The 72,089-nt window shown below is 44.3% G+C and overlaps 1 protein-coding gene and 2 pseudogenes across 1 annotated transcript; 1 reads left to right on the top strand and 2 right to left on the bottom strand.

The window, feature by feature from the left end:
* Positions 1 to 11,574: 11,574 nt before the first annotated feature.
* On the bottom strand, positions 11,575 to 25,437 carry LOC106781025 (ral guanine nucleotide dissociation stimulator). Its single transcript, XM_070269230.1, has 18 exons — positions 25,291 to 25,437; positions 24,824 to 24,928; positions 23,091 to 23,143; positions 20,601 to 20,835; positions 20,089 to 20,199; positions 19,028 to 19,221; positions 18,323 to 18,430; positions 17,468 to 17,658; positions 17,017 to 17,321; positions 16,029 to 16,244; positions 15,560 to 15,653; positions 14,980 to 15,049; positions 14,140 to 14,208; positions 13,625 to 13,699; positions 13,022 to 13,048; positions 12,529 to 12,650; positions 12,220 to 12,323; positions 11,575 to 11,880 (listed from the first exon to the last, which is right to left on the bottom strand). Exons 1-12 carry the CDS (start codon positions 25,435 to 25,437, stop codon positions 15,000 to 15,002), a joined length of 1,809 nt encoding a protein of 602 aa, XP_070125331.1. The 3' UTR covers positions 11,575 to 11,880; positions 12,220 to 12,323; positions 12,529 to 12,650; positions 13,022 to 13,048; positions 13,625 to 13,699; positions 14,140 to 14,208; positions 14,980 to 14,999.
* Positions 37,762 to 38,671, top strand: OR8I16CP (olfactory receptor family 8 subfamily I member 16C, pseudogene; annotated as a pseudogene).
* On the bottom strand, positions 48,149 to 48,611 carry LOC111774038 (small ribosomal subunit protein uS15-like; annotated as a pseudogene).
* Positions 48,612 to 72,089: the final 23,478 nt, after the last annotated feature.

The raw sequence follows: 72,089 nt of genomic DNA on the forward strand, positions 1-72,089 counted from the left end.
TCCCTTATGGTAACGCTGTTGACGTAAGAAACTTTATGGAGTGCTGGTGGAAATATAAATTAGGAGCAATTAAAATTTTTCTCAGTTCATGCTCTCTTATATGTCTAGCGTAAGAAAATAAAAAATATACAGAATGTTTTAGTATAAATATATGTTAATACCAGCATCGTTTATAATCGCATATTATGGAAAACAACTAAATTTCCCAAAGATTGAGATGGTTAAGTAAGTAATGAAACATCCTCAATATAATTTTGTAGCCGTTAAAATGTTTAAGTGTTTATTTTTTTGTATGGGGAAATTATTTTGTTACGATACTGATAGCTGAAACTGGGTTATAATTGTATATTAAGTTATAATACTTTAAAATGCACACACACACGCAAAATTCTATAGCACACAAACAAATTTTCACATTTCTTTTTATTGTACAAGCATCTTATGGCCATTTGTCTCTCCTTTCCTGGCTTGTGTGATTTCCACATTTCCTCAGATAATATTATTAATTCTTATAATAGAATTATTAAAGAACAGCTATTTCATGTCACTTCCTTCTCTGTTCCTCTTTGAGGTTCCTGGACCCAGGACCCTGGACCAGCTGGCTGTCCTACAATGCAACTCAATTCACCCAAATTCTGACACTGTTTACCTGGAGACAGCATCAGATTCCACAGGTTGAGGGTTCAGTCCTACCAGACTGTTCCCCCCCAACTTCAGATGCCAATCCCAAGCCCCGGTTGTCACTTGCACTTCTGACCGACAGGCTATAGATCACACGTTCCCACGACCTCCTCCTTGGGTTCAATTTAATTTGCTACAGCAGTTCAAAGGACTCAGAGATATGTTTTACTTTTAAGATTACCAGTTTATCATAGAAGAATGTAACTCTGAAACAATGAAATGGAAGAGATGCCTAGGGCAAGGCATGGGGAACCGGCACAGATCCATGCACTCTCCAGGCATGCTACTCTCCCAGCACCTCCACGTGTTCACCCAGAAACTCCCCAGACGCTGTACTGTTGGGGTTTTCTGGAGGCTTTCTCTCGTGGGCATGATCAATTATTAACTCCGTTTCTAGCCCCTCTCCCTCTCTGGAGGATGAAGGATGGGGCTCAAAATTCCAAACTTCTAGTCAAGACTTGGTCTTTCTGGTAACCAGCCCCCATCCTGGAGTCATCCAGGGGCCCACCAGAGTCACCTGTTGGGACAAAAGATGCTGCTACTGCTCTCACCACTTAGGTTTGTACAAGGGTTTTAGGAGCTCTGTATCAGGAACCAGGAGAAGACATCAATATATATATTTCTTATTATTTCACAGTTCCCAACTCATATTTACTCCTATTCCATGAGCTTTCAGTGTCCACAAAACGTAACATTTTTTTAAACAGTTAAACTCTTTATAGAGGTACTGGATCATGTTCTCAGCCTAGTTTTTATCCATTGTCAGAGATTGAAATACCCTAAGTAATCTTAGAAATATGTGTGTGAATGAGATGTTATTTTGCTGAACCTACAAAAGGAATAATATTGCAGTGTTCTCCTGTTTGTAGTACAGATGTGGCTAAAGTGACAAGTGTGGAATCCTCGCTGAGCCTTGACACAGAGGGAAAACGTCTCTTTGAATGATATTTGAGGTGAGGAGAAAGTAGAGCATTAGCGCAAGAAGAATGGAGAGTCAGAGTAGGAACTGTGGGCTGGGGAAACAGACACTCACACATTGCTGTGAAAACGTAAAATGGTACAGTCACCATGAGAAATTTTTCAAGTGAAAAGACACTCAAGTGAAAACTCATCACAAGTGAAAATGCACACAGAAAATACACTTTTGAAAATTTAACTTACATGTAAGCCTACATAGATGAAAACTGTAGTTTATGCAGGTTTAATAATTGGAGCGCTGCTTGTAAGAATACAGGGAAATCCTGAATGCGTGTTAGTAGAAGACGGGTTATTTAACCTAGGCTGCAGCCACACATACTGTGACCTAATTTGAAGCTGTGGGAAATGACACGTCTAATGGACTGATTTGGAACCACATGTGTGTGAAGAAAAAAATAAATACTTAGAAATGCATATATGTATTTGAGATTGCATATTAACATAGTATAGACCTATATATTTATATACGCATATAGGTAGGTGTATGTATTTTCAGCATCTGCCTATTTGTATATGAAAGTAACTTCTCTGCAAGGATACACACCAAAATTAAAGCGCTGTTCTCTCTGAAGTGAACTACTGTGTGTCTGAGCACTTGGAAGGAAAGTTTGCTGACCCCTTTTGCCTTTTGAACGGTTGTGCTATGTATGCATTACATACTTAAATATGTAATAATGCTGATAACTAAAATGTGGGCCTCCTTTGAGGAGAACTTTACATTTCCCATTTGCTCCAGATCCTCATGAATCTAACTACTGTAGGGGAGCAGAATTTGCTACCCCAAAATGTGTCTCTTTGGCTTGATCAATTTTAAGAGCAAAAGACTTTGACCTTCCCCATAACTGCCTAAAAGAATTCTGGATGGAAGGCCTGTTCCAGGAGGGAACTCCTACCATGGAAACTACAGTGTGATATGAACGAGGTGTGACAGACAGCGAGGAACCCAGAGAGGCCGGGTGGATCACAGTCCTCTCTGTCTCCAAAGTCTCTGCCAGGTACGGCAAACAATTATTTACCAAACATTTACTTTCCCATCTCCACATGAATTGACCCTGGAAGTCCCAAACCCCCACCGCCAACATCCCCTGTGTCTTCAGCTTGAGCTGGTAATTAAGGTGGTGGCTTCAGCCGTTTTGGTGAGTTACTCAGTTTTCCTAGGTTTCTCCCATGCATACACGTTATTAAACTTTGTTTTCTTTTTCTCCTTTTTTCTGTCTTATGTCAATTTAACTCTTAGAACAGCCAGAAGAACCTAGAAGAATAGAGGGAAAATTCTTCCCCCCCCATCCTATGTAGGGATTCAGCTTCTAATAGCCCCTTCTTTCCAGATTTTGAGCCTCTGGCTGCAGTTTATCCATGTCTGCATATACCTGAGGAGCAGAGTATTTGTAGTCAGATACTCATGAACAGGCGTTACAGATTACACACGCTTCCCCGTCTGCGGCCTCTGGGAGCAGTCAAGCCCATCCAGGCTTAATACAGCAGAGAAGGGTGCAAACATGTGCTGTATCGACAGTCAGTATCTGGAGACAGTAATGTGAAATGGAAAAAACGTTGTGAGCTAATAGGAAATATAGACAGGTCTCTGCCCACAGTTCCTGACACAGGGCTCCTGGAACACTGGTAAATTCCTAAGTGCCAAGAGCAATAGAAGCTTCTTTTGTTCTAACTAGGCGACTCTGGGTGGGCTCCTGTGTGGCCTTTGGATTCAGGCTGGACACCAAAAAGACCAAGATGTGATTAGAAGCTTGGGATTTCCAGCCCCCCTTTCTCCTCCAACTTGTCTAGAGAGAGAGGAGGGGCTGGAAGTGGAGTTAATAATCGGTCATGCTTATGTGAGGGAGCCTCCATGAAATCCCAATACTATGGGCTTTGGGGTGCCTCCAGGTTGGTGAACGCATCTGCCTACAGTGGGGGTGATCCATCCCGACTCCACAGGGACAGATGCTCTCATGTTCGGGACCCTCCCCAACCTCACCCTGTGTGTCTCTTCATTAGGCTGTTCATCTGTATCGTTCATCATATCCTTCAATAAACTGGTAAACATATATAAATGTTTCCCTGAGTTCTGTGAACTGCTCTAGGAAATTAATCGAACCTGAGGAGGAAGTCGTGGTAACCTCTGATTTGTAGTTAAATTGGACAGAAAATGTGGGTAACCTGGGGACCTACCACTTGCCATTGGCATCTGAAGTAGGGGGCAGTGTCATGGGACTGAGCCCTCAACCAGTGGGATCTGACGCTATCTCCAGCTACAGAGTGTCAGAATTAGGTTAAATTGTAGAACGCCCAGCTGGTGTCCACGGAATTGCTTGGTGTGGGGAAAACCCACATAGATTTGGTGAAGTGAGGTGTTCCGTGTGAAAATTAAGATGAGACACCGGGTAAAGGAGAACTGTAAGGTTTTCTCCTAACACGAAGGCGTTGCTTTTTGTTTTCTTTTCAAAGAACTGCAATCAATGATCTTGAGAAAGCACTTGCATTTACTCTTTTCTTTTCTACAAGAAGTCATTAGAGGTTAAAAAGGTCAGCTCTGAAGGAAGCTTGTCTGACCTGGTAACATGGCTTCAGCACTTAGTAAACATAATAACTTCGTACATGTTATGTAATCTCTTCTGACCTCAGAATCTTCAGCTCTAAAATAGAAATATAATAATAAGCACCTCCAGTGTTGCAAGTGAACTGAACATTAGAGAGGGGATACTGCACATGCTACATACACAAATATAAAAATGATTAGATTATGAACCCAATGTAGCCAAGAATACGGAAACTTCTCAGGAATGAAGTGTCCTCCAAGAGATAAAAGAGATGTAGCTCCTCTCAGAGCTCTCTCTGGTGGCAAATGCAAAATGAAAATGCGTAATGCGAGAGGCATTGGCTGCCACTGACACTGCCGGGAGAGGCAATCCAGCGCCTGTGGTCTGTGGACCCTCACTGGGCCACTTAGGAAGGAGTCGTGGGCGGGGAACATTTCCCCACCAAGAGGTAAGGAGTCTGCACAGCCTGTGCTGGACTTGTCACCTCTTGTGGGACTATTTTTTCCCATTCCAGACTCAATGTGTTCTCCTTCGTTCTGCTTAAGCTTGGGCATAATATGGCAGCTGGCCAACTCCACTGCTGTACTTGTCCCCTGCAGAGGGGGTCAGGTTCTTTCTTCTACGGCATGAGAGGGGTGTGTGCAGGCCAACTGCCCTGCCTCAGCTTCCAGGAGGAACCCGCTGGCCATGGGGGACCACTGCCTACCACTGAAGCTGATCTTGCTCTGTCTCCTCTATGTGAGTAAAGCATTGTTCCACCCAGTGCTTGGCTGCATTGTGTTTTCCTTGGAGACTCCAATACTAAGATGCAGTGGCAGAAGTGTTTGGGTTTCTGCCTCTGGTGATAGGCAACACATGCTGCTTGCATGGCAGACACCATCCACTCAAGAAGACTCTCATCATCTCTGACACCATCATCACCTGCTGTACAGCAACCTGTTTATACATAGGGCTTACGCATCTTTCAGTAAAAACATATATAAAAACTCAAGCCTCAATAAGATATATGTGTGCACAACCAGATACTATGGAGTTTTCACTCAAAACTCAGTGTTAGGTAGACCACAATTTATCTGACAGAGGGCATAGTCAGTGCCTAGTTAGCCCTGAAGATCATCTCTGCCTCCACTTTCCTGTCATCCCAGCCATCTCTGTTCCTGCAGTCCATTCTGTTTCTGCCCTTTCATACACAGATGGCAAATGAGCACACGGAAAGATGCTCAACATCCTTGCCATCAGGGAAATGCAAATTAGAAATAACAATCAGATACAAGTACAGGCCTATTAGAACGGCCAAAACCCAGAACACTAACAACTGCAAATGCTGAGGAGGACATGGAGCAACAGGAAACTTCATCCATCGCTGTTGGGAATGCAAGACAGTGCAGCCACTTTGGAGGAGAGTTTGGAAGTGTCTTACAAAGCTAGACATTCTTGCCCTAAGATCCAGCAATTTCACCCCTTGGTATATACTTGAATGAATTGAAAACATATATCCACACAAAACCTACAGTTGAATGTTTATGTCAGCTTTATTCATTATTGGAAAAGATGGCAAATAAACAAGATGTCCTCCAAGAGGTAAATGGATAAACAAACTGTTGTCTATTCAAACAATGGAATATTATTCAGCAATAGAAAAGAAATGAATTATCAAGCCAAGAAAAAAACATGGAGGAATCTTAAATGCACATTTCTTAGTAAAAGAAGCCAATTGGAAAAGGCTTCACACTGTATGATTCCAATTATGTGCCATTTTGGAGAAGGCAAAACCAAGGAGATGGTAAAAACTTCAGTAGTTACCGGGACTTGGGCAGAGGGAGGGAGGAATGAATAGGAGGAGCACAGAGGAATTTTAGAGCAGAGAAATTATGGTGTATGATACTGTAACAGTGGATAAATGTCCTTATACATTCTTCAAAGCCCATTAAAGATAAAACACACAGAGTGAACCCTAATATAAGCTGTTTACTTTATATTGTATCAGTGTTGGCTCATCAAATATAACCAATGTATCTCACAAATGCAAGATATTGATGACAAGGGAAAGTGTGTGTGAAATGGGGTATGAGGGGGGATATTGGAACTTGTGCTGTCTGCTGAATATATATATAATATATAACATATATATATATATATGGGACATTCTATCTATTGATCTGCCTTTTCTGGACTTTTCGTATCTATAGAAACATAAAGATTTCTCCTTTTGTGTCTGCCTTCTTTCACTAGCATAATGTTTTTAAAGATTATACACACATCAGCAGTTCACTTCTTTCCATGGCTGATTCATATCCCATTGCATGGATGTCCCCATTTTTGTTTCTCCCTTCATCAGTTGATGGACCTTGCACCTTGGACTATTACGCACAGGGCTGATGTGAATATTCCTAGACAAATTGTTGGTTGTATGCCAGTGTTCGATTTTAGGGGGTAAATATCTAGGAGTGGAAGGGTCAGGTCATATGGCTATTCTATGTTTATTTTAAACAAACTTCAAATTCAGGTTGAAATTTGCTCCACAAAATTGAGTTTCAGCACCAAAAGTAACAGCCATATTTTCTGTACTATTGGTAGAAAAACCCAAAAACAATTGCTTTGGTAGGTTTTCCAGGTTTTGCTTGTAAAGCAAGATGAGACAGTAGATATAGTCATGGAGAAAGACATAAGAGAATAGGCAAATCAGGTGCTGGTATCCACGACCTCTGACTCTGTCTTACCCTGAAACAGAGGTGTTCAGCATCCCCATGACAAGCTTATGAAGACATAGGCTCAGCACAGGAATGTGAATAGCAACAAGCAGACAAAAGTTTCTGCAGTAACCCCTCAGTGCTTCCTCAAGGGCCCCTTCTAATCATTAAGTTTTCCTCTGTATGAGCCATCCTTCTTTGTCCCTTTGTATGCCCTGCAGCTTCTTGCAGGAGACTGAGTATTTGGAATAGGATGATGTGACAATTGAGGATGTCAGGTTCTCCCCATCCCCAGCATTTCTTGTTTCTGCTTATTACAATAGTCCTTGTTCATTTCTTTAGTGAATTTTCTGATCCACTCCTGCGAGTTCTGTATTCTTTGTCATGTGTGGTCCCTGAAGTCTTTGTCCCATTAGCCCAAGGGTCAGCTAGGGTTTCTGAGTCTACCGGGTCTTCAGATGTCCTCCTTGGGAAAGAGGGTGAGTGAATTCTCTATGTGAGAGGGAAAGCAATCATATCCTTTGGTGAAAAGAAAGAGAGTGTGGTGCCAGCATCCACTTCTGCTTTCATTCTGGCACACAGAAGACTATGTTTCCTAGACCTCTTGGTTTTGGAAAGGATATGTGGCACCTTCCAACCAATGGCATCACTTTTAAGCCAGAGAATAAAAGAGGAGGTGTAAGACCCTAGGTGCTCTTTCTGTCCTTTGGTGGCAACTGAAGAAGGCATCAGTTTCAGATGGTGTACCAACAAGATCGTGGGGCCTCCCTCAGCCTTGCCCCACGTGACTTAGGAAGCAGGGGTCCCTTCACCTCAACTATCAATGTATGATGTAAATCTGAGGAGAAACACATCTTTAGTCATGAATTTCTCAATTGTTGCATTTATTACCAGAGCATTACCTAAGTTATCCTGGAGATTACAATGACCTACCCTCTCCGATTGTCTAACAGATCATTCTTCCAGAACAGCATTTGCCGAATCTCATGCTGCTGTGTTCAGCATTAATGTCTCCTGATTGCTGCCTGTCACAGATGGGGCCCTGGAAAGAGACTGTGAGGGGGAGGATTCCACGTGGAAGGCTTAGGGAAGCGTTCTGGGGAGATATCCCTAGGGGAAGTTAGCAAGGCGGGGATAGTTGAAGGAGAAGCTGAAGCACAAGACAGTTGCCACTGAGTCTCTGCCAACCCTCAAGGATCTCTGGAGCTGGGACAGCCCTTTGGTGTTGTGCCAAATTGAGACCAGGCTTCTTATTCCCTTATCGGCCAGACATGGGCCTCTGGCTGTCCCTTGAGAGGGCTGTGTCCTAATGTTAGGTGGTTCCCTATGCTGCGGGCATGTCCTGTGAGGGAAAGAGCTGTGAGCTGTCCTCAGCCAATGTTCCCAGGAGCAGTGTGGTGGATGCATTGGCTTGAGCATGACCCTGGGCTGAGTCTCAATGTTTCCATGGCACTTCTCCTTCACCATCATCTTGCTTCCCAACCCAGTTAATAATCTCACAAACTGAGAAGTCCTTGGGATGACATACGTAGAGCTTCTGCCTTTCCCTATGATTGGATGAGAGAACTCATTGGTGAAGACCAGAATCTCTCTCTCCAGAATCCAGACCCCTTACCCAGGGGCTTTGGTAGATCTCCAGAAGTGTTCCAACCTTAGCTGCAAATGCTGAAGTTATTCCTAAAACAGTGGCCCCAGTTTTGCTCTAGTCTGGTGGTTGTAGTTAGAGAGAGTTCAATTCCCTAAGGAGAGTCAGAGTGGTCTCCAAGGTCTTGTGGTCACTGGGACAGGCAGTGAAGACATCAAAACCTAAGGGCAGGTTGAGGAGTCAAGAAGGGTTCTCATTGGTCTCCTCAATGGTGAAGGAAAGGCCAGTACATCTTGGTACCTCTTCCAGAGCCACCAAAACTGAGGGGGCAGCAGTCGGGTGAATGGGCCAATCATGTCTTTCAGGGAGAAATCCTAAGGCGAGCCAAGGGAAAGGCAGTGTTTGAGAGTCAGGTTTCCCATTCAGAGACCCTCCTGTCTTGGCAATTGGAGGTGGTATGAATATGGTTCCCAGGGTTCTGGAATACTCTGGCATGAATCGCTCACTGTGATGAGACAGATCACCAAGAGAGGCTTGCGGGGCACTGTGAGTGGGGTGAGGTGGCATTTAGCTGGATGATATGGCTGTCAATGGGACAGATTTTTTGTTAGCTCCTGTAAATGGAAGATGCATCAATGAATGGACCACGTGGCAAGATATTCTTGAGGGACGTGAGTGAGGAGTACAATCCCATGTCTTACACCACTTTGGAAAGACTGAGTTCACTCCTAATGTGATCTTGTTTTCACTTACACTGGAAGACGAGATGCAAGCACCCATCCCCACCTTACACCTGCAACAGTCTAAACAGAACCCGGCTTTCCAGTTCCTCAAATATTCTGACGATTTCTCTCTGACACTATATGCACCTGAGGGATTTCAAGAGATTCACATTGTTATTTTCTCTTCCCTTTAGTTAGCTCTTAGGAAGCCAGTTTTGGTAACTCATACTTTCCTTCAAAAATAAACCTGTCATCCAGATTTTCTAAATGCTTTACTCACGGACTTCAGCAAACAATTTCCAATTTGAAACCCATAGATGGGATAAATTGTCCCTCCTCTGCCACACCTGTACCCATGTGACTTACTGAATGTTGCTACCTGCCGGGTCGGCTCTCAGGAGCCTCCCAGGCCTGGAGGAGACACTCGTGGGACACCCGTGCCTTCATCCTGGCCCTGGACTAGCCCTGGGACCTGCCATGACTCTTTCTCCCTGGAGGGACAGCACAGCCTTCCCCACCTTCCTCTGGCAAGTCTCTTTCCTGGGTGGCTGTGCTGCATCAGCAAGGGCCTGGGCTGCCGGGAACCAGGATTTATCCTCAGCTTCTGGCTGTCCTGAGACGGCGTCCCTGGCAGAGTCCAGCCTGCCAAGTGTCTGAGTGACACTTGCAGCCATCAGGAAGGAGGGGATAACTCAGAAGTGACAAGCGATTCATCTGGTCCTTGCTTACATGGTGTTTCCTGGGGATGAAGCTCGAAAGGCCGGGTGGTCACTCTTTAGCTGTTGGTTATCAGGCGGGTTCTCCGGTTGAGCCAGACCAGTGTCTGTTGGACACCCACATGGGGAGCATTTCCGGATTATACTTGGTGAGGCTGTGTCCATGCACATCCACAGAACATTAGTTTGGTGGCATTGCCCGCAGGACCCCCAACTCACACCCTTCTTAGGCCTCATGTTTCCAACTTTCCAACAGGAAAGGTTCACACCTCGATGACAGAACCACCGCACAAGACTGTGGAAATGACCCCAGTCACCCCAGGGGCTGCGTGCTTCATGGGCTCGGGCCCAGCTGCCACTTTAGGAAAAGCCAGTCAAATTACACCAGAGTGTGTACACTGGTGATTGTCCAAGACCATGGACCTGAGAACCACACAAGCCCAGAGGTCACCCTGGGCAGCAAGGAACACTGTGGGGTCATTCCTGGTCAAGATGATGGTCTGTTAGTCTGGAAAACCAGAGCTCACCTGGGATCCATCAGGTCCAGCCTGGAAGGAGTGGCCACGATGGACCTGACAGAAAGGCTAGGGGCATCTAGGGAATTTCTGCCCTAAGAGAGAATTGCATGCGAAAGTGCAGGGATGCTGAAAATCCTAGTTCACAGGGAGCACCAGGTTCATGGAGGGAGACCTGGCTGTGGCGCTAAAAGCTACCTCCCCAATCTTTCCCCTTGGAGAGAAAATAAGCAGGAAGTGGGAATCAGAGTCAAGGACCCGAATCCCAGGAGGACCAAGCCCAGGTCAAAGGTGAACAGGGAGACCCTAGAGGGGCCCAGAGAGGGAGAGTCCTGCCTGCCCTTAGTCCCTTTGCACAGGACCTTCCTCTAGCCTCGCCCTCTCCATGTGCACATTTTGAGGTTTTACAGGATTTTCCCCACTTACAGTGGATGCAATTCCAGGGGCTGAATCAGAAAACAAGTTCCTCATTTGGGCAAGAGGAACTGGGAAAATGTTCCCTCGTCCTCCAAGTGCAGAAAGGCAGCCACGGTCCTGGGCAGGAATTGTGCTAGGCACAGGCCAGGGCCAGATTTTGGCTATTGAGGAAGGTTAGGTCTGAGCTAACATCTGCAGCCAATCCTCCTATTTTTGCTGAGGAAGACTGACCCTGAGCTAACATCCGTGCGTGCCCATCTTCCTCTACTTTATATGTGGGATACCTGCCACAGCGTGGCTGGACAAGGGATGCTTAGGTCCGCACTCAGGATCTGTACCAGCGTACCTCAGGTGGCCAAAGGGGACCATGGGAACTGAACCGCTGCACCACTGGGCTGGCCCCAAGCGAGTGCTACTTTTAAAGACACCCCCGTTTCCACGGCTGTTGTTCTGCCAGAGAAAGTCCCTCCAACGTCTCAGCCCCAGGAGATCGGAGGGGCCACTTCTGCTCCAGGACCAGGTGAACCACACTGCAATGATCCTGTCCTCTGAGTGAGGGGGACACAGGACTGTCCTTCAGCAGCCAGGGACGGCACTGGCACTTCTCTCTTCACCACATGCCCTGAGCTGAGGACTCTGCGAGGTTTCTGAATTCAAGGAGGAATGTGAGATTCTGGATCTCATTTTCATGAGCACAGAGAGCAAAAGAACCACATGTCCACTCCCAGGCTAAGAAAAAAACAGAAATTTAATAGAATACCCAAACTTAGCATTTATCATTGACAACAAAAACATGGCCCCTCCAAAGAGGGAAATAGGCGCTGGGGAAAATGTGTGAGGGAGATGGGGGGGTCGTCCACTCCCTTGTTGCCTTCAGGGGACCCCAGGAAATGGATCACAAAGTTTTCATTCACATCAGCCTCTGAGAGGTGGCCCCATGCACCTGAGTGTCCCCGCTGTGTCCCTGCTGTAGTTCAGCTGGTCTCAGGAGCATCATCTGCCACCACCACTGGGCTCTTTTTTGGGGGCCTGGTGTCTGGATAGAGAGAGGAATTTCCTACGGGGCCTCCCCCAGAAACACAGCATACTCTCCCCCCTCCCCGCACCCACTGTACCCTGTGCCCCAGCCCCGGTGCTGAGTGCTCAGTCAGCCAACAGCACCCCATGTCTCTGACACAGGGGCTGATATTTAGTGTCACCCACTTCACAGAGGAACAAACCAGTCCCAGAAATGCGAGGGGAATCGCCCGTGACAGAACTGCTCAGCGGTGGAGCTGGGGCCCCAGCACCACAGCTGTCTGACTCCCCTGGCCCAGACTTGGCCTGAATCTGTACTGAGCCCCTGGATTCAGCCACTGCCAGTCCAGACACTCACTCAGCCCTGGGCGGGAAGATGACTGGCTCTTCTTGTCTTTGAAGAAGAGTCGAATCTTTCTGGGCCACTGGTATCGTGGCTCCAGCTGACAGGACAGGCTGTAGCTACAGGACAGAGTGGAGTTGTTGGCTCCCAGGAGCCACGCCTGAGCTGTGCCTCCCAGAGCCTCCCAGCAGCTGGAGTCCCAGGGCCCCAGGAGTCACCATGCAGCCAGATCTGAGGCTGACCATGGAGCCACGGCCATGGACACTGGAGCTGGTCTGCAGAGAGAGTCTGCCCTGCCCTCACCCAACTCCTGCCCCGCCTCACCTCGCCTCCTCACTCAGGGGCTCCACGGCCTGGAACCAGGCCCCAAAATGCTCATCGGGCTGCACGGTGTACAGATTCGCAGCCTTCTGGACCGTCTCGATATCCTTGATGAATTTGAATTCCTGGGACAGAGGAAGGACAGGATGGAGACATGGCCTGGGTGGGGGACCCTGCAGGGCTCTTGGAGGGGGTGAGGATGGGGACAAGGAGCCAGTGTGGGGCCTTTGCCAACTTGGGAACTCTCCTTCCCTGCAATTCCAGTCAGGACGTGCCTGTTCTCACAGTTGGCCCGAAATAGATCCTCTACCAGGAAGGGGTCATTGATGCCAGCCCTTCCCCCACCCGCCAACGCCATAGGATCCCCAGCTCTGTATATCAAACTCTGTAAATAAATGTCCGACCCCAGGGATTGAGCTAGAGGGCTTGTTATGAAAGGGGGGCTCTCTCATTCCCACACACCCACACTCACCACAGTGAGGCCGCAGCTCCTTACCTCATTCCGACAGCTGAGCACATTGTCCTGGAAGGCAGACAGCCAAAGTCCATCAGAAACAGCCCCCTTAGCCCAGAACTAGCCCCCATCCCACCCCTTCCAGTGTTGCACTGCTGCCAGTGGGCAGGCCCTTCCAGAGACCGGACTTGGACCTGGGCCAGGCTCTGGGCTCCAGACCTTGGGGCAGAGGAGCTGAGACCTTGTAATCTAACCCTCTCTGATGACACATGGGGAGACTGAGGCCTCAGGCAGGAGGGGACAGATCAGCCACTGATGTGCTTCCTGACTGGGAGGGGCCCGACTTCTTTTCCCTCACAGGCAGGGCCAGAGGGAGAGGCTGAGTCCAGCTCAGACACCACCTCCTGCAGCCACACAGCCAGGCAGCTCTGAGCCTCAGCAGCCCTGGGAGCCTGGATGGCGGCCTAGGCACAGCCTCCCATCACTCATTGCTGAGATGGGCCTGATGCCCTGGCTTCCACAGGAGGCTGGGAGGCTCTGCAGAGAGGACCTTTCCAAGTGTGAGAGCTCAGGGCTCAGGCAGGACTCTCTCCTCCCAAACCCTCAGGAGCCTGATCCCAGGGCCCCACCTCCAGGCTCACTCACCTCCACATAATAATCCGTCTCATCATGCAGCAGCTCCAGGTAACTGAAGATCATCTCAAGGGAGGGGATGACACCCTGCTCCATCAAAGTGGGGATGGTGATGAGTTCCAGCACTCAGGTGCCCCCATGAACCCTCCCCTGAAACCCCTTACCCCAGCCACCTGCCCACACCAGGCTCCCACGTACAGTAGCCTAGGACCCTCAGGAACCCCCACCACACACAATTCCCTCCTCCCCTCCCCTCCAGGAACACCAAACTCCCCCAGTCATGTCCCAGGGCTGGGTGTGGGCCAATCCCAGGGGGTGTGGCCCCTGTACTTCCCCACCCCAAAACCATCCTGCTCCCAGCCCTTCCAGGCCTCCTCCTGCTCACTGCCAGTGCAGGCACTTCAGGCTCGGCAGCCACAGCAGATGTGCTGGAGGAGGAAGGCCCCTCTCCTGGGGCAGGCCTCTAGCTGGGAGGGGGAGCACCCTCTCCTCTGACTCCTGGGCACCTCCCCCCCAGGCACCCTCACCTGCTGCCGCCGCCTCTCCCGGGCTCCATGGCGGCCCCTCTGTGCAGTGGCCAACACAGAGGTCGCCTCCTGTCAGTGCCGAGGACAGGGTCAGAGAGGCCCTGCTCCCTTCCACATGTTCCCTCAAGGCCCCTGACCTCAGACCCTGGCCATCTGGCTCCAGTCCCCTGCTGCCTATGTTGTTCCCACCTCCAGGGTGCTCTGATTCTAGACCAGTCCTGGCTCCAAGACTCACTCTTGTGTGACCTTGGCCCTGCCCAGGCCTCCGTGAGACTCTTTCCTCATCAGGAAAGAGTGGGGAGAACTCCACCTGCCTCCAGGGCTCTCCTGAGGACTCCCTGTCATCTGACTGTCATCACTGCTCTCCCCTCAGCTCTCGAGGAGGAGCCAGCACAAATCTCCTCCCATTCCTGTCCTCCCTTGGACAGTTTCACCCCACTGTGAGGCCTGCACCATGTCATCTCCCTCCATTTCCCAGAGGAGGAGACCGAGGCCCACAGAGGGGCAGAGACTTGCTCAAGGACCCACTGAGGAGAGGCCACTCTCCCTCCCAGCCAGAGTCCCTGTCCCCGCTGCCTTCACCCCTCACCCTGCCCCACCACTGACCATGGTCCTGACCTCTGCACTCCCAGAGTGTGTCCCAACAATAGCCAAACTGAGACATGGAGGGAGAGGGCAGAGGGTGTTGGTGGTGGCCGTGCGGCATCTCCTTCCTGCCCCACTGACAGGGGTCTCTGAACCCCAGGATGGCCTTACCATAGCCTCACTTCCTAGGATGCCCTCAGGATGTTCCCGGCCCCCTCCCACACCCCTCCTCCCAGATCTCCAGCCCCAGGTTACCTTCAGGAACAGTCTCTTGCTCACGTGCTGCTGTCCCCTGCACCACTTCTTAAAGGTGTAGGATCTCTCCCTGGGGGAGTGGGGAAAGAAAGAAAGAAAGATTATGGGGTGGTTGAAGGGCAAATCTCGTTTGTTTGAGATCCCAGAAGACCCAAACAGCCTGGGGCCTGGATGAGGGATTTCACTGGGTTGCTCTGAGCCCCGAGGTCCCCATGGGACTGGGGAGGGGCCTCTCCTGTTGTCATCTGGGGCCTCCATTCCCATATCTACCACATAGATCTGTTTTGAACACTCTTGGTTTCAGTTGGATGGAGATTTCTGTTGCTGCAAAGGAAACACTTAAGAATCTCCAACTGGGTTCAAGTCAGGATCTGATATTGAAGGAAATGAGTTCCTGGGCAGAACCGCTGGCCTAAGGGCCCTGAGAGGCTCAGAGACCCAGGAACCAGATCAGTCCGTGTCCCAGGCATTCACTGTCTCCCAGGTGGTCTAAGCTGACTGCGGGGGCCATGGCCACCCAATGCCGGGTGCAGGGTCCACCTCCCCCTCGTGGTGCTTGGATGGAGAGCAGCCTACCCACCTGGACACTTGTCCCCAGGTGTCTTTGAGACGCTTAGTGGCAGGGCTCTGCAGAGCAGAAACGATCGTGTGGAAGGATGCGAAATTTCTGAGGCCTAGGCACCCGTAGGGAAGGGAAGAGATTGAGGTGTGAGTGGGGGCTGGAGCTCTCCAGCTCTGGATTCTGTCCCTCATGGACTTCTCCTGTCCTGGATGAGACAGATGCCCAGGAAACCCAGGGAGGGCACACCTGGGACCTGAGGAGTAATACTGCCAGGCACAAGGATTTTTAGCTGAACACAAGGAAGGAGCACAGGAAGGAAGTGAGCTTGCCACCACCAGGACCTCAAGTCAAGGTCAGTGTGGCCCTGGCAGGAGTGTCTAGGGCCAGTGCAGGGACTCAGACCACAGACTTCAATATCAACAGCTGAGAAACAAGAGGCAATTCCCATGACTCCAGACAGGGCCTCCATGGGCCTCCCATGACTTACATCGGCCACATGAATCCACAGCTCCACCATCCTGGCCCTGTCGTGCGCTGTCATGCCCAGGGCCCCGAGGCACATAGCGATAACATTGTTGGCCAAGGTGTTCGTGTGTGCCACAGTGTCACGGATGGTGGGTGCCAGGTACTTGTGGTCCCTGCGGTCTCGCTGGGACCAGATGGAGCCCAGGCAGTGGGCAGGCACCAATTTCTTGAACAGCTCCTGAGGAAGATTCAGAGTGTTGCCAGCACTGCCTCACCCCAGCTCGGCATCCATGGTCCTCCACAGTCCCAGGCGGGTTGAGGACAGAGCGGGAGCTCAGGAAGCAGAGGATGTGATCTCTGAGGTGTGTGGGATTCCCTGGGTTTTGTCTGTGTCCACTGAAGGTGTCAGCACAAGATGACCCGGGACACAGTGCTGTGCAGAAGGGAAGGCATTTGCTCCCAGCCCCATCTCACTTCCTCCAAGCCCCGGAAAACAGCCCTCACCGGCCCACCCCAAGGGACATCTTCCACCCATAGCAATCCCCCTCGGGTCCCACTCCCCATTCCCATGCACATTTCCCCGAGGCAGGGAGAAGCACCGGCTTTATGTGATTGTCTCCGCTGGAGTCAGTACACATCACATGCCTGATGTGTGCTGAGGATTTGAAGGCCCCCTGGGCACAAGCGTGATCGGCCCAAGGACCTGGCAGCACTTCATTGAGCTCCCTCCTGCACCAAAGGGCCAGACCCTGCCCAACTTCCTCTCTGTTCCACCTCATTCATCGGCACAGCCACCCAGTGCAGCAAGTGCCCTTAGTGTCCGGCTCTGCCATGCACGTGGGGACAGCGAGCGCTTGGGGTTAAGAAAGTGCCCAAGTCGCAGTGTTGGTAACGGGGGAGCAGGAATGTGGACCCAGATCATCAGATTTTGGATCAGGGAATGGCAGGTGTGGGGCAGCTCATGGCACAGGAAGGCAGGGCCCCCCTGCCCTGCAAGCCCCGCTGCTCACCGCCTCCATCCTCGTCAGCTGCTCTGCCACCAGCCAGGGAGGGAAGTCCAAGATGTTCAGCTTCTCCTCCCTCAGCTGGTTTTCGGTGGTCACAGCCCAGGGTCCAGTGGGCTCTAGTTCAGGAGCTGGCACTGGGGCTGAAGCTAATGGTGCCCCTTCCTCCAGCCCTGTAGGGTCCGATGCAGGTGATGCTGGCTCCAGCTCTGCCACGGGTGGTGGGGCTGGAGCTGGAGATGGTTCTAGCCCAGGGGCTGGTTCTGGCTCTGGCTCTGGCTCTGGATGTGGCAGGAGCTTTGGAGCTGGCTCTGCAGCAGGATAAGGAGAAAGTTTCACCCACACACCTGACAGTTTTTGTGCCTTTCCAAAGACAGGAAGGACTCCACTGCCTCTAAGGGAACGCTAGCCCATGAACCTCAACACAGACAGTCTTCCCAGACTCCAGTCCCCTCACCTTTCTGTTTGGCCTCAATGGCCTTCAGGTGCTCCAGGTGTCCTGGCAGAAGGTAGGCATGGCCCTCCACATGTGAGCCACCAAAGCTGACATGCAGAGTGGCCAGCTGCAGGGTCCAGCATGGAAACTGTAGGGGCTCCCTGCAATCCTGCCCTTGGCCCAGCCAGGTTCCCAGCAGGAAATAGATAGCACTGCGGGGAGGCAGATGGGCCAGAGAGTCAGTGGCCCGGCCTTTCCTTAAACACAGCCCGCCTGAAGCACTCTTGTTAGCATCTGGGCCCCTGTGTCATCCCCTCCCCCTCCAGAGGAGGGGCCCATCCCAGCCCTGAGCCCCGGCTGGCTGTCCTGGCAGTGGCAGGCCTGCTCATCCAGCAGGCCGAACACAGAGTCTGTGAGAGTCTCTTGTTCCCACCGACACTCTCCTCCCCAAGGGTCTGGACACAGCCCACCCCAGCCCTCCATGCAAATGGGCCACTGGAATGAAGACTCCAGCAGATCTGTGAGCAGCTTGCTCACACACCTCCTACTATGGACCTGGTGGTGGCGCTCACAAGGGGTGGATGTGGAGAAAGGGAGGCAGAAGGAGCTGGGACTCTGCTGGGATTGGGTCTCTAGGAGGCAACTCAGCCCAGCCTCCCTTCCGGTTCTAAGGGGGCCTGGGACCCATGCATAGCTCTCTTTGAGTCCAGTCCTGCTGGAGTGGAAGCCACCAGAACTCAGCCTTCCCATGGGAATCACAAGATGGGTGAGATGCAGGGTTCTCCCAGGCCTGACCCGGCCACAGCCTCCATCCTCTCCCCGCACCCTGTTTGCTAGAGACAAGAGGCCCTTCTTCTCGACCCAAAGACCACTCACTTTGGGAGGTGGTGTTGTCTTCCAGCATCCTGCACACAATGGGCCAAGCTGCCTCCATGTGTCCCAAAGGGGGTGAGGGCATCGGCCAGGATGGAGGGTAGATGGGACCTAGGAATGATGTCAAGTGTGACTGACTCTCAGATTAGAAAGGAGGGCCAGGGAGGCTGTCTGCTTCATTCACTGAGTGACACTTAGTGTGTCCAGATGCCCTGCACACAGTACGTCCTTCATAGACATTGTTAAATGAACTCCAACCAGAACCACCCCAGGTGTCTGAGTGGGCCTGTGGCCCCTCTGTGGCCCTAGAGATCCCTAAGTGGCTACACCAAGGACAAGCACCAGGACCAGCTGGATGCCATCTCAAACTCCTTGACAGGGTGCTCTCCAGGTGCTTTTCCAAACTCAAAAAGCCACAAGCCAGTGAAGTCAGAGGAAGACTACTTTTCATGGGAGGCAGAGAAATAATCAACACCAGCAACCACAGCATGACCCAGTGCCCTCTCTGCAGAGCCGGGCACCAGGGAAGCACCTGGATGGCTGATCCCGTTCATCCCTGGGAGAAGCCTAGCAAGTTCATCCTCTGACACTCCACATTTCAGAGGAGCCAACTCAGGCTCAGAGAGATGTGGTGACATTCCCAAGGCAAGACACACAGCTGGCAGTGGGCAGAGTCACCACTGTGCTGAGGAGGAGGTGGGCAGTCACCTGGGAAACAGCTGGTCCAGCACCTGGTGGTCTGTGCTGGAGCCTGAGTAGCTGCAGAGGGAGGTGATGACACTGCAGAGGACTCTGCTGGGGAAGGCTGGCAGCACAGACTCTGAGAGCCTCTGCATCATGCCTGCCTGGAGGGCCCGCATCCTGCAGGCCTCAGTGACAGACAGAGTGGACTCATCTTCACTCTGGGTGGGACGAGGAGGGACACAGAGTCAGGGCCACCACTGTGAACCACCAGCATTATCGAGGTCTGCAGCTGACCCAGGAACTCCTAGCCCCTCCCAGACATCTGCGACAGGAGAGACAGGAGCTCCCACACTCAGCAAGGCTCTGGGCTTTCAAAGTACAATCGGACTTTGGGCGGGTGAAGGACTCCACATTGATCTCCCTCGAGGCCATTTGCTCGCTGAGGGACAACAGAGCTCCCTCTGTGCAGAGCGCCAGCCCAGTGAATCCTCAACAGACACGCCCTCTCTAGAGAGGAGAACAGAGGCTTTGGCATGCCAAGTGGCTTCTCTAGGTCCTGTGGGTCAGAACTGAGAACCGCCTAAACTGGGGGCTGAGGGACAGCCTCTCTAACTGCCTGAGGCTTCATCGGACCCTGACCCGGAGGGAAATATTATGTGGCCACCTCACCCCTCCCAGGTCTGGAAACAGTGTACAGGGCAGTGACACGTTCTGAGAATCCCTTTGACTTCCAAAACACGCTGAGGGTTATTTCTCTTACATTAAAGGGAGTTTGGAGACCCTCCTTATCGAGGTTCCATGTTCCAAAAAAGGCAAAATTCAAAGATACTCAGGGCCTATTGGGAAGTGACAACGACATCAACGTTTTCTCTGATCTTCCTAGGGAAATGCAAAGAGTGCCCTCCTACCTTCCTATGCAGCTGGTGGGGAGGAGTGGAAGTCCAGATTCCTTTGGGACTGTGGGACACTCAGGGGGGACAGCCCTGTTAGGGTCCCAGGAGATGGGCAGTTTGAGTTTGGATTCTGGGCCTGCCCTGGTCATCTCAGGGTTCTGGGTGGGAAGACCTCTCCGTGCCCACTCTCACCTCAGAGCAGCCCAGGTGATTGATGGTGGCGCGGTGCAGCTGGCCCCTGTCCAGGGAGATGGAGTACCCGAAGCCATCCGCCAGCTCTTCGACCACCTCCTGCGTGCAGCTCTGCAAAGACAGTGCCCGAGAGGCGGGCCAGGAGGTCTCAGGGGCCTGCCTCGACTTGGCCACAGGAGGTAACCCCAGCACAGATCAGGTATCGAGCAGCATTTGCATAGACCTCCAGCCAGGCAGGGAATGAGATGACAACCGGATGGCCCGGGGCTAACCTATGGGTAGAGGAGCTTGGTTCCCAGCACCCACTCTCCCATCCTGCTAGCCACCACCTAGGCTGGGAACATGACACACTGCCAGGCTTCCAACACCGAGCAAATGGCTCCTACTCAGGGTGGGTCCCCGCTCTCTCCCGCCGTCCCTCACTCACTCCCCTCCGACACACAAGGAGGCTCAAAGGGGTGTGGGGGTTGCATCCAGTTGTGGCCTAACCTGGTTGGCTTTCCCTGTGTTACCTGAGTGCTCCTCCTGCCAATTAGACAGAGGTGGTGCAGGTGGGGGCCAAGCCAGTGTCTATAGTGACTGAAAAGGCTCTTTTTCTTGGCTTTCCTGAAGCCAGAGCCTCCACAACTCGGGAGACAGCAGGAGAACATCCTCTTGTCTTCAGTGTCACCACTCAAGTGGGCTCGATAGGATGCTATGTCTAGAATGTGGGCGCCTGGAGACCAGTGTGCTAAGTTCTGTTGGGGTCTGTCTCCAAGGAAGTGAGGTCACTTCTTCAAGTTTCCCTTACCTTGGCCCCTTCCTTCAATCACACCCACCAAAAACCCCTCTGGGATCTTGGCTGCTCACCCTCCTTGCCCATGTCACCTCCAGAACTGTACACAAATAGCCAGCACAGATCCCAACACAGGACCTTGAGATGGAACCAGGGTTCCAGCTTGAGGACATGCAGCTGAGTTCCAACCTCTTTTTTCCTACAAGCTCTGTGTCCTGGAAATGCCAATGGGCCTCCCAGGGCCTCCTCAATCACCCAACCTGCACGATGGGGACGAGGCCAGAAATATCTTCCTCGGGACATCCTCAGGTGTAGAACAGACAATAGCGACAACACCTGTGGTCTGGTTTCCATGTGTCTGATGCACACACTTAGAGATGAAAGAATGACAAGAAGGGGTGGGATGTAGTGTGGAGTACCCCTCAAAACAGGACTGGGTTCCAGCTCTGTGACCTTGAGAAAGTCACTGCCCCTCTGGGCCTCATTTCCAGGTCCGCACCTTTAAGAGGTGGAAATTAGGGGAAATTCAGATACTTCCATTCACTGGCATGAAACCTTCCACAGTCTCCTGTTTGACTTACAATCAGACCCAAGTGCCTCGTGTCGGCCTATGTGGTGGGCAGCCTCCACCATGGCTCCCAGTGCTTCTGCCTTCTGCTGTGCATGTCCTTGTGGAACCACAAGTGGTCAGGAACTGCCTTCTGAATAGAATGCAGCCAAGGTGATGGGATGGCCTGCAACCCAGGGTTAAGAACAAAAAGCCTGGCCCTTCCTTCTTACTCATTGGCTTTAGTCCCCTCCGTCTTTCCCTCCTTCTGTTTCCATCTCTCTCTCTCTCTGCATCTTATATCTCTGGAACTGGGGGAGCAAGTGTGCATGCTTTCAGTTGTCCTATGAAGATGTTCCATAGGAGAGAACGGAGGGAATGATCGGCCAACAGACAGGCAGGAACTCAGACTTTCAGTCCAAACAAACCCCGTCAACATGCATGTGAGTGAACTTGGGAGCAAACCCTCCACAAGTTGAGCCGCAATAGAGCCACAGCCCCTGCTTCACAGAGACCTTGAGGCAGAGGCACCCAGCTAAGCTGTGCCCCATTCCTGGCACACACACTTTGTGAGATGTTAAGGATTTGTATTTTCTAGGTGCAATGTCTTAGAGCAGTGTCATCAGAGAGCGACGGGAAAAGCACAGTCTGCCAGTTCCTGCCCTCTGGCCCTGCCTGTCCCCATCTGCCCTCCTCTCTCTTCTCAGGCTCCTTCCAGCCACACCGCCATCTTTCTGACATTGTCTGGTCAGACCCACTTCTTCCTGTGAGCCTCTGCGCCTGCGGTGCCTTCTCCCTGACACTCAAACTGTTCCCAGACACAGGCAGGCGTGCCTCTCATCTGGCACCCTGCTCACAGCAAATGTCACCCCTATGATGCCTTTCAGAGCTTCCCAGGCACAGGCTCCACTGTCACAGGTCTCCCACCTGCAAGGGCATCTCATGATGTCCTCCTTCTTGGTCTCATCTGGATAAAGTGAGTCCATGAAGGAGGGCTTTCTGCTTGGCAGACGAGGAGGCAGCTTCTTCCGGTTTCCTCAGGATCATGACTGTCTCTTCTGGGCTGAATGTTTCCCCTCCCAAGTCCATTGTGAAAGGAAACTCTCATTCCCTTGCTTTCAAGGGTCTGGTTTCCCCAAGAACACAGGGAGACTCCCCTCTCCCTGGAATGCATCACCAGCCCCTACACCCAAAGCCAGAAAATTAGCACCCAGCTTGAAATACCACCAGATCCTGAAGTCAATCCCTGCTGAGGCCCCCCCATCCATTTTGTAACCCCATGGTAACTCCTGAGCTCACCTTTCCCCTGAGACACAGCTCCCAGCCTGCCCTTGGCTTCTTAGAGGAACAGTGGGATTTCCCAGAAGCACCCCCAGCCTGGGCAAGAAATGTTTTGAAATGTTCTCTATGTATTTTCCAGGACATGGGATATGGGGAGAAGTCATTTTGGTTGTGTATGTGCAACAGTTTTGATGCGAATAGCATCTTTTTCAGACAGAGATCAAAGAGTGGGGCTACCGGGTGTAACAAGAAAATGGATACACTGAGCCAACGTCTTCATGGTGTGAAGTCTTAAAGAGCAAAGAACATGGTTAAGAGCAGAGAATATGGAGCCAACATCTTATGTTCAAATTCCATCTCAATCACTTCCTAGATATTGGTAGAGGGCAAAGTACTTACCTCATTGGTGCCTCAGTTTCTTCATCTGTTGTTGGCAAGAAGGATAAGCGTAGCTAATTTGTGAGGAGATGGAGAGTGCTAAAGGAGTTAATGTTTCAAAACACTTGCAACATCCAGCACATTGCATGCCCTGTACGCATACATTATGAATGAAATGTAAATGTTCTTCTGACGCTATCTGTTTGCTCCAGACGGGAGACTAGGGGCTGGAAGGATGTAGACAGCACTCCCTGAGACAGGATGAATCGATGAAGGAACAACACTGTTGAAGGCATTACCAATCGCAGATCCGCCTCCCTATGGACATTCCCAAGCACAATCACACCCAAGCATCCCTCCTCTGTCCTGCATCATCTTCTGGGATTCTATCCGGGAATCACAGGGGCTTCTTGAACCCTGGGACCCATACCCACCACAGGTTCTCTTCTCTCTGGCAGCAAACCCCAGGCCTTGTCCTAATAGCTGCAGCCCACAGGCTCTGAACTCAGATCCTTTTCTTCACTTGAGGGAGATGTGTCATTCCCAGAGCTGGGCACACAGAGTGTCAGCCTTGGAGGAAATGCCTCCCTGGCCAGTGGCTGGTGGAAGAGCGCCGTGACGGAGTAGGATTTGGGGAGAGTCCTCCAGGTGTGGTCAGAAGGGGCCCAGCCAGGGCATTTGTCAGCAAGGTCTGGTTGGTGGACCTTGGTGGCAAAAGAATGGTGGGGGCAGCACGTTTTAGAGGTCCTGGCATGAGACAATCCACAGGATGGTCATGAAGTCAGAATCAGCCTAATGAGGTCCAACTTAATCCAATGTCATCTGTTCCCTGACTGGCTCACTAATGCGGGAGTGATTTAGAATAGTGATATTCATCTTCTATTATCTTTTCATTGATGGGCTAGAGCTATTATTCTTTACATAACTTGTATATTTTTACATAGGAAAGGAAAAGTGAGTTCTGTGACAATCCTTCTTGCAAAATTGTCCATAACTTATTGAATTACTAACAGAATCCACCAATGGGAACCTCACAAAAGATCCTGACCCTTGCTCTCTGGTTTAGATCTTCCTGATTGGTAAATTCTCTTGACTTCTGGCTTCTTTGCTGAGGTTCGTCCACTCAGGTCAACATAGGAGTGCAACCTCTTGCCACTTGAGAAGTAGTGGTTAAACTCTATGATGTTGTTGGTTTTGTTTCATAAGTGTGTGTGTGTGAGTGTGTCTGTTCGTGTGTATACGCGTGTATGAGACTGTTTTCTGCATCTTATCATGTGGGTCAGATTGACTCCTTTCCTTGGGAAAAATTGTCCCTAACCATCTTCTCTGGGCTTTTTTTCATGGCTTGACCAGTGCTGTCCAACAGTAGAATTTCACAATCTATCTTATGGAATTTAAATTTTTTTAGTTGCCACATTTAAAAAGGTAAAAATATACAAGTGAATCTAATTTTAATAGTATATTTAAACCCATTATAACCAAGATATTATCATTTTCCAATGCAATTTGTATAAAAATCAATAGTGAGTTAGTTTACATTCTTTTGTTTTTTTGATTGGGATCTACAAATCCACTTACAGCACAGTTTTCACTTGTAAGTTGAAATTTTTTACATATGCAGTTTCTGTGTCCCCCAACCAGAATCTAGTGTGACTTGTTACAGAGGAAATAAAATAGAACAGGTATAAGTAATGATCACTCTGAATCCAAGCTTAGCATGAACACTCAACACTGAGGAAAAGGCTGTCCCTGACCAGGGAGTAGAGGTCCTTCTGGGTGACACGGTGGATCAGCTGGTTCAGCTCCCAGGGATGCTGCTGTCGGTCACAGGGGGTCTCTGTCACACTCTCTCTCATGAGCTATTGGGTCCGGATGGTAGGTGCAGACAGCTTCCAAGCTATTGGCTTCCCTATCATTTGGACGCCCAGGGAGAGAGTTATGTGGGGACTCTAGAGAGATGTCCTGTATCCTCTGAGAATGGGTGCCAGAGGGACGGAGGAGCCAATTGAGTGGGAAGAGTGAAAAATGGAGTGGTCACCAAAAGTCGTCATGACTGGCAAATGCTATGCAAAGTGTCTCACCTGAGGGAGATCAGTCTGTAACCTAAATACAAGGGGCCCAGGTACTCTTCTTGAACAGGGATCAAAGCTGGGGAGGAGGGAGGAGGAGGATGAGCAGGAGGGAGAGGGGGTAGGGCAGGGCTGACTGGGACTCATCCTACCAGGAGCTGCTTGGACCAGACTCTCATCAGGCTCTGCAGAATTTTCTCAGTGTTGTAGAGCGTGGCTGAGCCCTTGCTCGTGTCTGTTGAATACTGGAGGTTGGAGATGTTGAAGTTGAGTGGGAGGGCCTTCAGGTCATGCCCCATAGCTTCAAGAAGAGAGGGGGAGAGCTGGCCTGAGACCTGATCAAAGTCGTGAATTCACTATCATCTGTTGTCATCTCCCCCAGTGGAACCACCAGCCACCGATGTGCTCATCCAAGCTGAAACCAGTGCATCTCTCAGCTCCTCCTCCCTCACCTCCCAGTAACACCAATTCCACTTGCAGATTGCTCCTCAATACATTCCTTCTCTTCATCCATGTCCCAGGTAGGTCTTACCTTTTCTCACTGGAACCAACATGCTAACATGCTCATTGGATGCCCTATCTAAAGGATGTTCTCCGCATTGAACATTAGAAGCATTTCTCTGAAGTGAAAATCTCACTAGGAACCCTCCTGCTCTACTATCGCCCATGATTCTCTAAGGTCTTGAGGGTTAAATACAAGTATCTTGACCTGGGATTCAAGGGCCTTCCAAATCTGGCTCCTAGTGACTCTTCAGCCTCTTTGATCTATTCACTCTGAGTTAGGCTTTGCGCTTCAGGCAAACAAAGTTCTTGTCAATTCTCCCATATGCTATGCTGTTTGTGCCTACTGGGCCTTTGCTCATTGACTTCCCTCTGCCAGGAACATTCTCCATACCCTATTTTCCTAGATAACTCCTACTCATTCTTCAAATCCCCAATTGAGCAAAACTTTCTCCAGAAAGCCCTTCCTCTTCCGATGATATGAGTTGCCTCTCCTCAAAACAGCCCACCTTTTACTATAATAGTCTGTTTATGTCACAAGACTAGGTGCTGTCCGAGGGCTGGCATGAGATTGAATTATTGGTATAATCTTTGTGATCAGCATGATTACCCTAAAACCAGAATTGCACACCTCGGCTTCCCAGCTGCCATGTAATAATTGGCTGGTGGAGGTGTGGGACTGAAGAGCATCTCTTGGGAAGGAAGGGGGGCCCCATATAGTTGTCATGGCTTCTGGTTGCTCAGATGATGAGGAAGTAGGCAGGAACTTGCTGCCTGGCTCATGAGCTGTGGAAAGGACTGTCATCAGGTAGGATCAGAGCCCCCTACAGAGTGAGAGAAACCCCTCAAGTTCATCTGTCCCCCAGTAGTAGTTGTCCCAGGACAATAATTCACAGGTGAGCCATAAATGTGAGTGATGAAAGGATTGATTGTGAGTAGAAGGATGAGCAAAGCTGTGAATGCGATGAACCCAAGAGAGTGAGTGTGGTTGAAGACGAAAGAGACTGAAGAAAGAGATAGGTAGAGGCATAGACAGAGGGGATACCTAAATGGACAGAAGAAGAGTGGCAAAATGGAGGGTCAAAGGGAAAGCAGGAAGAATAAAGACAAGGAAGAGAAGTTGGAGAGACGGGAAGAAAGAGGATGGAAGGAGAGTAGAAGGAGAAACAGGTGAACAGGCAGATTGATATCTGGCCAGATGATAGGATGGATAGATGGAAGGAAGGAAGGAAGGAGGGAGGCTGAGAGGATGGAGACCTGGGAAAATAACTTGTCCAAGTTCAGAGGGTGCTTTAAAGATAGGTTAAGGCTGAGATTACAGGAATCCTAACTCCCAGGCATTTGTGCACCTGACCCAATGCTACTGGTTATTACTTGTAGAGATAAGCATAAGGATATCAACAAGAACCTTGACCCTTACCCTCACAACAAAGAAAAATCAATTCCTGGACACTTAGAACTAAAGATGAAAGGTAAAATAATAAAACTCTATAAGATAACATAAGAAAACATCTTCAGGAACACAGGGTAGCAAAAACTTCTTAAAGAAGACACACACAGAAAAACACTCTTTGTAAAAGACAAGATTGATTAACTGGAATTCATTAAAATGTAGAATTTCAGTTCATCATGAGGCACATTACAAGAGGGAAATGGTAAGACACAGGATGCAAAGAGATTGTGCCAATTCCAATATTCAACAAAGAATTCACATCCAGAATACGCAAAAACTTCAGCATTGCAGTAAAAACACAGAGACAAACAACCCAGTTTGTTAAAAATGGGCAAAACACTTGAACAGGCACTTCAAAACACAGACTATCCCAATGACTAACAAGCACATGAAAAGGTGCTCAAATCACTAGTTATCAGAGAAATGAGAATTCAACCACACTGGGATCTTCTACACAACCACAGAATGGGTTAAAGCAGTTTTTAAATGTGGAGCTGATGGCAGCAAGTGGAGGGGAGGCTGGAGAGCAACTGGAAGGCTCATACATTGCTGTTAGGAGTATGAATTCATACAGCCACTTTGGAAAACTGTTTGGCAGGATCTATGTATTAAAGCTGCAGATACACACGCAAAGTGACCAGCAATTCGCTTAGATATACACTCCACTAAAATGCAAACATTTTTGAGCCAAGAGAATGGAGCAAGAATGAGTACAACAGTAATGTCCATCATTCCTCCATGGTAGAAATTACTCAAATATCCATCCACAATAGAATGGATGAATCAATTCTCGTATCTAATTCATGGTGGCTTTAAAAATTGGTTACGAAGTTTTGGACACACTTCCCATAAAGGCATGAGGCTTACTTTCCCTCACCTTGAATCCAGGCAGGGATGTGTCTATTTCAATGAATAGAATAGAGTGGAAATGATGTTATTTGACTTCTGAGCATAAGCCACTCTCAGGAAGCTGCTCTTAAAATCCAGCCAACATGCTGTGAAGATCTAAGGCCACATGGACAATCTCCTCATGGAGAATCTGCAAGCAGGACACAGACACCTTTATAGCAACTGCCACACTAGTGATCAGGTCATAAGACTTAGTCCCCATACAGAAGAGGAACCATATGCACTGAAGAAAATAGACCTCCAACATAAGCCCTGACACACGCCATGTCCACTTTACGCTTGGTGTCTCAAGACAAGGACTCAGAACGAGGATGCAGGAGCTCATCTCCAAATTCTTGTGATTTTATCCAATACCAGAGGGACTGGGCTGACCAGTCATTTCCTAAACCTCCTCCCTTCCTCAAGGGAATCTTTGATTCTGGACATTGACTTTATATGACTCTGGATGCTGGTCATTGGATAGTAAATTGTTGTTTTCACTTCTAATTTCTCTTCTGGATTGTTTATTCCTGTAAGGAAAAGACCACATCTTATTCAACTTCATAGTTCCAGGATTACAGGGAAGGTGATTATCACATAGTAGGTGCATAATACTTGCTTAATAAATTGATGAGTTAATTATTTCATAGGATTTTCTTACTTATCATGCAGTAGCATATTTGATGCTGAAGAGTAAATAAATAATAAAGATAATCAAAAAATTATGTTTTTCCATCTATTGCAGTAAAAAAAAAACCCAGCCATTTACTGGAATCAGGTTTTCCATAATATTTAAAGCGATGGGTATATAAATCATAAACAAACATATGAGGCAGTTTCCCATGCATAGTAATGAAACAAATACCTAATAAGATAATCTTTGATTTATCAAGCTCTATTAAATATGGAGCTTGATAAGATGTAAATGGTCAATGTAGGCAAGGTTATGATGAAAGCTACAGTCAGAAATAATGCTCACGGAAATTGAAATTTGTCAGACCACTCTAGGATCCCTCATGCTAATATGGAGCCTAAAGTTGTAGTTTGGGCCCTAAAACACTACTGGTGATTTATCTAAAGGAAAAAAATCAATGTGTCTTCTGCATTAATTTTTGAAAAAATAAACAAAGAAAAATCATAATTAATGTAAGAGCCAAATAGGGAAGGAAATAGTTTAATAAATGTCTATTTACAGATATAAAGTCATTTATATTAACATAACAAATATTGATTGAATGCATACTACGTCCTCAATATCATGCAAGATATTTTAAGACTATTATTTAATTTACTCATCACAAATACTCGAGGCAGTTACTACCATTGTCACTTTGTAGACCCGGACACTGAGAATCAAAGAGATTAAGAAATTTTCACATGATCATAAAGCCAGTAAATTATATTTCTGGACACAAACTCAGACTTATGGTTCCCAAATCTAAACATTTTCAACCATAGCATAGAGTTTTGATTTTAAAAGTTATAATTACAATGACTTGGAAATTTAAAAGTGTTGAAAATATGTGTCATAAATTCTTAAGGGAAAAATATAAGTGCACACGTAAAGATAGAACATGTCATCCAGATGCTGGTTCCCAGGTACCACCCTCCCATAAAAGATAGCAGCAATACTTGGAGGAGTGCTCGTTTCTAGAGCCAAGTCTAGGAAAATATAACATGAGCTTGGGCTGCTAGAATGCAAGAAGTGAAGAAAAGAAAAAAAAATGAGTGTGTCCAAACAGAAAAGCACACAGAATCTAATTCAATGACGGTTCCATTAGCAAAGCTAGAACAATTTGGACAACAAAATAAATGATAGTAGCATTGGATAATAACCCAAAGGCCAAAATAATTATCAATAAGTACATATTGGTACAACTAAATAATGAACACATAGGGAAGAAAGAACGACTCTTCCTTGAAGAATACTTTCAATTAAAATATGTTGAGATAATAAGGAAAAGGAAAACTTGCTACCCAATACTTGTATCTGACAAAATAGATTTTAAAAGAAAACCTGTAACAAGAGACAAAGATGGACACTACATGAAGATAAAGGGAACACTCCAACAAAAAAATATAACACTTGTAAATATCTATGCACCCAACATAGGAACACCTAAATATATAAAGCAATTATTAACAGACATAAAAGGAGAAACAGACAGTAACACAATAACCGTAGGAAACTTTAACACTCCACTTACACCAATGGATAGGTCATCCAAACAGAAGATCAATAAGGAAACCCTGGCCTTAAATGACACATTAGGCCAGATGGACATAGTACATATATATAGAACATTCTACCCCAAAACCACAGAATACACATTCTTTTCAAATGCACATGGAACATTCTCCAGGATTGATCACATATTAGGCCACAAAACAAGTCTCAATAAATTTAAGAAGATCGAAATAATACCATGCATCTTTTCTGACCACAAATGTATGAAACTAGAAATCAACTACAGGAAGAAAACCAGAAAAGCCGAAAAAATGTGGAGATTAAACAAAATGCTACTGAACAACAATTGAGTCAATGAAGAAATCAAAGGAGAAATCAAAAAATTCCTGGAGAGAAATGAAAATGAAAATACAACATGACAAATCTGTGGGATAGAGCTAAAGCACTTCTAAGACGGAAGCTTATAGCAATTCAGGCCTACCTCAACAAAGAAGAAAAATTCCAAATAGACAATCTAAAAGAGCATCTAAAGGTACTGGAAAAGAACAACAAACAAAGCCCAAAATCAGCAGAAGGAAGAAAGTGATTAAAAAAATTAGAGCAGAAATAAATGAAATAGACTAAAAAAAATAGAAAGAAATAATGAAACCAAGAGCTGGTTCTTTGAAAAGATAAACAAAACTGACAAACCCTTAACTAGACTCACCAAGAAAAAAAGAGAGAAGGCTCAAATAAATAAAATTGGAAATGAAAGAGGAGAGATTACAACAGACACCTCAGAAATACAAAAGATAATAAGAGAATACTATGAAAAGCTATATGCCAACAAATTGGATAATCTAGAAGAAATGGATAAATTCTTAGAAACATACAACCTTCCAAAACTGGACCAAGAAGAAGTAGACAATTTGAATAACCAATCACCAGTAAGGAGATCGAAACAGCAATCAAAAACCTCCCAAAAAATAAAAGTTCAGAACCAGATGGCTTCCCTGGTGAATTCTATCAAACATTCAAAGAAGACTTAGTACCTATCCTTCTCAAACTCTTCTAGAAAATTGAAGAGGAGGGAAGGCTTCCTAACTCATTCAATGAAGCCAACATTATCCTGACACCAAAACCGGAAAAGGACAACACAAAAAAGGAAAATTACAGGCCAGTATCACTGGTGAACATCAATGCAAAAATCCTCAATAAAATACTAGCAAATCGAATACAGTACATTAAAAAGATCATACATCATGATCAAGCGGGTTTCATTCCAGGGATGCAGGGATGGTTCAACATCTGCAAATCTATTAACGTGATACACCACATTAACAAAATGAAGAATAAAATCACATGATCATCTCAATAGATGCAGAGAAAGCATTGGACAAGATAAAGCATCCATTTATGACAAAAACTCTAAATAAAATGGGTATAGAAGGAAAATACCTCAAAACAATAAAGCCATATTTGAAAAGCCCAGAGTAAATATCATTCTCAATGGAGAAAAACTGAAAGCCATCCCTTTAAGAACAGGAACCATACGAGGATGCCCACTGTCACCACTCTCATTTAGCATAGTATTGGAAGTCCTAGCCAGAGCAATCAGGCAAGAAAGAGAAATAAAAGGGACCCACATTGGAAAAGAAGAAGTGAAACTGTCACTCTTTGCAGACGACGTGATTTTATATCTAGAAAATCCTAAAGAATCCACTAAAAACCTTTTATAACCAATAAAGGAATACAGTCAAGTCACGGGATATGAAATCAATGTACAAAAATTCGTTGCGTTTCTATACACTAACAACGAAGTAGCAGAAAGAGAAATTAAGAATGCAATCCCATTTACAATTGCAACAAAAAGAACAAAATGCCTAGGAATAAACTTAACCAAAGAGGTGAAAGATCTGTACACTGAAAACTATAAAACATTGTTGAGAGAAATTGAAGAAGACACAAAGAAATGGAAAGATATTCCGTGCTCTTGGATTTGAAGAATCAACATCGTTAAAATGTCCACACTTCCTAAAGCAATCTATAGATTCAACACAATCCCAATCAAAGTTCCAACAACATTTTTCACAGAAATAGAACAAAGAAGCCTAAAATTTATATGGAACAACAAAAGACCCTGAATAGACAAACGATTCCTGTGAAAAGAACAAAGGTGGAGGTATCACACTCCCTGATTTCAAAATATACTACAAAGCCATAGTAACCAAAACAGCATGGTACTGGCACAAAAATAGACACTCAGATCAATGGAACAGAATTGAGAGCCCAGAAATAAACCCACACATTTATGGACAGCTAATATTCAACAAGGGAGCCAAGAGCATACGATGGAGAAAGGAGAGTCTCTTCAATAAATGGTGTTGGGAAAACTGGACAGCCACATGCAAAAGAATGAAAGTAGAGCATTACCTTACACCATGCACAAAAATCAACTCAAAATGGATTAAAGACTTGAATGTAAGACCCGAAACCTTGAAACTTCTAGAAGAAAACATAGACACTACGTTCTTTGACGTCAGTCTTACGAACATATTCTCAAATACCATGTCTGACTGGGCAAGGGAAACAAAAGAAAAAATAGACAAATGGGACTACATCAAACTAAAAAGCTTCTGCACAGCAAAGGAAACCATGAACAAAATGTAAAGACAACCTAACAATTGGGAGAAGATATTTGCAAACCATATGTTAGATAAGGGGTTAATATCCCAAATATACAAAGGACTCATACACTTCAACAACAAAAAAACCAACAACCCAATTAAAAAACGGGCAAAAGATCTGAACAGAGATTTCTCCAAAGAAGATATACGGATGGCCAACAGGCAGATGAAAAGATGTTCAACATCATTAGCTATCAAGGAAGTGTAAATCAAAACTACAATGAGGTATCACCTCACTCCGGTCAGAATGGCTATTATTAACAAGACAGGAAACAACAAATGTTGGAGGCGGATGTGGAGAGAAGGGCATCCTCGTACACTGCTGGTGGGAGTGCAAACTGGTGCAGCCACTATGGAAAGCAGTATGGAGTATCTTGCAAAAATTAAAAATAGATCTACCATATGATCCAACTATCCCACTGCTGGGTATTTATCCAAAGAACTTGAAAGCACAACGGCATAAAGATATATGCACTCCTGTGTTCGTTGCAGCATTATACACAATAGCCAAGACATGGAAGCCACCTAGGTGCCCATCAAGGGACAAATGGATAAAGAAGATGTGGTATGTATACACAACGGAATACTACTCAGACATAAGAAATGATGAAATCCGGCCATTTGTGACAACATGGATGGTCCTTGAGGGTATTATGCTGAGTGAAATTAGTCAGAGGGAGAAAGTCAAATACCGTATGATCTCACTCAGAAGATAAAAATAACGACAAACAATTACCTAGCAACAGAGATTGGATTGGTGGTTACCAGAGGGGAATCGGGGCTGGAGCAGGGCAAAAGGGGTGATTAGGTTCACATGTGAGGGGATGTATTATAATTTGTTTTTGTATGTTGAACATGATGCAATCGACACAGAATTTGAAATATATCACGATGTACATCTGTAAGCTATATAATGTTACAATCCAATGTTACTGCAACTAAAATGATAAAAAATAAAAACATAAACTAAAAATATTTTTTAAATAATGAAAATTTGCTACCAAAACAACACAGTAATGATTCATAGAGGCAACATATTAATAGGATATCAAAAGTGCAAATGGAATATTTACATGATCTAAATTATCTTATCCAAATATACACGTATACTTATATATATAAGTATATATATAAATTACAGAGAAAAGAATCATAACTTTGCAGTGAAGAAGTCTGGCAGACACTACTTTAAGTCACCAAGTTCAACATCACTAGTAATATCAATTATCAACATCATGTATCCTCTGATTAGACGAACAGGGCATACATATCACCTCTCTGGTACTTTTCCTCATAATGAATAATCTCAATTTAATCAGGAGAAAACATCAGGCAAACTTAAATTGTGGGACTTTCTACACAATATTTGACCAATAATCTTGAAAAGAATCATGGTGGTGAAAGAAAAAGAAGAAAAATTAGGCAGTCTCAGATTTCTGGAGACTCAGGAGACATCATGACACTCATTGCAGCATGATATTCCGGATTGGATACTGGAACAGAAAAAGGACTTTTGGAAAAACTGGTGAAATTGAGGAAAATTTGTAGATTAGTTAATATTATTGTATCAGTGTAAATTTCTTAGTGTTAATAATTGTATTGTGATTACATAAGATATTAATATTCATGAAGCTGAGTGAAGTACATATAGAAACTCTGTAAGTCTAAAAACATCTAAATAAAAAGTTAAATATAGCTGATTAGCAAAAGTAAGTTTATAAGCGAATATGAATTCAATTGAGCAAGCATTTATTAACTGTCCATTGATCTTAGAGCGTGGTCAACCACAGATCTTATGCTAATTATATATTGGTTGCCACTGTACCTATTAGCTCACCAAATATAAGAATACTAAAGAAAGACAAATTTTGAGTCTTGAAAGAGGCCATTAACTCTAAGTAATATGAAAGAAGAGACAGTATCATTCTCATCTTCATAGTCCCACACAAACCATAGTATCTGTCATTGAAAAGATGCTTAATAAACATGTGTTGAAAGAATAAGTAAGAGAATGGACGGGAATTTGAGATTTCAGGTATACAGCCCAATTCTTTCAAAGTTTTATTTTCTCAAGATACATAGTACAGGGGAAAAAATGTACTACTGTTTCTTTTGTCCTGTTATCTGAATATGTTGATCATTAATAAGTGATATGGCACATCTATAATAGATTTTATTCCTTTTTTAAATCTCTAATGTGACAAGCAGAATAAGAGATGTATTTTTTCTTCCCCAATGAACACTGTCTTGTTTCACTGCTGTAAAACTAAATCTCTTTTAAAGGTAAGTAAAATAAGAGAATGCAACAATCACAGTAGAGAAATAATTTAATTCGACAAGTCTGTGAGATCCTTCTAAACTAGTGTTTGTCAAAGTGTTTCTCAAGGATCCATGGACCTGAGGCATTTTGAAAAATTCATTTTTGTGGGTCAATCTCAGACCTACTAACTTAGAATCTTTATAGGATGTGGCCTAGGAAGTTGTTTAAAACAAACAAACAAAAAAATGGAATAATACTCCTAGCCGACTTTTTAGAAGTACTGACCCATCAGTTCAGCATGAAACTGAGAGCCTGAGTCTCATTTTTCCTTAAGGTTTCTTGTTCTTTTTCCAGCCAATGATTTTGTGTATGTACCATTGAGCATAGTCAATCGAAAATCACTGAATGCCTGCATTAAAGATAAATACACACGATTTGTTGACTTGGATGGTAACATAATTTCACTGTGTATTAACACTATTAAATCAGTAGATACGAAATCTCACTTGTTTTGCTGGGAGGGTGCTCCAACATCATGTGCCTCATAATTTCGTAAGGTTTTATAAAGGGTTTTTTATTTATACATAAAGGTTATATATATAAGTCTGTGTATATACACTAATAATATCAAAATAAAAATGATTTTTAATACTATATCCATTACATTTCAGTATGTCTATGGCCATTTAAACTGAAATCCACAAAAGTAAGGAATATGTATGTCTGCAGGTTCCCGCTGCAGATGTAGCCTAAGCAAATTAAGAATAGTCCTTGAGGTACAACTAAGACACAAATGTCAAGGGATCCAAGACATTAATTAACAAATTTATTGATATAAGTTTGAGAGTTTGAGGAAGAGATGTTGGTATAAGAAGACTGTTGAGCACAATAGATTTCAGAAGACAATTCTTTGTCTATGACAGCTTCAGAAACACACTGAGAACAAAACTAATCCCGAATAGAAATCTAGGTTTGAGCTAAAAAATTCTATTTTAATTCTCAAGAATGTAAACAAACTATTACTTTGTTAATTTGGCTCTTATTTTTATCCTATTAATGGAATGTAATATACACAATACCCAGAGCTGTCATCAAAACCATCGATATTTTTTTCATCAACTTCATGATATTAATAGGGATCCATTATATAAGAAATAGAGCTCTGTGCCAACAGCAGAAGCAGCAGCAGCAACAATAAATTTCAAGCCATTATACTGACAATTCATAAGATTCAGAATTATAAATCAGGCAAATATAATTATATGCCAAAAATTAATGGTGAGTTTGGTGATTATTGCAGTGTTTTCTCCTCTTGTTGTCTGATCATCAACTTGAAAATAGATCAGAAAGATCTGAAAAAGAAGGGGATTTTCTTTGGATGACTAAATCCCAGGTAAGTCTAATTTTATCATCCTCTTCTTCCAGTAATTCTCTATGGATGTGTTTCTCACACTGAGAAACTTTTCCTTTTTACATGCCTGTATCTTCTGGTAAGCCTTAAGAAAAGTGCCTTTAATTACAGGCAAGATACAATGCCTTCATCGACTAAATGTTTGTTAAATAAATGAATGGATAAATGAATAGAAACACTTGTGAACACCGGAGACACTGAATGATTAAGTATTCTCAGTATAGCATCAAGTACCTTTGGGTTCCTCAAGTAGAGTGTTAAATGTCTGAAACAAATGTGGATTCATATCATGCTAGTTTCATATTTAGTTATTTACCACATACTTATGTCAATTGAATTAGGCAAATAAATTCTCTAATTTCTAGTAAGATCACCTTAGATTTTAGTTCTTTATTTTAAATATAACAAATCATATTCATTTTACTGTGTATAGGCTTGACTCGAAAACTACTGTTTGGCAATGAATTGGCTCTATCACCTGATGTCACAGATAACCATGTACTTTTTGTTGGAAACAAACGCATTCACTAACCACACACAAAAAACAATTTGGCTGTGTCATAGATTAAATTCCTCATTTGGTCTTAGCTCATGAATAGAAAGAAAGAGTACGTGATAGAAAAAATATATAATGAATTTTAGCATTAACATGTAACATAAGCAGGATGCTTCTTTCACATATATACACACATATGTACATTTTACAAAATTTAACAAAGCCTTTTTGAGTCTAAAGAACTATGAACTGTGTTCATCTAAGATCTTAAGTTCCTAAAACAACCTTGTAAAGTAGTTATGTGTTGAAAAACTAAGACTGTCACGCAAAAGTATCATTAAATTCCCAAATTATGGAACCTCCTTTCCTAAGTGACCTATTTTCTAAGGGTACCTAATTAATTCCAGTAGATAAATTTCTAAGTGTATGATTTCAGGCGCAGTGATGTACTGGGGTAGAGGATGGTACATTTCAGGAGGAATCACTTCGAAATCATTCCAGATAAATATCTGTTATGGTGCTACCAGCTCCACACAACTGTGAACTTTGAAATTTTTCACGTCTCTCACTTCTATAAAAAATAAAAATCCTGTATAAATTCTCAATTAAGTTGAAGTCATTACATATTTGCTTTCCATCTGTTACTCTCCCATTATTGCAGTCTAAGTCACCTTTGAGTATCAGCTCTTTAGATATGAATCCTTCTCTAACTTTAATTATTGTTATTCAGCGGGTAAGTCAAAGGCCTGAATTGATAAAAATGGCTGAGAGCAGTTTCACTGAGAGGATTCTCTTCTCTGGACTTACAAATCACCCTGAACTACGAGTCAGCCTTTTCTTGATGTTACTCTTTATTTGTTCACTGTTTTGAGGAACCTTGGACTAATCATGTTAACCAGAATTGACACTCAACTTTACACATCTATGTACTTCTAGCCATTTAGCATTATTGAGATATTTTATTCCTCTACTGTAAAACCCCAGGCCCTGGTAAATTTCCAATATGAAGAGAAAACCATCTCCTTTGTCAGCTGCTTTATTCAAATGTACTTTTTTGTGGGTCTGTTTTGTAGTTGATGTTTTCTTTAGGGATCAGTGGCCTATGATAGCTATGTAGCAATCTGCAATCCCTTGTGTCTGATGGCTAAGTCCCAGAAAGTGTGTAACTGACTGGGAGTTATGCCATACACCATAGGCTTCACAAATTCTCTGATATCCTTCTCTGTGATAAGCAGTTTGGCATTCTGTGATTCCAGCATCAGTCATTTTTTCTGTGACACTACAGCTCTTTTGGCACTGTCCTGTCTAGATACATTCAGCATAGAAATAGTGATCTTCATTCTGGCTGGGTTCACTCTTTGTAATTGTTTCCGCATCATCACTGTCACTTACACTGCCATCATCTCAGCCATCCTCAGGATGCAGTCTGCAGTAGGCAGACTGAAAGCCTTTTCCACCTGTGTGCCTCACCTCATGGGTGTTAACTGTCTTCTTTGAGTCCCTGATTTTCACATATTTGAAGCCTGATAACATCATCCCTGACCCAGGCACAGGTGGCATCTGTGTTCTATACCATTTTCCTTCCAATGCTTCCACTGATCTATAGTCTGAGGAACAAAGATGTAAAAAATGCATGACTCCTGAGAGTCATGCATAGAAAACATTTTTCATGACAAATATATGCAAGTTACAATGAAAACAAACCTGGATGGTTTCAGGCAGTCAATTGTTCCAACAATTAGGAAAGCAGTAAACTCAAAACGCATAATACAAACTAAATGATAAATTAGAGTCTTCAAATTTGGGAGATGAATTATTATTTTGTTTGTTTATGTGGAATATGGAATCATTGTATTGGGAGTTTATTTCAATACTTAAGTTATTCAGACATAGACACACACGAGTAAGTAAGGAGGCATCTGACCAGTGATGGAATCCATCCCGGAACAGCCATGTGTGAAACATCTCACTGAAACACATTAAACAATTACTAAATTTTCATATGGTTTCACCACTTTTCATATGGCTTAACATTCTGTTTTCTCAACAATCAAAAAATAGAATAAAATTGGTAGATTAAGACATAGTGACTCTCAAATGTTATTAACAACAACAAATGACAGCTGATAGTCTGAGAGCAAAGGAAAGAATACAGAATTGACAAGAGCCATGGAGGGCAGGAGGAAAGGGGGAGTGAGGTAATTTCAGTGAGGTGTAAACAGTAATGATGACAACAGACATCATATGTAACATGACAGGTAGTATAAAGAAATCAATAATGTAGATACATTTTGCCATAACAGTTAAAATTTTGATCATGTATCTGTGAAATGTGATATTTGATTACACGGAAAAGTGATGTGTTTATGAAGAGGAGTATGTACCCCATCAAAATCAGCAGTTTAATTTTTAAATAGCCATAACGTGCCTCCCTAAATTCAAAAATCTCATAAACTTTTAAATGTGTGTGCAGATAAGGAAGCACTAGCTGTAGCATAATTTCAGAGACATTTTGGAAGTGTATGTGGAGGTTCTCATTTCTCCAAATCAGGCAGAAAGACTTTAAGTCAACAGTATTAAAAGGAGAAACTGGGTTTTTAAAATTTATTTTCCCTCAAAAAGTGTTATTAATGTAAACTCCATTTAATGAACTCTCCCAGGCATTTGTAAAAAATTCCCAAAGGATGTATTACCTCAGCCTTTACAGTGCATGCGTCACTGACCAGAGATCAAAGGAATGATGCAACACATTTAAAATGTGTGCTGAAAGGAACTGGAGTAACATTCTCCCAACAGCTCTCTTTGGGGAAGACAGAGAGCCTCTCACTCATGTGCAATAAAAAAAGCTCTCCCTTAGCCCAGGTTATACTCCCCTCTTAGTCACATTGTGGTTTAAGGGATTTCAAATTTTCACTACAGCTAGGACAGTATAAGTAGAACCTACATTCAAAGAATGAACGAGGGTAGTAACACTTGCTTCTATGTCTTTAGGAAGATATTTGGAGAACACCGTTAACAAACTGCACTTGATGACATAGAGACAGAGCCTCCCTCAACAAATGTAAGAATGCTCTGTCTGAACACAGTGCATAAATGGTTGCTAGGGAAGCTGGTTCAAGGTGACACTTCAAAGTTTCCTAGAGCCAAGACAGAATATATATCACTTCCTTGTCATGCGATAACAAGGAGGAGAAACACTCTTGCTCTGGCTCTTTGTGAAGATCTTGTATAACTCATGCAATATTGCACTTTTCTTCCTTTGATTGAGTGCTCACCTGCAGAAAGGGAAAGAATTCTCCCACGGCACTCAGCAAGCACCTATCTCGAAAGGCAGATTTTCTGTCAGAGGTTTCAAACATTTGACTGCATCTAGGACAGAATATCTATTACATCCATCCCTCGAGATAACAAAGGCAAGAAACACTCTCCCATATAGGTCTTTAAGACACTCTTAAAGAACAGTTTTCAACCAGTGCTGTTTATAGCATTCAGTCAACCCCTCACTCACCTGTAATGATGTACACTGTCTCACTCCAGCTTTTAAGTCACTGCTAGGAACATGTTCTTTCGGAGATTTCAATATTTTCAGTACAGCTTGGAAAGAATGCCTATAACACCCATTCAAGGAATGAATACTGGGTAAGAAAGCTCTAGCTTCTACATCTTTAGGAACATCTCAGGAGAACATTTTTAACAAACTGCACTTGAGGACATACTGACACAAGCTCCCTATCACACAATAAGAATGCTCTCTCTGAACATAGCACATAAGTAGCTGCTGGGGAACATTGCCCTATCTGAGATTTCAAACTTCACTAGAGCTGAGACAGAATATCTGTCTTGATATTGGCATGTCTTGAGCATGGCAGAATATCCCTGCCATGAGCTCACAAGGAGGAGAAACACTTTTTCTTCTGGCTCTTTCTGAAGATCTTGCATAACTCATGCAATATCGCACTTTACTTCCTTCAACCAAGTGCTCACATGCACACATTGAAGTAATTCTCTCACAGCACTCAGCAATCACCTATCTGTAAAATCCCATTTTGTGTCAGAGGGTTCAAACATTTGACTGCAGCTGGGACAGAATATCTATTATATCCATCCCTTGAGATAACAGAGGCAAGAAACACTCTTCCTTCTTGTTCTTTAAGAACCTCTTAAAAAACAGTTTTCAAACAGTGCTCGTTATGGCATACACTCAGACACTAAGTCACATGCAAGGTTCGCTCTCTTATCCCAGGCTAAAGCTCGCCTCTTAGTAACATATTCATTTCAAAGATTGTAGTCTTTTCAGTACAGCTAGGATGGAAATCCTCTAAGATACATTCCAAGAACCAGCACAGGGTAGAAACAAGCCTGGTTCTACATCTTGAGGAACATTTCCGGAGATCATTTTTAACAAACTGCACTTGATGGCATACAGGCAGAATCTCCCCTAAATGCAATAAGAATGCTCTGTCTGAACGTAATGTATAAGTGCTGCTTGGGAACCTTGTCCTGTGCAAGATTTCAAACTTCACTACAGCCAAGAGAGAATATCTCTCTTTTCCATTCCATGAGATCACACGGAGGAGAAACACTCTTGCTTCTGGCTTATCATGAAGATCTTCACAGAAGTCATTCAATATTGTACTTCACGGCCTTCAGCCAAGTGCTCACCCACATACAGCGAAGGTGTTCTCTCACAGACCTCAGCTCACACTTTTCTCAAAAGGCACATTTTGTGTCAGAAGTTTCAAACATTTGACTACAGCTAGGACAGAATATTTATTACATCCATCCCTTGAGATAACGGAGGCAAGAAAGACTCTTCTTTCTAGATCTTTAGGAATCTCTTAAAGAACGTTTTTCACACAGCACTCTTTACTGCATGCATGTCATAAAGATGCTCCTAAAGACATAGGAGGAAGAGTGTTTATACCCTTTGTTCTTTCTTTGAATGAATGTTATAGACATTCTGTCCAAGCTGGAGTGAAAAGTTTGAAATGGTTTTAACAAAAACTTTCCCAAGTTAAATTAGTTTCCTGACAGATTTTCACAATCATCTTCTTTATTATGTGGTTCATCTTTTCTTTCCTGACAACTCAGGCCACCGTGAGTTGTGGAATTTTCAAGTGATCCACCAAGGATTTGATGCTTCCTGGATTATTTGGGAGATAAATGTGCCTCTGTTGTCTCTCTGGGTCAACAGTGGAATTCTGTTCCTGGGAATGATCCCCTTTAACAAAACTTTGGTCACTTTGGCAGCCTTCTCTGTTCTGGAAGGGAAAGCTTCAGCGCACCCTGTGAAGGTATCTATGAGTTACTTGACATTCCCAGAGGCTCCAAGCATTATATTAAAGTCCACTTTCCAGTCCTCACAGGGGACTGCTCTTTGATGTTGAACCCCCTTGTTCAAGAAGGGTGACCCTGTCCTGGGATTGTTTTTGGCACAGAGCACACATTTTTGGTGACTTTCTTAGTGGTCCATTGCAAATTAGGACAAATTAAATAGCTTTAGACCCATTTCAAGGTGGCATAACTTTCCCATAATGAGTGCTCTGATGGATTTGATTAACAATTTCTCCCAGAAGGGCTTCAGGTACCAGGATGAATCCTTCTGAGTTACTGATTTACTGAGTACTGAGTTACTGATTTCCAGCCTGGATGCTCCAGAGAAGAAGAGTCAAATCTCCATTCTCTGGCTCTGTCTAAATCTATCTGTGTGTAGCTAGGCTGGAATATAGCAAAGTCAACTTGGAGAACTAAGGGAACCAATATTGCCTTGAAACTCAGTCCTAGCAGCAGTCTTCACTCCCTGATCAGCCAGTTGATTACCTCTGGTTTCCAAAGGTTTCCCTTTCTGATGTTGAGGGCTGTGTATGATGGCTACTGCCATGAGTAATTAATGGCCTCTAATAAGGTCAATATTTCCTGGGAATATTTTGTGTCCCAACTTATAGCAGTCAAGAGTCCCCTATCTTTCCATATGACCCCAGGGGCATGGACCACTAAAATGGCATATTTCGGGTCTGTACTCTTTTGTCTTTAACTATTTGAAGAGCCCTAGTTAGGGCTGTAAACTCAGCCTTTTCAGCTGAAATATCTGGAGGTAGAGCCTTTGCTTCCATGGTGTCCTGTAGGGTGACAACTGCATAACCTGCTCAACATTGCCCCTGATCCATGAAGCTGCTTCCATCAGTGAACAGTTCCAAGTCTGGCTGCTCCAACAGTTGCTCAGTCAAATCAGGTTGGCTTGAGAACGCCTGTTCAATGGTCTGAAGACAATCATGAAGGGGAGTCTATTTGACTTGGTAGGTAGAAGGGCTGCAGGGTTTAAGGTAGAAATAGCCTTTAAATTTATCTCTGGCTTGTCTAATAAAATAGACTGATCTTGAGGTTAGCCGATATCCTCTTTTCTGTTCTAATAAAGGGAGGACACAGTGGGGAGTGTGCACCATGGTGGGCTGCTCCAATGTGAACTTTTCAGCTTCTTGTAGTATGTCATGGGCAGTGGCAATGGCTCAGAAGCAAGGTGGCTAACCTTTGACTGATCCAACTGCTTAGTAAAATAGGCCATGGGCATCCTGCTGGGCCTGAGGTTCTGGGCCAGGACTCCCAGACTAAGGCCCTGATTTCCTTTACAAAGAGATCAAAGGGATTTCTCAAATCTGGGAGTCCCAAGGCTGGGGCAGTTAATAATTTTTCTTTAACTTGATTGAACACATTCTGGCACTCTTGTGTCCACATCAAAAGCTTGAGGTATCTTCCCTTTAAGGCCTCAAATAGAGGTTTTAAAATTAATCTGAAGTTGAGTATCCAAATTCGACAGAAGTCTGCCATTCCTGAAAAATCCACGCAATTGTCAATGGATAGTAGGAGTCACAACTTGAGTGACTGCTTCCCTCCTGTCTGGGAACAGGATTCTCTGGGCTTCTCATATTCAAACCCTAAGTAGTTAACAGTATTTTTAGATATTTGTGACTCTATCTATCTAGAGATAACATCAGATCCCACAAGATTACCCTTTGCCTTCCATTTTTTATACCAATTGCATGTCCAGGTTGTCACCTGTGCTTCTGATAAACCAGCCACAGACCAGAGGTTCCCACAGCTCCCCTCCTTTGGATTTGATTAAGCCATTTTGATAGAGCACCTCACAGAACTCAGGAAAACATTTTACTTAGCAGCCAGATGGAGAGTATGCATAGAGCAAGACACGTGGGAGAATGATGTGGAGCTCCCAAGCTCTCTCTGGGCATGCCGCTCTCCCCAAGTCTCCCTGTGTTCACAACCCAGAAGCTCTCTGAACCCCATATTGAACTCAATCTTCAGCCCCTCTCCCCTCCTTGTAGGTTTAGGGAAGGGGATGTGGCTGAAAGTTCCAACCCTCTAATCACACAATTAGTTCCCCTGGATAGAGCCTCTACCCTTAGGGGCTTTCCAAAAGTCACCTTATTTACATAAATGCAGGTGTGATTGAAAGGGAATTCTTATGGATAACAAAGGACACCGTTTTCACTTTTATAATCTGGAGTTATTTCAGGAACTGAGGACAAAAGTAATTGTTATAAAAAAAAAAAAAGACGCCCTTTTGGCTCTTATATCAGAAATTACAAGGGTTTTAGGAGCTTTGTGCCACAAATGAAATGAAGGTAGTTCTGATTATAAATCACAAAGTCACACCAACCTATCAAAATTCCTGCTGAAGGCAGGGAAGTGTGATCAGACATCACCTGGGGGTGGTGGGGGATGAGGATCCAAAAGCATCTTTTAAATCCAGCCCTGTATAGCATTGACAGCTGTAATGTCTTCAATAAATCTATATTCCCATTTCCAGCCTTTTAATGGGTAAAATGGGTGTGTTCCATGGGAATCTCCTTGGCCTGATCAATCCTTGTTCTAAAAGCCTATTGATTACAGGAAAGAGTCCTCTTATGGCTTCTGGGGTCAAGGGGTATTGTTTCACCAGGGGCAGTGATAGGGGAATCTCTTCTTTCTCAGGTACTGGTGTATCTTGCAATAGGGCCATGAGCTCAATTCCCCAACTTTTAGGGGCTTGGATCTCTATCTTGTTCCCAGCTTATTGGGGCCCCTAACTTAGATAGCATGTCCCTCCCTAGAGGAGGAACAGGGCAGTCTGGTACATACAGAAAAGAATGCTTCTGTGTTTAGATCCTATTTCACAAGTAAAGGGCTCCAGAAATCTTTTGATCTCTCCTTTTCCTGATACCTCTTTTATGTCATCAGGAACTATAGCCAACTTTTGGAGATTCCAATGGATATATCTGTAGTACTTTGAGATATGAAATAATGTCAGGGCAGGGAGATCCCCTTTCTTCCCTTTTAGGTTCTGATGGCTGGTCTAATAGTAAAATTGACACAAGACCAGATTAACAGGAGAAAAACCCAGTTTAATACATACGTTTTGGAGACCATAAAGAAATAATGCTTAGAGAGTGAACAAAACAGGCAGGATATGTATCTTTTACATCCAGAAGCAAATTTGTGAAAAATTGGCAGGACAAAGAAACTTAGGTGTGGGGCAGGTAATTATTGGGGAATTTAGGATGAGATAGTAAATTAGCAAGGTTTGTTTATGCAGCTTCTTGGCCCTCAATCCCCTAGCTCTGGTGATAAGGATGCAGGGAGAACACCCTTCACATGGGAGATTCATTTTCTGCTTTCAGGGGAACAGAGACAGGAGGGTCAGAAAGCCCTTTTAGCTACACAAGTAACTTCAATTCAAAATAGCCAATATGTCATTGTGGGATATTTTGGGGTGGCCTGGCCTGGGCCCCAACAATAGGTATTAACTGTACTGCCCTGGGCCTTAGGGTTTATAGCCAAAGGCAGTCCCATAGCCTCTGGGAAGAAAAGCAGAGAGATTGTCCTCAGGGCCTTGTTGGACCTCTCCTAATTTAGAGCAGTTAATACGTGGCTGGCTTACTACTTGTGTGGCTTTCAAAAGCAGACTCCAAAAATATCCTAACTTTTCTTGATCATCAGAGTTATTGGGATTCTATTCAGGGTTAGTCCCCAGCACAGCCTTCCCATTAGGCCCAAGGAAATATTTCTTCTGACTCCAGCCTGGTGTCCAGCTCACAGCAAAGCAACTAGGTGCCCAGCTTCTCCCACCACTGCCACTGCCATGCTACTCATGGCCCCTGGGCCTAGCATAGAGGAGCCCACATGCCCTAAGGCCACCGCTCCCACCACCACCATCACTACTACTGTTGGGGCCACTCCTGCTGCCATGATGGGGCAGGGAGCACTGGGCCACCCCATTCTGCCTTCTGTGCCACCTTCCAATCTATGCCACATTCCCCTCTGGACCACCACTACTACCAATAACTCTGAGGACATGCCCATTTCAATCAAATCAACCAACTTACGCACACACACACACACACACGCACAAGCCAGATACACCCAAACAGAGAGAAATCCAACTCCTGCAGGTCAAAAACAGAAGATGAAGTCCAACAATCTCCTAGATCTTTCCCAAATGAGGATCCCTGCTTTCATGCATTCAAAATGCAAATGGAGATACAGAGATTGGTGACTGGGAGAGTTGTATTGACTCACAAAAAAAATGCAAAACTGACTCTTGCAGGACAAAAACAGAAGGTGAAGTCCAATAATCCCCTGGATCTCTCCCAAATGAGGGACCTTCTTTTCCAATGAATCACTCACACCAAATGCAAATGGAGAGGCAGAAAATTCATGAATGCACATGTCATGGCGACTCAACTGACAAGACTCACATATAAGACAAAAGCATACCCACAAACAAAAACTGAAGTCCAAAGCATTTCTCCACTCCAAGGGAGTATTGTGCCTAGGGCAGCAGACACCCTAGCCAGAAGGGAGGAGCAGCAGGGGAAGTCTCCCAGGTGAAGACTTACCCACAGCCTCTGGGGACCACCAACCACTGAAACCCTCACCAGGACCATCCAGCCACAGGCACAAGACTCCTGAATTGCTTGCCAAAATTGATACCGAACCTCTTAATCTCAAGTTTGTGTGCCTGATGCACAGGAAGCCCACACTGAGACATCAGTGCTTAGAAATGGAGAAAGATTTATTCAAATTGTCAAACAGAGTAGATGGGAGCCTGGGTTCCCTCAAATCCACCTCCCTAAGAACAGGAACAGGGGTATTTTATGGAGCTAAGGGACTTGGTAGGAGGAGAGTTGGGGAAACACATGTCACTCCCAATTAGTCCCTGGGCAATCTGACTTCTGGACTTCCAGGGCTGCTGAGGACCTACCATTAGGTGATCACAACCTCCCCAAAGGTACTCTCTTTCTTCTGCAAAGCAAACTCATAAATCCTCTGGAAAACAAGCTCAGACCCCAAGTCACCCCTCAAGCTAAAAAGGAAAAACAGCAAATTGGTTTAATAACTACAGTACCCCTCATGTACCTGGTTTCATTTCCCCTCCTTTTTCTCACCCCCTAATCTCCAGGGAGTTCTTTATGAAAATTCCCATAAGTGTCTGGAACCTTCTGGACAGCTCAGGCTGATATACGCCCCAGGCTGCAGAAAGTGTGTGTCTGGTGCTCAGAGGAGAAGTTGCACTTGAAGTCCAGGTTTTAACTCATCTGTGTATAGGTATGAACTGAAGCTTAAGAATCAGTGGGCAAAATAAGGGAGGGAAAGTAGGGATGGAAGAGAGGGCACTGGTGAAGAGAACCTGAGGTTTAATTGTAGGGTAGTGGAATTCAAAATGTCTCTCCCCAATATTTCATTTTGTAAATCAACAGCTGGTTTAGTTTTCCAGGCCAGCTCTCATGACATGTCTTAATATGGCCAGTTTATACTATTTAATGCACCAAAGCAACAAAACCCTCCTTAGTACATTGTATCTCTTTGTTCTGGGTTCCAGTTGGGGATTCCAGAAACTCACTTTTCTCACAACCCCAGAAATAAAAGTCCTCCCCTCTGAATCTCACTAATAACCCCACTTACATGGACCTAACTTTCTCTTGTGTCTTGATGACAGTGGCAGACGATGGGGCACTGAGGCTTCCTGGCATGGGCTGAGCAGGAAGAGAAAGAACCACATCTGGAGTAGGTGGGAAAGGAGAGATAGCAGGAGCAAAAAGCCAAAGCCAGCCCAGGGCTGTGGTTCTCTTTTATTTTTCTAGTTAAACAATGATTTATTGCTTGAGTACATAGACAAATCTATGCAACCAGGGAGAGGCTGTTGATGACTCATATTTCTAAGTGAAGGAGAGAACTTGTCTAGTCTTATAATATCTAGCCAACTGGTGAATATGGTTCTCAATCAGAATCAGATGGAATTTGACGTCCTTATCCTTTCTGTTCCTCTCAAGATGCTTTCAAACTTCAACAGCTTTCTTAAGTAAGACTTAAGACCTTTAATCCTTTGTAATTAAGAATTCTGAAGATTTTATTGCCTATCAGAAAGCATACTTGTGTAGTGCCATGTGAGTTTCTCAGTACCACATCAATTTGTGAGGGGGTCAGGCCCTTATTGGCTAGTTTGTAGATCTACTCTTTTGTGTCATCATATATCAACTTCAGCCAGGTGGAGATGCTGTGGTGGAAGGGCAGAACCTACTGGAACAAGCCCTTCCAAGAAGCATGCATGTGACCCATGATGGCAGTGTTCAGGCAGCAAAAAGATCCCCAGGGCTGTGGTTCTTAAGAAAAACTGACTCCACAGGGGGCTGGGCTGAGCACCTCTGTTTTTCCTACAAGGTTTACAAAAAAATAATCTATATTATTAATGATTCTTTCCTTTACTCAATTTCATTTCTGACTCTGGGTCTCCATTCACCTATACTAGCAGATAAAAGCATCACATCAGGTCCTCTTGGGTTTCTTGTCCCCTCATCTCTCTTCTTCTTTAATCCATCATCTATGGTTCTGGGTCTTAAGCAAGGCATTGGAGGTGGGAAGGAGCATATGGTCCTGGTCTAACTGCCGCCTCAGGAGAGAGATGTTCACACATCCTGCTACTTGGCCAATGTTTGGAGTACAGGAACTTTTTCATAAGGTGGCCACTTCTGCCTTGATCAGTTCACACATGTGTGGCCATAGGTACAGCAGTGGACTGAATGTTTATGTTCCTCTCTCAAATTCTCATGTTGAAATCCTAACCTCCAAATGATGGGATTTGGAGCTGGGGCCTTTAGGAGGTGCTTAGGTCATGAGGGTGGAATGCTTGTGAATGGGATTAGTGCCCTTAAAAAAGAGGTCCCAGAGAGCTCCCTTACCCCTTGCACCACAGGAGGACACAGTGATAAGATGACTATGAACCAGGAAGTGGGACCTCACCAAATACTGAATCTTCTGGTGCCTTCACCTTAGACTTCCCAGCCTACAGAACTGGAATTGCTTCTGTTGTTTACAAGCTACCCAGTGGATATTTTGTTATAGCACCCCAAATGTACTCAGACAGGTACACTTAGTTTGACCTGCACATTTGAGCCAATTAAAAATTAAGAGTTTTTAACTTAAACTTTGATGTAAAAGAATCAAAAGAGGGGCCACCTCCATGGCCAAGTGGTTAAGTTCATGTGCTCCACTTTGGAGGCCCAAGGTTCCACCAGTTCGGATCCAGGCCTCAGACATGGAACCACATAGAATAACCCGCATAGAATAACCAAGAAGGACCTACAACTAGAATACACAACTATATACTGGGGGGCTTTGGAGAGAAGAAAAAAAATCAAAAAATCTGGCAACGCTGGGCCCCTACTCCTGTTGGGCAGCAACAGGCAGACCCTGAGTAAGAGCTGCTCCAGGATGTCATGGCCCACCACTCCTCGTAGTCTTTTATAACCGTTGTGCTTCCCTCCTTTATGTCACCTCTCTAGCCCCTGTAGGCCTCTGAGCTGCAACTCCTGGCGTAGATACATCTATTTTCTGGAATCTTACCTATTCCTACCCCTCTTCCTTGCCCTGCCAGCCAGCTACTGAGAACAGTATGTGGGTTATTTCTGCTCTATGAACTTAAAAGAGCTCTGTCTCCCTCTGATGGCCTCCCGCTTTCCCTCCCTCATCACCTCAGTAAAGTGGTATCTTTGCCTAGTCTGGAGGAGACTCTTCCTTCCTCTTTCTGCTGAATAAAACATTTTGTTTAAGCACATAATAAATTCTCTCCCCCTGAGGGCTTATGCTTTTGGAACATAAAAGCCAGAAAGACTGGAAAGGCTTTTTAAAAAAAATTTCTGTTACATTCCTTCAGGAAATGAAGGACAGAAACTGCTCAAATAAAGGGAAGAGAAAAGGAGGGAAAATCTCCACTGTAAACTAACATATAATAATATGATACAGCCATGATTATTTATTTAACAAAATAATACATGCACGTTTTGAAAGTTCAAAGATTACAGAGGTGACATATTGGGAAATGAGTGTACCCAGATATCCTACCACCCAGAGATGACTACTCTTCACTTATTCTTTCAGAGTTGCTACTTGTAATTTTTTTCAGAAATAAGATCATGTTCCTATATTGTTCTATAGCTTGATTTTTTCCCCCATAACAATATATTGAGAACACCTTTCCATGTTAGTCCATACTGATTTATCTCATTGCTTTTATTGGCAGCAAGATTCTTCATGTATGATTGAACTATTTATTTCTCCAATCTCTAGTGATGGATCTTTTGGTTGTTTTAAATTTTTATTATAAGTCTTTACAAAACTTGTAGAAGTCCTGGAAGAGGATCTGCTGGGCCAAGGAGCACGTACATTTACAATTTTCGTAGACATTGCCAATAAACCCTCCAAATTTTACCGTGTCAGTAACAATGAATTAGAATTTCAATTTTCTCTGCAGCCTTTCCAGTATTCAGCTTTATCAAGTAAAACTGATTTCAGTCATACCTTGCTATTAAAAATATGATTGAGGGGGGCCCCGTGGCCAAGTGATTAAGTTCACATTCTCCACATCAGTGGCTCAGGGTTTCACTGATTTGAATCCTGGTCACAGACATGGCACCACTCATCAGGCCATGCTGGGGTGAGGTCCCACATGCCACAACTAGAAAGACCCACAACTAGAAAGACGCACAACTAAAATATACAACTATGTACTGGGGGTATTTGGGGAGAAAGAGCAGAAGAAAAGATTGGCAACAGTTGTTAGCTCAGGTGGCAATCTTTAAAAAAAATAATTACAATATAAATTTCTGCCTTAGAATCTAGTAAGTATATCCGTGACATTGGAAATTTTCTTTAATAAGATTTTTGATGTACTTCACTTAGTGAAAAATTAGCAGGAAGAAGAAACAGGGATGAGGAAGCTACAGAGATTGAATCTAGCCTGGGTTTACAGATGAGGCCAGCCCAAAACCAAGTGAAGCAGACCAAGGGCTGTGCAATTTGAGAAAATCAGAGGGAAAAGAAAGGCAGGGGAGACATATGTTTATGGGGGCACCAGTCAATAGGGGAGAAGAAAGTTCAATTTTGCTATGATACTATCTTTACACTTGTTAAGTATCAAATACACGTCCAAAACCTAGTTTCAGGGAATCTTTATTGATTATTAAGCAAATTCTAGCATAGAAAGAGAGAAGGTATCAAAATGTTACATTGGGCCATATGTGTCAGCAGCTGGCAGATGGAGAGATTTCTCTCTCAGAAATGAAACAGAAAAGAGCAAAAAGAAATGTTACTAAATTCAACTTATCTCTCAGATCTAAGTTTGAAGCTAGAGACGTGTTCTCAAATACTCCAGATCAGACTGGGTCTCTGGAAGCTACTATTGTTTCTCTCTATTCTTCACCTTTATAGAACTCTTCACAATTTGTGATCATCTTATTAATATTCACTTCTCTATTCAACCGTCAGGTCTAACATTGTGTCCCCATTGTCTGGTATAGGGCCCCACATATAGTAAGTGTTAATGAATATTTGATGAATAAAATAAAGAAGAAAGAGAATGAGAGGGGGCAGGGGAGGTGGAGAAAAGGGAAGGGGAAGGAAGAGCAGAGGGTAAGGGAGGGCAGGGGAGAGGAGAAAAGAGAAGAGAAGAGAAAGAAAAAAGAAAAGAGGAAAGTGGCCTCCCCCACCCTTACCGCTCTGGTAACCACTAATCTGTTCCCCTTGTCCATGTGTTTGTTTATCTTCCTCAAATGAGTGAAATCATCATGTTTGTCTTTGTCTGACTTATTTTGCTTAGCATAATACCCTCAAGTTCCATCCATGTTGTTGCAAATGACATGATTTTGTCTTTTTTTATGGTAACTAGTATTCCACTGTATATATATATATATATATATATATATATATATATATATATATATATGTAAACCATATCTTCTTTATCCATTCACTCATTGATGAGCGCTTGGGTTGCTTCCACATCTTAGCAACAGTGAACAATGCTACAATGAACATAGATCTGCAAAACTCTCTTTGAATTGTTGATTTCATGTTCTTTGGATAAATACTCAATAGTAGGATTTAAAACAGCCATTAACAGAACTAAAAGGAGAAAGTGACAGCAACACAATAACTGTAGGGGACATCAACATCTCACTTATGTGAATGGATAGATCATGCAACAGAAAGTCAACAAGGGAAAAATGGCCTTAAATGAAACACCAGACCAGATGGACTTAATAGACATATATAGAACATTCCATCCAAAAACAGTAGGATATACATTCTTCTCAAGTGCATATGGAACATTCTCAAAGATACATCATATTTTTGGAAATAAGGCAAGTCTTAATAAATTTAAGAAATTTGAAATCTTATCAAGCATCTTTTCTGACCACAATGATATGAAACTAGAAATCAGCTACAAGAAAAAAGCTGGGGATGTCACAAATATGTGGAGACTAAACAACATACTCCTTAACAACCTTTAGCTTTAGAGCAAGGAGAAATTTTTAAAAAGGCTAGAGGAAATGAAAAGGAAAACACAAGATACTAAGTCTTATGAGATGCGACCAAAGTGGTACTAAGAGGAAACTTTGTAGCAATACTGGCCTACCTCAACAAACAACAAAAATCTCAAATAAGTGATGTTATACCACTCCTAAAAGGACTAGAAAAAGAACAAACAAAGCCAAAAGTCAGTAGAAGGAGGGAAATAAAAATCAGCACAGAAATAAATGTCCTAGCTTCTTTATGTGAATAGTCTTCAAGATCATTGTCTGTGCTGCTAAGCTTTAGCTATCAGACATGGGGTAGAAGACTATCATATTTGAAAACCCTACACGTTATCAGTAAGGGCGTTCTTTATAAAATATCCAGCTGGCCTTGCATTAGTTTAAGCAGAAAAGCTGAGCAGGTACTAGGCCTGGGACAAAATTTAAAGATCAGCTCTATAATTTTAAAAATATATTTGAAAAATCAAACATATACAGCGGAAAGTACATTCTAGATTTCTCTTAACTATTTTTTTTAGTCTTGGTGACTCTAACTAAACATAGGATAAATATCTACCAGTAATATTTATAAATGAAGGAAGGTCACATTTTCTGAATACAAAATACAAAAAAACCCTTGTAACCTCTGATGGAAAAAGCCACTTCAGCTTTTGTTGACTTTCTCAAGAGTTAATTAAATTTATTGAGTTATTGGTTTCAAAGGACTGAAATTAGGTGTTGTATATACAAATAAATGTTTAAAATGGTTTTTATGATTATTGTTTAAAATCTAATTGGAAGACTGAATATAAATACAAGAAAGTTGAATAACTTTACAAGATTAGAATATGAGAATTTATTATCATTAAGAAAAGAAAGGGAGGTGATGTCAGCATAACAGTGGTGTAAATTGTTCCCTTTGCCTCTTCATTATAAGTTACAATTGGACAGCCATACCAAGGGAGGATTGCCTAAACATCACAACAGGACACAGAGATCCATGCATCCATACATGTGAAGGTGGGTGGACTGGATCCCCAGGAGGCAACGGAACTAGCAGAACAGCCCCTTCCCCCTCCCATGTGACCATGATCCAGGGTGTGGATCCTAATGCACTTGCTATTGTGACTGTGAGCAGAGGTAGTAGGAGCAGGAAAAGGACGCTGCTCCCTAACAACAGTGGCAGGTGGAACTTGCAACAAGAGACATTGGGAACTACAGCAGAATTGATGATCCAGCCACCAGCGGTGTCACCACTAACATCAGCTGCACAGCAGCAGGGGCTGCATACAAGTGCCTGGGTCCCCAGGCCCCCAGCAATGACAATGACACTTGTGAACACAGCAACCCCAGCAGTGGTGTCACTAGCACCCACAGGCAACCCAGGAACAGTGCATGTGATGCATGGGCAGCAGCATCCAAGTCTGTGGAGAGCCAGTGGAGGAACATGAGACCAGGAGACCCTGGAAGCAGAAGAAGAGCTTGCAGCCTGGTGACCCCAATGACATTTGAGACTGCAGTGACATCATAAGCAGTAATTCACCAGCAACTTCAGAGGCACAAGGCAGCAGAAGGAAGGCACTGACAACACTTCTAGCAGAGGCAATGGAAGGTGAAAGGTACAGGTTCTTGAATAAACCAGAAGCAGCCCCAAACCAAAGCAACAAAAGGCATACCTAATTAAGAAAAGGTGGCTACTACCACAAATGTGGCAACAGAGGATCAATTCATCAAACACCCTGAAGAACTACAGTAACACAGTGGAACAGTGACACAATGACAATTCTCCAGAAACTAAACATGAAGTCATAGAAGATTACAGTCTAACTGACAGAGAATTCAAAGTATCTGTCATAAAGAAACTCAAGGAATCACAGGAAAACTTATAAAGACAGTTCAATGAGTTCAGGGATAAAATTAATGAACTGAAAGAGTACTTCACTAAAGAGATTAAAACTAAAAAAATGCCAAACTGAAACTCTGGAGATGAAGAATAAAATTAACAAGATGAAAAATAATGTAGATAACATTAAAAATACAGCAGGCCATATGTAGGAGACAGTAAGTGAACTTGAATACAGAAATCAAGAAATGATTCAGGTGGAGGAGGAGAAAGAAGTAAGGTTTTTCAAAAATGAAGAAATCCTCCAAGAAATGTGCAACTCAGTTAGGAAAAGTAACATAAGGATAATAGGTATCCCAGAAGGAGAAGAGAGAGAGAAAGGAGCAGAGAGCTTATTCAAAGAAATAATAACAGAGAACTCCTAAACCTGGGGAAGGACTGGACATGGAAATATATGAGGCTAATAAAACTCCTAATGACATCAATGCAAAAAGACCTCTCCAGGTAATATAATATTAAAACTGTCAAAATTCAATGACAAAGAAAAAATATTAAGGGCAAGAGAAAGAAAATAAACTACAAAGGAACTCCCATCAGGCTTTCAGTGGATTTCTCAGCAGAAACCCTACAGACTAGGAGAGAGTGGAAAGATATATTGAAAATACTGAAAGAAAAGAACTACCAGCCAAGAATACTCTATCCAGTAAAATTATCCTTCAGATATGACAAAGAAATAAAAACTTTCCTAAAGAAACAGAATCTGAGGGAGTTCATCGCCACTAGACCTGCCTTACAAGAAATGTTGAAAGGAACCCTCCTATCTGAAACAAATAAACAAATGTTTACAAAGCCTTGAGCAAGGAGATAAATAGACAGAAACAGAAAATTTCAACTCTATATCAGAATATGTTACTAAACAATTATAACATAAAAAGTAAAGGGAAAGAAAGTATTAGAAGTAACTATAACCACTTCAATTGGTAACACATTACAAAAAGGGCTAATTTATGTCAACAGAAACATAGAAGAGGATGAGGAAAAGGAATGAACCTACATAGACTAATGGACATAAGAGATGATCGGAAAATTGACTATCTCATCTATGAGATCCTTTACACAAACCTCATGTTAACCACAAGACAAAAAATCAGAGCGGAGTCACAAATATTAATGAAAAGAAAATGGATAAAAACATCAAAGAAAACCACAAAACTGAAATGGTAGACAGAAATACTGGGAAAATGAAAGAATGGAAACATAGAACATGCAGAAAGCAAAAGATAAAATCACAGTACTAAGCCCTCTATAATCACTCTAAATGTAGATGGATTGAATTCACCAATGAAAAGACAAAGAGTGGCTATGTCAACTAAAAAACAAGACACAACCATATGCTGTCTCCAAGAGACCCATCTGAGGTCTAAAGAAAAACATAAGCTCAGAGTGAAGGAATGGAAGATGACACTGCAAGAAAATGGCAACCAGAAGAAAGCAAGTGTAGTTATACTTACATCAGACAAAACAGACTTAAAGACAAAAAAGATAAGAGACAAATATAGGCATTATATAATGATAAAAGGGACATTCCACCAGGAAGACATAACACTCATTAATATATGCACCTGAGACAGGAGCAACAAAGTGTATAAAGCAAAGATTAACACACCTAAAGGGAGAAATTGGCAGCAACACAATAATGGTAGGGGACCTTAACCCTCCACTTATGTCAATGGATGGATCATCCAGACAGAAAGTCAACAAAGAAACAGTGGCCTTAATAAAACATTTGATGAGATGGACTCAAAAGATATATGTAGAACACTCCATCCAAAAACAGCAAAATACACATTCTACTCAAGTGCACATGGAGCATTCTCAAAGATAGACCATATGTTGGGAAACAAGGCAAGCCTCAATAAATTCAAGAAGATTGAAATCCTATCAAGGATCTTCTCTGGTCGCAATGCTATGAAACTAGAAATCAACTACAAGAAGGAAGCTGGAAAACTCACAAATATGTGGAGACTAAACAATATGCTACTGAACAACTATTGGATGAATGAAGATATCAAAAGAAAAATTTTTAAAAATGGCTGGAGACAAATGAAAATAAAAACACAACATACCAAAACTTATAGGAGGCAGCAAAAGCAGTACTAAGAGGGAATTTTATAGTAATACAAGCCTACTTTGAGAAACAAGAAAAATCTCAAATACACACTCTTACACTATACCTAAAAGAACTAGATAAAGAAGAACGAACAAAGCCCAAAGTCAGTAGAAGGAAGGAAATAAAAACCAGAGCAGAAATAAAGGAAACAGAATCTAAAAATCTAATAGAAAGGATCAATGAAACAGAGAGCTGGTTCTTGAACCAGATAAACAAATTTGACAAACCCTTAGCCACACTTACTAAGAAAAGAAGACAGATGACTCAAATAAATAAATCAGAAATGAAAGAGGAGAAATTACAATGGACACCACAGAAATACAAGGGAATATGAGAATATTATGAAGACCTATATGCCAACAAATTGGATAACCTAGAAGAAGAGGATACATTCTTAGAATCATACAACTTCCCAAAACTGAATCAAGAAGAACTAGAATCTGAATAGACCAATCACAAGTAAAGAGATTGAAATAGTAATTAAAAACCTCCCAAAAAACAAAAGTCTGAGTGATGTCAGCATCATGGCAGAGTGAACTTGTCCGAGATTCTCTCCCCTTCAGCATACAATGAAAAGGTACATTCATGCTTCAACAGAGGACATGCTAACACAACACAAAAAACATCAGAGTGACACACGCAGCCATACAATGGAGGGCGGAGAGGCTGAGCCCCTGTCAGAGGAGCTGGAATGGAGTAAGAGAAAACTTAGCTCTGTCCCCTAAAGACTGCAACCTGTGACCACAGGAGGCCTCCAAGAGGGAAGGAACAGTGGAGAGGAGATTCGTTCATGGAAACATAAAGGACCCCTGAGGGTCTGTGCAGCCTAGAGGGAAGACCTGTACTGAGGCGAGAGCTTTTGTGGCAGTGAACTCATCAAACAAACACCAGAGAAGAGCAGATAGAGCAGAGCAAGAAAGCCCAGGGAGCATGCAGGAGAAAGTGCTCCTCCCCACACCAGCCCAGCATGTGATCTACTGCCTGGGATCTCAGCTGAAGGCAGAAGGCTCAGAATATGCGGCTCTTGACACCCACTCAGTGACAATAGGTGATAACTTCAACCAAATAATATCAGGATGCATAAGAACTGAGCCACCTCCTCTACTAGTATCAAACATGACATCAAATCTCCAGACCAGGGAGAGAAAATGACAAGTACCCAGAACAGAGTCCTGAGGACACAGAAATATGTAACATAAATGTCAATGAATTCAAAACAGCTCTCATCAAAAAACGCAATGAGGTAAAAGAGAATGTAGAGAAACAATTCAATGATTTCAGGAACTACTTCACAAAAGAGGCTGAAACTATAAAGAAGAATCAATCGGAAATATTAGAGATGAAAGACATGACGGAAGAAATACAGCAAAATATGGATTCTCTGCATGTTCAAGAGGACATCATAGGGGAGTGTATCAGCATAATCGAAGGTAGACATGTTGAAATGCTCCAGATAGAGGAGGAGAGAGAAATAAGACTGAAATGAAATGAATAAAGTCTTAAAGAAATATCCTTACTCAATTAGGAAATGCAACATAAGAATTATAGGTTTTCCAGAAGGAGGAGAGAAGGAGAATGGAAGAGAAAGCTTGTTCAAAGATGAAAATCCGTGTGGAAGAAGCTATCAGGTCTCCTAAATATGTCAATGTAAAGAGACCTACTGCAAGGAATATTGTAGTGAAACTGGCAAAAGTGAATGACAAATAAAGAATACTAAGGGCAGCAAGACAGAAGAAAATAACCTGCAAAGGAACCCCTATAAGGCTTTCAGCAGATTTCTCTGCAGAAACCTTACAGACCAAGAGACAATGGAATGACATATTCAAATATTTGTGGGACAAAAACTTTCAGCCAAGAATATTCTATCCAGAGAAAATGTCGTTCAGATATGATGGAGAAATAAAACCTTTCCTAGACAAACATAAGCTAAGGGAGGATGTAGCCACAAAACCCCCTTTACATATAATCTTCAAGAAGACCCTCATCTCTGAAAAACCGAACAGGGTTACAAATCATGGAGTACGGAGATAAACAGGTAGACAGAGTCAGAGCAGGATCCAAATACTCAAGTATAGCATGAAAGAGAAAGAGAAGGAAAACACTAAAAGCAAAGATAATCTTGTCATTTAAACCACAAACTCATAACGCAAGATGGAATAAGATGTGAGAAAAACAACTTAGGAGGGGAAGAGGAAAGGGAATGAATTGATTTAGTCTAAGGAAATAAGAGGCCATCCAAAAATAGACTATCTTATGCATGAGATTCTCAATACAAACCTCATGAACCATTAAACAAAAAAAGCAGAACAGAGACACAAATAATAAGTAAGGAGACAACTAAGAAGCACAACATAAAAAAAAACTACACAACTCGACTGGTAGACCAAAATACATAGGATCAGAAACAAAGGAAATGCAGGAGAACAGGAGAGCAAGTGATAAAATGGCAGCATTAAGCCCTCATATATTGATAATCACCCTAAAAGTAAATGGATTGCATTCTCCAATAAAAAGATACAGAGTAGCACGATGGATTAAAGAACAAGACCCAACAGTATGCTGCTTCCAGGAAACACTTCTCAACTCCAATGACAACCCCAGGCTCAGAGTGAAGGGATGGAAGATGACACTCCAAGCTAATGCCAAACAAAAGAAAGCAGGTGTTTCAATATTTGTATCAGACAAAGTAGACTTCAAGATAACACAAGTAAAGAGAGACAAAGAGGGGCAGTATGTTTAATCAAAGGGACACTGTCAAGAAGAAATAACACATATATATCTATGCACCCAACACGGTGCATGAAAGTTCATAAAGCAACTGTTAACAAATCTAAAGGAAGATATTAATAATAACACAATAACAGTAGGGGACCTCAACACTCCACTCACATCAATGGATAGATCATCCAGAGAGAAAATCAACATGGAAAGAGTGGAATTAAATGAAAAGCTAGACCAGTAGGGCTTAAGAGACATATATAGAACACACCATCCAAAAATAGTAGAATACACATGCTTCTCAAGTGCACACAGAACATTCTCAAGGATAGACCTTATACTGGGAAACAAGGTAAGCCTCAATAAATTTAAGAAGGTTGAAATAACAAGCATCTTTTCCAATCACAATGCTATGAAGTTAGAAATTAATTAAAGAAAAAATCTGAGAAAGGGACAAAGATGTGGAGACTAAACAACATGATATTGAACAAGCAATTGGTCATTGAATAAATAAAAGGAGAAATCAAAAAACATCTGGAGACAAATGAAAATGATAACATACCACACCAACTCGTATGGGATGCAGCTAAAGCCATATAAAGAGAGAAATTCATTACAATACAGGTTCACCTTAACACACAAGAAAAATCCCAAATAAGCAATCTCAAACTACACCTAATTGAATTAGAAAAATAACAAAGTCCAAAGTTAGCAGGAGGAGAGCAATAATAAAAATCAGAGCTGAAATAAATGCTATGGAAACAAAAAAGGCAGTAGAAAGGATCAATGAAACAAAGAGCTGGTTCTTTGAGAAGATAAATAAAATAGACAAACCCCTAGCCAGACTTACAAAGAAAAAAAGAGAGAAAGCTCAGACAAATAAAATTAGAAATGAAAGAGGAGAAATAACAACAGACACCACAGAAATATAACGAGCTATAAGAGAATACTACAAAATACTATATGCCAACAAAATGGACAATCTAGAAGAAATGGATAAATTCTTAGACTCTTTGCCCTCATCCCTTCCCGTTGATGACTTCTTCTCTCAGAACCTTACCAAAACCCCATCTTAATTTTCTCTTCAATATTGAAAACATTTTGTAATTGATAGTGCCCTAAAACATGTTTCTACTTACTGATGCATCACTCCATTTCACATTCTTTCCCCATGTAAGGGTCAATATTTGCCTTGCATGCTCTACAACATTTTGATTCCCTAACACCTCTCTAGAAATTTGTTTTTTAATTGACTTTAGGCAGGAGAAGTGACCTTTAAAACCAAGAAGTGGTACCTATACCAGATATCTGCAGGAAGGGCCCATCTAACTGCACAGTGATGGTGTTTCTTGGGTTGAACACTGGTCCCCTACATTAGAGGCCTGGGAATGGGATGATTATTAGGAAAGCACAATAACAGGACTATAATTTGAGTTGGGAGTAAGTGCTGTCCCAGTAGAAAATTTTGCCTAATTTTAATTTAGGAAAGATATTAACCTGAGCTCAGAGCTATAACCTGAGTTCTTATAAAAGGACAATTGTATAAACATGGCTCAAATACCTAGTCTATGAAACACAATGAAGTTATAAAATTAATCAACTGTACAGTTGAGACGTTATAAAGAAGAAATCTCAATGCACGCAAGAGAGTAACACACCATGTGTATGTAACTTACATGGGGAAGGTTTTTAACCAGGAACTATGACTGACTGATTAGCCGAGAATTCACACGTAGAGAAAAGAACGAATGAATGTCCATGGGCAGTTTTTTAAATGCCTCTTATCTCCTCCAATAAGCAGAAATCTCACATTAGGGAGGAACCCATTGAATAGAATTAGTGTGAGATGCTTTCACTCACAGGTTCACAGTGACTTAACATGTGTGAAGTCACGTGGACCCAGGAGGCCCACCTCCATAAGCTGTTGGACCAACGGAGGCAGCAAAGCCATGAGGAAACACTGAAGTTTCACCTGGAAAAAGCCAAAGGTATTCGCCAGAACATGAAATCCTGGTAGGCAGACCAGATTCAAAATGACAGAAGGGGATGGCCTGAAATCCCTATTTAATGTCAGATGCAGCCTGCTTAGGAGCCCAGGAGAGTGCCCAGGAAGTTCAAGATGAAAATCTTGCCTCTAATTTTGGAGAATTTTGTGGTCTTTGCTGTTTTGCTCTCAGCCAACTCTGAAGGTTCCAGGGAGGAATTTGATCTGAATAGCTTATGGAGGGAGGTTTCAAGGCTGTATAATTTAAACAAGTGCAGTCAGAGTGATGGCTGTAACTCAAGAGAACAGGGCTCCTGGAGTGGTGAGAGTCAGTAGGACAGATGGGAGAGGTTGGGGGGGAGGGTGTGGGTACACCAATGATGCACTCCTCAGGTCCTCAAGGTGCCAGATGTCTGGGAAGCAGCTGCCACCATGGCCTTTACCACTGCAGCCACTGCCAGTGTAATTTCCTCAACCACCAAGAACACCACCACAGTGGGCTGGACAGGGAAGTAAGAAGTAGCTTTCAAGGTCACCACTGTGATCTCAAATCTGGACCTAGGCATATCAAGATTAGGTCTGATAGGAGTGATGGGGCAAGAGGAATTACCCTGAGGCAAGGGCGTGAAGATCCCCGAGTTCCTCTCCAAGTGTCATTTGTGGCATCTGTCCATCTGTTGAGCTGAGGTGGGTCCCTGCCCCAGAGGTGGCCAGAGGCTGACCAGTCCATGTGCCACACCACAGGGAGTCTGTCCCTGCCCATTGAATCCCAGGAGACTGTGGAATACCACCTCTGCTGCTGGTACTCCTGCACTGGCTGCCGCCAAGCCTATCATCCTCCCTCAGAAGCCTGGCTGGAGCCAGAAGGGGCCCAGATGTGGAGGGGCTAAGATGCAGGTCCAGAGCCCCAGCTGGCCAGTGGCCTCCTGCTCCAAGCAGGTTGAGGACAACTGCCAGGGAATTTTCAGGTCTCAGGGCCCTCTCCCCTGTCCTAGACCCCCAACAGAGTCTCAGAGTGGGGAGCCCGGATGGCCAGCCTCATTCAGACAAAGCAGGCCTCCCCATAGGATGCACATCTCCCTGTGCCCCACAGCAGTGCACCCAGGGAGATGGCCAAGGGAGGGCCTGCCTCTGCCCTTAGTTCTGGATTTCTCTCAAGAGCAGAGCTCTGGGCAGCAGGAGGGCATGGCTTTCCTGACTCCAGAGTGGAGAACAGTGCCCCCCCATGGAAGGGCAGGCCCACTGGTTTCTCCACTCTTTCTGCAAGGGACATGGCACACCTAGTGTGGCCACACTCCTTTGTCTAGCCTTCCTCTGCCCCATTGACTTCTCAAAGGCTTTCGTGCTCCCTGTGTTGAAAAGTTCCTTCCTGATGTGACACCTTGTTTTGTCGAACAATAAAGGAGGTCCTGGATGACCAGCAGGCAGGAGGGATAGTCATGCTCTGCCCCCTGGTCCCTGATGGGCAAAGAGGGTCAGAAAGCCACTGCCAAAGAAGGGTAGCAGGACCTGAGCAGAAGGGGAGAAGTGGATGCGAGACACAGCCATAGGAGCTGGGAACCCCAGTTCACCTGCAGCTGTAAGTAGCCACTGCCAATGGGCTGCCTTACACTTTCAGTGCCACAAGGACCTGTCTCTCAGGAAGCCCAAGGGCCTTTGTGAGTCCAGAGTCACTGTTGCTGTGCATGCATAGATAAAGAGAAGGGTTTTACTCCATGGAGCAGGGCTTCCAGAGTGTTAACAGTCAATAGTACCCATGGAATTTGTCAGTCAGCTGAGGAGGGGTGGGTGCACCCACCATCCTCTCCTCATTTCCGTGAGATCCCAGATGTGTTGAGAGTCACTTGAGGTTCTTGTGAGGTCAGCAGAGTTCTCACTGTGTTGTAGGGGGTCTTGGTGAGGTAATGGTTGGTCTCTATGATGTCAGGGGATGTCTCAGTGAGGTCAGAGGAGGGATCTCTGTAATGTCACTGGAAGTCTCTGGGAGGTCATTGGAGTTCTTTGCGTGTTCAGGGAGTTCTCTGTGAAGTCAGGAGACATCACTTTGAGGGAAGAGGGGGTCACTGTGAGGTCAGTGGAGGTTTCTGGGTGACCAGAGGAGTCTCTATGTGGGCATGGGAGGTCTTTGTGTGGTCAGGGGGAGTCTGATGTCAAGGGATGTCTCTGTGAGGCCAAGTGAGATCTCTGTGAGTTCAGAGAGGGTCTCTGTGAAATCAGGGGAGGTCTCTGTGAGATGAGGGTTTCTGTTAGGTAAAGAGAATTCTCTGTGTGCTCAGAGGGGGTCTCAGTGAGGTCAGGATATTATCAAAATCAAAGTGGGTTCCCTCCTTGGGAGTTAAGTTAGCATGAGCACTCTTAAGGGGCCCCCAACCTGTTTGTTTGGGGACCTAAATCTTCTTTCATTGGTTTATCATCCAGTCCTTGACTACTAAGGACCACCGGTAACCCTGTGTTGTGGCTTCCCTCACTTCATCAGGGGAATACACTGGTGTAAATTCATAGAAGGGTAGAGTAGGAATTAACGGTAATTGGAGAAACGCTCCTGATATAGCAGCCCTTTTTGCAGCTGCAGCTGTAGCTGCCAAGTTATTTCCTTTTATGGCTTCTGATTCCCCACTTGGCTGGCCTTTACAATGGACCCTATCTACTTCCTTGGGGCCCTGTACCACTTCTAACAATTTAAGGATCTCTGGCCCATGTTTAATGTCCATGGTTCACTCTGGAGACCTCTGTGGCCAGCAATCACTTATGGGCAAGCATGGCTAATAGGTCCATTGGAACCAAGGAGCAGGGTAGCTGGGTTTAAGGTATGACAGGGTTTTTAATAAATCTGAGGGGAATCTACAGCAGCATAGCTTGATGTTGCATTATTCTATTCTGGGATATCCAAAGATGTCCTTTAGTCTCTAGTAGGCTAGAGACTTGATGGGGGGGGTGGTCCACACCAGCATAGATTGGCCCATAGTCAGTTGTTCTGCTTTCTTGAGTAACAGGCAGGTGGCAGCTACAGCTCTCAAGCATGGGGGCCATCCTTTGACCATAGTGTCTAGCTTATCCTATTCAAATGGGTCCTTTTCTGGCCCCTGTAGTTAATCCTAGAGAGGCTTAGCAATTAATCCAAAGTTAGGGATCCAAATGTGGCAAAACCCAGCCATTCCCTAGAGTCCTGATAGCTGCCTATGAGTTTTCAGTGGAGCAAGTTGGCATTGTCGATGAAAATAATCCATAACCAATCTATACATGAAAATTTGGGTGCATTTATTCTGAGCTGAAATCTGAGGACCATGGCCCGGGGCCTTTCTTCCCAAAGGAAGAAAGCGCACCAAAGAAGTGAGGTATACAGAGTGGTTATATACCCCCATACAGGACGTTTCACATATGATTGAAATGTCCCTCCCACAATAGTCACAAGATTGCCCTGTCAGCACAGCGCTTGATGGACACAGCAGGTAGTGGGTCTGCTATCTCGGAGGGCGTAGCAGGAGGCAAGTCTATTGTCTTGAGCTGGGCGGTCACAGGTGAGCACAGCAATCAGTTTCTAGCCTAAGGAAAGATGCTTAATTCTTAAGGAGATGCCAACATTGGGAGGGGGAGGGAAGTTGCACCTTTATCTCAAGGGCCTTTTCTCTTGCCATAGGGAATATCTAAAGCAGATATACAATGCCTGCTCAACGGCCTTGGTCAGGCCCTTTTGGAAAGACAAGGTCAGGCCGAATTAGGTTTACACAAAATGGCTTCCTCATATTCTCCAATATATCCTATTGCTTGCCATTTTTATTTGTCAGCATGTTACCATTTTTCTCTCTTGGGGAAGGCTGCATTGTCCCCTTGAAATGATGACCCCCCCAAAACTTTACAGTCTCTTTAGATCTTTGAGCCTCCTCTTTAGACACCTTATATCCCTTACCAGCTAAGAAGTTTAACATATTTAACTCAATTCTGACACTGTTTACCTGGGGATAGAATCAGGTACCACAAGTTAAGTGTTCAGTCCCACAGGATTATCCTTCACCTCCCCTTCCAGATGCCAATTGCCAGCTCAGGTTGTCACCTGTGCTTCTGACCAACCAGCCACAGATCAGAGGTTCCCACAACACCCTCTGTGGATTTGATTAATTTGACAGAGTGGCTCACAGAACTCAGGAAACCATTTTACTTAACAACCCAGTGGAAGAGATGCATAGAGAAAAATATGTAAGGAAGGGAGGAGGAGCTCCCAGACCCTCTCTGGATGTGCCACTCTCCCTGAACCTCCAAGTGTTTGCTGATGCAGAAGCTGTCTGAACACCATCCTTTTGGGTTTTAATGGAGACTTCATCATATAGGTTTAGTTTATTGGATCATTGGCTGTTGACAATTGATAATCTTCAGCCCCTCTCCCCACCTGGAGATGTGGGGAGGGAGATGGGGCTGAAACTCACAACCCCAAATCACACACTTGGTTTCCCTGGCCACTAGCCTCCACCCTTAGGGGATTTCTATAAGTTCAGGTGTGGTTGAAACAGCCTTGTTAGGAATAACATAAGACAAACCATTTCAAATTTGTCATTCTGGACTTATTTCAGGAACTGAGGAGTAAAGTAATTAGTATAACAAAAGATGCCCTTATGGCTCCTGTGGTTTTCCCACCAGCCTGTGTTTGGCCTCAAGAAGCTGCTTGCAGGGAGAGAAGAATGGTAAAACAGGATGATTGCAGGTAGGCATCCTTGGCTGTCTTGCCTTCATGATGCATGGTGGATTCTAGTGTCAGGGAGCTGAGGAGTTGAGGTCTGGGAAACCTCAGCTTTCTAATATTCTCTACACAACACTTTTGCTGTGGTAGACTGCAAGGACGCATGATTAGCTACAACTGTAATGTAAGCCCAACACCTGCCCACCTGGGCTTTAACAACTTGTAACTTCTATTTGGTTGTAAAGCTCAGGGAGTCAAAGGTTAAAGAGGCAGCTATTTACATATGAGTGTAACTAAAGAAGCAGGGAGTGGGGATGAATGTTTTTGGTTTTAACCCCATATATGCTGGGTTCAATGTAGGGGAACCGATATCAGGGCTGATATTAACTAAGAGCCAGTAGCACTTTTCATCCTCAGCTTCATCCCGGTTACTGAGCACCCTAAATGCAGCCTCTAGTAGTTGTGCAGAATTAGTATCAGGACATATAGCCAACTTTTGGAGTTTCCTATGGATGTCTGGAGCACTTTGAGATATGAAATATGTATTAAGAAGCACTGTACTGCCCTGGGTCTTGGGGTCCCAATTTGCGTATCCTGTGAGGCAGTCCCACAGCCTCTGAAAATAAGCAGAGGGGTTTTCCTCAGGGCCCTGTTGGACCTCTCTTAATTTAGACCAGTTAATGTGTGGCTGTCATACTATTCTCATGGCTTTCAAAAGCAGACCCTGAAAATATCCTAGCTTTTCTTGATCATCAGTATCATTGGGGTTCCATCCAGGGTGAGTCACTCCATCCTTCAGTGTGTGCCTTCCAACTGTACAAATCAGAAGTGGAAAAGGGTACGTGCACATTAACAAATCTCCCCTCACCATCCAGGCAACTGTCTTGGGGGATGTATCCCAGGTTTGTAACTGGTCCCTAATCTAGTTGCACTACCTGGAAGAGGAGGATGAAGGGTCTTTAGTTGTTGGAGAGTCCAATTCCCTGTGGAGGTGACGAGAGATTTTCACATATTGAGGTATATGGGGTAACTATTTGAGTTCAAAAGTGATTCAGCTTGAACTAAAAAGCCTGATTTATGGCCTATCAAACATACATTGTACATCTGCTTAACCATTAAAGTAAAGAATGTACTCTCTTAAGAATGCATACTTCCCCTCCTAGTCCTACTGTTAATGCCCTATTGGTGATGCCCTATTGGTAATGCCCAGATTAGTCCCTTTCTGGGCATCGTGGTCCTGTTGACCTCCTAGTTTGCAACTGAATACCTCTTTGAAAATGTATCCTGGGTGTGTTTAATTTATCTTCTTTGTTCTGAAAATATATAAGACTGTACTGAAACCCATGCTTCTCCAGCACACCTTCTAAGGCCTTCCCGGGTTATAATCCTCACTCTGGCTCATAATAAACTCAACCCCAATTTTGATTTATAGATTGGTTATGGATTATTTGCATTGACAGAGGGATTGCTGGGGGTTGGCAGACAGTAAGATGTTTGGCCCTGTCACAGCCTCTGGCCCAATTTGGAGGAGCAGGTCCTCCTTGTCAGAAAGATGTCTTAGATTCAACCTTTAAGCTTTCATTTAGACATAATAAAGTATTTGACATAAGGAATTTCTTGGTTCTTCTGCAAAATAGATCTAATTGTAGTATGGTGTTAACATTTAGGGTCCCATTTCTCGCCATCTTTCCCCATCTTCCAGTGAATATTGCTGCCTGGTTGTGTTACGTAAAAGGATTGTCTGCTCTCAGGTCAATGGGGAATACCTGAGGGCCTTCCAATTCTGGAGGATGCAGCCCAATGGGCTTTCCTGTGGGGTGGAGCTTGCTCCCCCCATATTCTAGCATCTTTTCTTATGGTCTGTTTCCACCTCCCAGGAGCAACTTGTAATGGTTAGTGGTGAAGCAGATGCCACAAGGCTGTGCCCAGAGAAGGTTTAGCACCTTAGTCACCTGAAACTAGACCCTGGCCCAGTAACTAAATCCTTGAGGGAAAATGAAATGGCTGAACACTGGGTTTTACCCAGGCATCACTGATAGGGAGGGCAAGGAAAGAGACCTAAGAGTCCAGAAAAGCCAGACTGTGGAAAAACAAGATTGATGTCGAGCATCCTCAACAAAAACAAATGACAAAAAAACCAGACTCACCAACTCCAGAGGGGGCTTGACCACGTCTAAGAGGACCCCTCTCCGATCACAAGTACAACACAAAGACAGCCTCAGTGGCTTCAGCGGGAGCCTCAAACCCCCACCTCATCATTCCAGTGGAGATTCATTCTCCAGAGGGGACTGGAACCCCTGACTAGTCAACAAGGATTGCTCCTGTTCACCAGAGTGGCTGGCCTGTGCAATCCAGACAAGACTCAATCTCCAGAGAGGACCTGAATCCCTGACTAGTCAACAGGGATTGCTCCCATTTCACAGAGCTGAGCATTGGCCCTTCTTGAGTGGCTGGGTCATGCAATCCTTCCACTCAGAGGGGACTCTCACTCCCCTGAGGCAGGCTACCCCCAGATGGGACTCAAACCCTGAAGCCAGACATTAACAGGCAGACTTTATGAGACAACTTAAAGAAATAAATCTTACAGCCATGTCATGGGGTTGGCACCACTCCATTGAGGGATCCACAGAGCAAAGCGCTCAGTGCAGCTGCTGCTGGGTCTCCTGAGGGGGCAGCAACATCAAGCCAGCAGCGTGAGCACCATAAAGAGGCAGGCTCCACATTAGGTGCCAATTTGTTACTGAAAGCAAAGTGGGGTCCCTCCTGGTGAGTTCAATCAGACTCTCCACCAGAAGTAGTAGTCTCACAAAGTAAGGTATATTTGCAGCAAATAGGAGACCATGAGGATTCATTTCCAGAGTCATGGTGTCGCCAAGCAAAGGGAAGGAGGGACATTTATTTCAGATGGGGAATGAATATTCGAAAGGGAGAGGTGAGTATCCTCTTGCACGGGCTCAGATGGAAAACATGCTTCCACATACACTGCAGGTGATGGTAGTAAGGCCTAAGCCCCTCCTGGAGAGATCTTAGCATTAAAAATAAGGCAAAGGGGGCTGGCCCCATGGCCAAGTGGTTAAGTTCGTGTGCTCCGCTGCAGGTGGCCCAGTGTTCCGTTGGTTCGAATCCTGGGCGTGGACATGGCACTGCTCATCAAGCCATGCTGAGGTAGCGTCCCACATGCCACAACTAGAAGGACCCACAACAAAGAATATACAACTATGTACCAGGGGGCTTTGGGGAGAAAAAGGAAAAAAATAAAATCTTTAAAAAATAAGGCAAAGCTCACAAGTGTAGCTCTTGTGGTGAGGCCTGGTCTGGTCCCAGGAGGTTGGTGATGGCATCTCCTTAACATAAAAGGAAAAAACATTTGGAAAAAGAGTTAAATTCTTCTAAACCCACTCTTGAGTTCCTCAGGGCAACTAGTCAGTGATAAGGGCAGGTCTCTGTCAGTTCAGACAGGGTCTCTGGGAATTCAAGGGAGGACTCTGTGAGGTCAGAGGGCATCTTGTAAGGTCAGGGGAGGACTCTGTGAGGTCAGAGGGCATGTATGTGAGGTCAGGGGAGGTATCTGTGAGGTCAGAGGCGCTCTCCCGGAGGTCAGGGGGGATCTCTATGAGGTAAGTGGGTGTCTCTGTGAGGTCAGGGAAGGTGTCTGTGAGGTCAGATTGGGTCTCTGTGAGGTCAGAGGGGTTGCCTCTGATGTCTTGGGAGGTCCATGTGGACAGGGGAGGTCTCTGTGAGGTTTGATTGGGTCTCTCCGAAGTCAGGGGAGGCCTCTGTGAGGTCAGAGGGGGTCTCTGTGAGGTCAGTGAGTGTCTCTATTAGATCTCTGTGAGGTCAGAGAGAGTACCTGTGAGGTCAGGGGTGGTCTCTGTGAGGACAGATGTTGTCTCTGTGTGATCATGGGCTGTCTCTTATGTGAAGGGAGGTCTCTGTGTGATCATGCAGGTCTCTGAGTTCAGGGTCATCTCTGTGAAGTCAGAGTTCTGTAAGGGAGGAATACATTTCCTCTACCCACTCTGGGTCTTTCTAGCCAGACAACAAATTAAATTCACATAAGACAGAATAACAGGAGAAAATTAAACAAAGCTTTATAACAGTATACATGGGAGAGACCCAGGAAAACTGAGTAACTCGCCAAAATAGCTGAAGCCACCACCTTAAATACCATCTTCAGCTAAAGACAAAGAAGGATGTTGGTGGTGGGGGGAGTCAGTTATGGGAGATTATCAGAAAAGCACAGTAAACAAGAGTAAGGTTATTATGCAGATTTAAATCCTTGCCTTCTACATTGATAAGAGTTTCTAGAGATAATGTCATCCTCCCTTCTTCCTGGTACAGAGAGGGAGACACCTTTACAGATGGGTAAGTAAATTCTACTTTTCAGAGTTTCTCTCATGTCTGCAGTTTTTAAAAGTAACCAGCCCAAAATAATCCTCATGCCAAAGAGGCATTTCTTGGGGTGGCCAATTCCAGTCCCCCACAGTTCTCTGTGTCTTCAGGGGAGATTTCTGTGAGGTCAGGGAGGTCTCTGAGATCAGGGGAGTTCTCTGAGTTCGAGGGAGGCCTCTGTGAGGTGATGTGAGGTCTCTGAGGTCAGCAGAGGCCTGTGTGTTGTCAGAGGAGTTCTCTATGAGGTCAGAGGAGGTACCTATGATATAAGAGGAGGTTTCTGTGAGGTCAGGGTAGGTCTCTGTGATGTAAGGGGATGTCTCTCTGAGATCAGGGAGGTCTCAATGTCAGCTGTGGCTTCTGTGAGGTCAGCAAGTACTCTGTGGGGCCATGGGAGCTCTCTGTGAGGTTGTGGGAGGTCTCTGTGTTTCAGAAGGTGTCTTTGTGAGGGCAAAGGAGGTATTTGTGACATCAGAGTGTGTATCTGTGAGGCCAGGGGAGGTTTCAATGAAGTCAGAGGGGCTTTGTGAGTTAGGGGAGGTCTCTTTGTGGTCGGAGGGTGTGTCTGTGAAGTCAAGTAGGGTCTCCGTGAGGTCAGGTGAGGTCTCTGTAAGTTCAGAGGGCATCTTTATGAGGCCAAGGGTTGAGTTTGTGAGGTCAGCTTGAGTCTCTTTGAGGTCAGGAGAGCTCTCTATTGGTGAGAAGGGCTCTCTGTCAGGTCAGAGGGGGTCTCTATGAGGTCTGGGTGGTCTTGGTGAGGTCAGAAAGTATCTCTGTAAGGTCACAGGAGGTCTCTGTGAGGTAAGGGAGGTCTCTTTGAGGTCAGAGTGGGTCTCTATAAGCTCAGGAGAGGCCTCTGTGAGGCCAGAGGGGAACTCTGGGGGAAATGGGAGGTCTCTGTGAGGTCATGGGAGTTCTTTGTGAGGTCATGGAGGTCTCTGTGCAGTCCAGGAATTCTCTATGAGGTGAGGGGAAGTCTCTGTGAAGTCAGAGGGGGTCTTTGTGAGGTAAGGGAGATCTCTGTGAGGTCAGGCATGGTCTCTCTTAGTTCAAAGGGCATCTCTGTTACATTATGGAGGTCTCTGTGAGGTCGCGGGGGGGTCTCTGTGAGATTACTGATATCTCTGTGTGGTCAGAGCGTGTCTCTGATTGGTCACAGGAGATCTGTGTGATATCAGGGGAAGTCTCTGTGATGTCCGAGTGTGTCCCTGACGGAGGAATCTGTGAGTTCATGGAGGTCTCTGTGAGGTCAGGGGAGGTCTCTTTGAGCTCACAGAGGTCTCTCTGAATTCAAGGAAGTCTCTGAGGTCAGTGGAGTTCTCTGTGAGTACATGGAAGTCTGCGAGGTCTCTGTGATGTCAGAGGATGTCTCTGAGTTCAGGGCAGGTCTCTGTGAGATCAGGGGAGATCTCTATGAGGTCAGGCAGGTTTCTTAGTTGAGGGAGGTCTCTGAGTTGGTCAGGGGAG

This window comes from Equus caballus, chromosome 6 (genome assembly GCF_041296265.1).
Source record: "Equus caballus isolate H_3958 breed thoroughbred chromosome 6, TB-T2T, whole genome shotgun sequence".
In the NCBI taxonomy this organism is placed as follows: domain Eukaryota; kingdom Metazoa; phylum Chordata; class Mammalia; order Perissodactyla; family Equidae; genus Equus; species Equus caballus.

Coding starts and splice junctions, on each gene's coding strand:
- LOC106781025 (XM_070269230.1), bottom strand. CDS start 25,437: ATGGGGCATGACCTGAAGGCCCTCCCACTCAACTTCAACATCTCCAAC. Junction 20,836..23,090: donor GAAACTGAGGCACCAATGAG/GTAAGTACTTTG, acceptor CCTTGGAGACAG/ACCCCAACAGAACTTAGCAC. Junction 20,200..20,600: donor TTGGCAGGAGGAGCACTCAG/GTAACACAGGGA, acceptor CTGTCTTTGCAG/AGCTGCACGCAGGAGGTGGT.